Raw genomic sequence first — 72,089 nt, 5'->3', positions numbered from 1 at the left:
CTAGGATCCTTCACAATACAGGCCTCCAGGTACAAGGTTGGCTGCTTCTGGGACGTTGCCATTACCTGCTGATCTGTGGATATGCCCATATTTTCCAAGAAGAGTAGACAAATAGCAATATTCTATGCTTAATATTGGCATTAAACAGCTGGTAAAAGTCTGTAGATCTGCTAAAAATAAGCACTCCTGCTTTATACCAGCTGCCCTAGTGATCCTATTTTCCTAAAGTCCTTTTTAGAAAAAGATTCCATAGTGAAGGAGTGGCAAAAGAGAGCCTGAAGAAGTTGCCCATGCAAGTGTTATGCTCGGTACTTCTGGCCTTCTTCCAAAACTGTGAGTTCTTTGCATGAATTAGAAAGTGCCACTAATAATCAAGTGAGGGTTCCTAAAGTCAAGGGAGAGAAGGCGGAGGCTCGAGCAGCTTATTGGTATGTGACCCTTAATCATATCCTGGGCACCTAGATGTTCTCATTAGGGGTGAACTAGGAATGCTTAATAGCAAGATCATTTACTGTTGACTACTCCCAATGATCTCCTTTATTCTCTGGGAAAGCCAGTAATGAGCAGTTCAGACGCTATGTGGGGCAGCAAGACCACTCAGTCCAGACTGTAAGCACATTCAATTTAGCAGTGAGTTGGCAGCTGGCTGGTGCACACCACAAAATATGCTGTATTTCTTTATCAAATCAACAATAAGTGTTTGTGTTTGTTCTGGTCTGTGTGCAAGAGCTCACGTATGCCTGCATACCTCATAACTCTGCCTGAGCAATTACATCCCATACTTCCCTTTTCTGTATTGCTGTATTAAGAGTTACAACATTACATAGCTATACAGAGATTAAACCTATCAAAATACATATCAATATACAGCATTTCCTTTCCCACTTATGCAGGAGCTCCAAAGCAATAAATTCTTTCTTATTCTCTTTTCTTTGCTCTTTTTCTTCTTTTTAAATCAACTTTATAGCATCTTCATCTGTCTTTGCAGTTGTGCCTTTGCCCTGTCTGTTTGCATTCTGGCACTTGACTTTGAACTCTTCTCTGTCTTATTGCAAGATCAACAGTTAATGGTGGAGAGTTAAAAAGCCTTATAATAAAAAAAGAAACAGAAGAAAGGAGTGAACAGAAGCAAGAATAAGTACTACCTGATAAGCCTGGTAGGTGTGTTGGGGTTAATACTGAAATGTCTAAAAGTCAGTCCTCATGGTTACTGTCATGGCGCCTTAGAAAACAAGGATAGAAATATTGCTTTTACTGGTTCTAATGACATCCTCTTTTTAAACACAGACTACAATTTGTTTAGCTCCATCTCATCCTTGCAATACTGCTGCATGTTTATTGTGCTGTTCTTAAAAGTCAGTTGACATCTCCTTTCTGTTCTTACCCACCTTTCTGTTGTTGCACCAGAAAAGATCTTCTCTCATAGTTGTCCTTGTTAGCCATATGACTTCTCAAATTCACTCTGTGGGAATTTTCTGTAACCCTATAATTATCTCTATTTATGTAATGGAAGTCTTTTTGCATGTCCTATTTAGCATTTGCTAACTGCTGTTTGTGCTTGCCTCTCCCTACTAACAATGGACTTCGGATTTTTTTTTTTTCTGTATGATTAGGACTTTTTTAACTCTTGCATAGTTGGACTGAACTACTTAGCAAGTACTGAACGTGATTATCTTTCCAAGGCACCTCTTCAAGAATGCTATTTGAGAGCATTAACTAAGACTGGCCTTGAAATTATAGGCACGACTGAAATCTAAGGCTAATTTTAAGTGATGTGAAATCATACTGTGCAAAACTTTTCTCTCCTTTATATCCATGCCAAATGGAAAATCTGTTGAATCTTCTTTGCCCAAATCATGCCAAACTTGTTTGCAATAGGAGCAGCTGTTGTTACTGCAGCAGTGGATGCAGCTTCAGTATTGCTGAGATGGCTGTACAGTGGTGCATATTCTTCCCTACCAACTGATTTGGGGTGTTTTCAACACCAAATAGGTGAGCTGGGATTGCGAGGATGAAAAGGGGAATTATATTCTTGATGAAGTCCAGTGCTGGAGTATGTAGAAATCAAAGAGGTTAAATACCCTATAAAGATGGGTATTTAGGCAGGGTAATAATAATAAAAGTAATCAGATCCACATGGCCCCAAACATGACAATTAATCTTAAATATGTTCTGTAACATGTTCTGGGTTATTGTGATTAATTAACATTCAAAGGACCTGACTGAAATACAGTTGATTAAAACAAGCAGGCAGTTCACATGGGGGACGATCAGTGTGGTATTTTCTCCTTTCAGATTTGACCACTAAGAATAATTAATCTAGGTGTGAATAGCCTGGAAAGTGCATTCGTACTTAGCTCCAGCCAAGAGGGAACTTCAGTTCCGATGTGGGAACTGCAGTGGGATTTAGGCTGTGCCGGTCACCAGTAGCTATGGCCACACTAGCTCTTATTGCTTTCTTTTTGGATTGTTAAATCCCTGTCTACCTGAGGTGGCTCTAGAGATTTCTGTTACCTTGAGAGAGAGTTTTCACTTTGGATAGCCAGGTCTTGGGGAGATTTCATGGATAGGAACAGCAGGGATAGGGCTTAGCTGGTGCTCTCTCAGTGACGTTCAACAACATTTACATTAAATCAGTGTGGTTGACTGGAGCAAGTCTTATCTAAACAGTGTTTAATGAGCACATGCACAGTATTTTATCAACATATTAGAAGGAATGTTTGTAAAAAAGATACATTTCTCTAAAGTATAGAAAGTTCCTGAAGCTCATTCTGAAACTGTGTGGAAAGCATTTCAGAGGTCTTTCTGCATCCTTGAGCCACTTTCCATACCTGTTTGGGAAAACATATGTTCAAACTCAGTTCCATTGTTTCCTGTAGACCAGACTACAAAGTGAACATGCTTGTTTTTAAGATCTCCAAATTAGACGGTGTAATGACTCAGCATGAAAACCAGTCACAGACAGTGAACATTCCTCCTCCAAGATTGTTGTACTGCTAGGTTTAGTTCAGCAAGCTGCAGCTTTCCCTGAGAGCTCAGCGGAGCTGCTTAGGGCAGGGCAGCCATCCTGTCCTCCCGCAGTCCTTTTTGGATGGCTCTGCATTCTTGCTCTGGCCAGCTATCAGCTCTACAGCACAGTGAGGCGAAGGAGGCGAGAAGGGTCCCTCCACAAGGGTTTTAGAGGATCTTTAATCTTACATCTTGTCCTGATGACCCCCAGAGGCAGAAAGACCTTGTGATCCCAGTGCAAGGGGGTTTTGTCATGGGCTCAGGGGCTGTACATGGGCGGAGTTGGCGTACAGGAACCAATAGGGAGAACTCGAGGGAGTGGCCAGGGCTAGGGGCAGGGGAAAGTGATGGGGTGGGAACAATATGGGATAGGAAAAACAATGGGTAAACAGATCACCACACAAGGTGAGTGTTTCTAAGAAGCAATTAAAATGAAATGAGACAAGCAAAGAGAAGAAACTGATCGAGCTCTCACTTCATACAGATTTGGATTCTTCCTCTAGTATTTTTATTACATTTTTTTCCCCTGCAAGTACCTGATAATATAAGAGGATATTAACTTTTTTTCCCTGCAAAACTAGGATAGAAGACACTTTAAAGTTGTTTTTGTTTTTAACGAGGACAAATATTTTGTCTATATTAAAAAGGCCAGTCATACTGATTCTTAAATATAAGAGTCATCTTCTACTTCCAGTGAAGCATTAAGTAACTCAAGTATCTGTAGAGGTATTGGGTTAGCTGAAAAAATAGGTTTCCTATGGTAACCTGCTGAATAGTTCTTAATTATATGAATGGTCATAGATTTCTTAAAAAAAAAAAACAAACCCAAAACCCAAAAAGGAACAATCCAAAACTTTAACATTTGCAAATGAATGACTGGAGTTCTGAAGTTTTATTAAGATTGAATTGCCTTGAGTTGCAGCAGAACATTAGAGAATATGCTGTGTATTATATTTTTAAAAATGCGTTCATGATTTTCCTGCTATGTTGTTTTCATTTGAAATAACAGATGGAATAAGAGCATAATCCTGCATCCCTTCTTCTCATTTAGGCTAGCATCCTACTTTTTGCTAACAAATAAAAAGCATTCAGATATATTCTGTTGAATATATTCTGCTGGGAGACTGCAAATGTGATTTGGTTCAGTAATGGTATTGCTGCTACTTGTTACTGTGACAACAGAGCTACAGTGCTCTCTGAATGGTAGTAAATAACCTTATTTTGAGTATTTAGAAACTGGATACCATTGGGCTCTTTACTGGTTGTATCAGGAGTCCAGGTGAATGCTTTCTCCGTGTGAATCTTTTCCCAGCTGTGTGTCATAGTAATAAGATGTCATTGTGCAATTATATGGAGCCTTTCATCCCAGTGCATTGTGAGCAAAATCTTCAAGGTATAAAGTCAGCCACTGAGGTTCAGTGTGTGTAGGATGGAAAGCTTCAGGAGCCCCCCTTACTCTAGAACTAAACAGTACAATGGTTGCTTACTCAGACTCTCTGTTTCAGGATGGAAGGAGCTGCTCATGATGCTTCTTGAAAAAGACAGTATCAGTGATTAATGATCCTCCATTTGATTTATGCAACATCTAAGATCTAAAGATAGACCTTCACATACATGGGAGTCACTCAGAAAGGACAAAATCTTGTATATGTCTTAGCTTTTTCTTAGTGGTATTGCATATAGTTCAACATATCTCTTTGGCACAAAGCAGACTTTTTAAACTTAGTAGCCTATCTCACCAAGGAGATGTGAATTTCTTAAGTTTTCCCTGCCTTTATGTGCTACTGTAGTCACACCTTTTGAGTGTGGGAATCATTTACCTCAAAATAGGGAACAGGTTACTCCTGACTGTCTCTGGTGTCTACTCACTAATGCAACAGAACTCTACAAGCTTCATCTACAGACAAGAAACCATAAATTTGCTTTTTGAAACTGGAGCAAATGCTTCTAGGTCAACTGTTGACCCCACTTAAGCCAAAAGCAAAGTATTGGTTAACCTCAGTCAACAGCATTTAATCCGGGCGTCAATTTTTTTTTCATGTTAAGTCATTAGGACTTATTTCTGTTTCTTATAATACTGCTTTTCTTGTTTTAGCATGGAAGGTACCAATTTACTTTGTCTAGGTATGAAATGTAAGACAATATTAGACCTGAGACCTTTAAAAAGAAGAGCACTTCAGTGTATTCTGTTCCAGCCAAAGCAGGATCCAGTCCAACAACGCTGGTATGTTGCTGTAGTTTTGGTTGGAATTCAATAAACAGAAACCTCACACACATCATTTTCATAGAGCTACGGGCACTCTTTTTACATTAAAGTCTTTTTATATTAAAGACTCCAGTGTTTAGCATTTGTAAACTTGATAACAAACATGGCTAAATTAACAACACATAATGTAAAATGTTCTCTAAACCCACATCCCTCTCTATTCAACTGTATACAGAAGCAAAGAAGGAGACATATGAAGAGTCCTGACTTCAGAGATGTTTTAACAAAATGCTGGTTAGCATGGTATCCCTCCAGATGTGAAGTGCCTTAGGAGGAGCAGATTACAGAAGGACGGCTGTTAAATGCAAAATTTCACCTGCTTGATATAGTTTCCCTCTGCTCCACTTACAGCAGTCTAGAATATAAAATGTTTGATCAAAGCCTTGCTCAAATGCAATTTCCACTTAAGTCAGCCGGAATTTTTGCTTGAACAAGAACTGCAGGATTTAGTACACAGGATTTCATACAAACTATTTATTTTAGTGGGAAGTTTAGTAGTAAGTGCAATGACAGAAAAAGGGGAAAAAGCTTGGCATAAGGGATTTGTAAGAAAATTCCTGTGTATGCATAAAAAATTATCTCAGATACTTTTAAATGTTTTTTTTTTCCCCTCTTGTAACACCTGTGTTGTAAAAATCAAAAACAATGTTTCATTTTAAAGTTAGCTCCTTTAAATTTTTTTTCTTCCCCCATTACTCACATTTCTTTTCCGGTTTTTATTATCCTGCCCCAATGGGGATTTTCTTTTAACTTTGTTATATTATAATAGTTAGCGTGTGTACATGAAAAAACCACTGACCTTTTAGTGACTTGTGAGTCACAGGATTAATAGCTGTGCATATGACCTTTTGAAAATAGGAAAAAATTTCCCTTAACCTGGTTTTCAGGTGAACAAAATGTAAAATTCCTACTCTGTATTTTCTCCACATTTATTGCAATAGATTTCTTCTCTTTTATAATTGGCTTAGATTTTCAAGTTGTATATTTTGATTACTAATCTACAGAGTTAAACAGATAATAGTATAGATGATAAAATAGTTATACATTCTATGTTGGTTTTAAAATGCAGGTATTTTGAGCATTTTGGAGCATGTAGCTTCCATAATTGAAGATATTTTGAATTAGTTGGTTAAGGTCAATCTGTAAGCTCATCCTTATCTTCACTCATGTGAGTAGTTTCAGAGAAATACCGTAGGAAATCCAGAGCCAGTCATTCCAGTGGTCATGCTGCTGGAAGCATAACAGAATGAGGGAGAGAGTCTTGCAATTATGGAGGAACAAGGTGGTTATGACTTTCCTCTGTAATTCACCCAACAAATGCCAAAACCAGCATTAGGACTTGGGATTTGCCTCACACAGTGACCTTTGGGGTAAAGAAGATTAGTGAAAATTTTCAGAAATAATTCCTAATTTTAGAAGTTATGACTACTGGTAGCTTTCTCTGAAATTCATGGGAACAAAACTTGGGTAAGTTCTGGCCTTAACCCCTGTGTCTCTAAAACCATTCCGTGTGACAAGTAGAGGTTATGAAAAGTGAGAGGGACAGGGAGATATCGTGGGAGAAAGATATTTGGCAGTGGCATTTGCTGCAGAGAAAAAAAAAAGGAAAAGAAAAAGGGACACAAATAGCAAGGAGCTGTTTGGGCTCAATAGAAGGGGAGCAGAGCAGTAAAAACATCACTTTGCAAATGGAACAAAATCCAGTCTGTCTCAACATAAATTTTCCAGGTACATTATGCAGCCTATAGAGAGCACTCTTATGGTAGAGCACCCTACATATTGTCTGGAGTGTAAAGTAATATTTAATTTGCATGCTATTTTATTTTACTTCATTTTTGACCCTTCTTATATTGTTTTCATTAGTGTAGGGCTTTCATTATTTACTGAAAACCAGACTTCTTGTGAGTCAGACTTGCTGAGAGCATGGGAGTATGTATACCAAGGAAGTGTATCCCTTAGCAACAGAATGCAAGTTAGGGTTCTTCAAAACTTCTCTATTCATGTTTTCTTGCATTGTTGATAGGTCTTTTACAGAGAAATTGGCTCAGTCTTCATTTGGAGTGCTTTAGACCCAAATGTTAGTCAGGTTTAATGAGACAATTTTGGGAGTTTCATTTGCTGCCAGACAGTGAAAAACATGAACAGGGTTACATCAGTTGTTCCAAAGGCAGAGACCTTCTCAGGAAAAAGGTAAGGGGAAAGAATTATGTCACTATTTTTGTAGGTACAAGCTAATCTACTTAACAAACATATGAACTGTAGACACAGTACATTTTAATCTAGTTTGTCTTCATATTGTTTGCCTTAGTCAGGCTTTAGGCATTACGGAACAGGTTGCCCTATCAGATGTATCAGTTAAGTGATTTTACCCAGGAAGAATTTTAACATTACAGGAGTTAGACTTACAGCAAGTGGGTATATTATCTTTCTGTTCCAGTGCCTCTTTTACTTCAAGCATACAGTGACACACAGATGGCAGTCAGAAGCAGGCATGCCATGAGCTCTCAGGTCTTACATCCTGACGTCCTGTGTGCCTTTCTTTAGGTGACCCACTGCGCTTGGCTCTCCATGGTTGTCACCACCACCATTCCACCCTTCCTGAAGCTGATGGATCCTGGCAGCAAAGAACGAGCGACTGACTTTCCACTGGTGCCCATCTCCCAGAAAGTGGCCCAAGGCAAGTCAGAGCATTCCCACACATTTCCTGTGCAAGGCAGCAGTTGTTAGCATCCAGAATGCACACCTCAAGCTGCCCGGCTTTTGACATTGTGTGTTTCCACATTGATGATGGCTGATGAACCCCAGACCCCAGCCTCCTATCCATATTTATTGCATCCATAAACCAGACTCTTAGGTACATGTTTAGTGAAAAATCCCCAGACAACTAGAAGGTAAGGACTGACTTTATTGTCCTCTGTGTATAATAAATCATGTCACAAAATCACTAAAGGCTAAACTGGCCAAGTAGTGCTGATAAGAATGAGAGAATTTGGAGAGGAAAATATTTCTCATAAATGGAAATAAAATTATTATTTTCTGTGCCTTTTCTTGTTGGTGGCATAATTCACTCCACTGGTTAATCATTTTCATTCTAAATAAACCCATTAAATTTTAAATGATAAAAAGCAATCCTAGTAAGCTAAAGAAGAACTGGTCTTTATCTAAGTATTGCTTAGTTAAATGAAGTATGTTGCATTTTCTGACTTCAGAGCTTTCTTTAAGTGTCTTTTCTGTGTTGTTGACTCTGTGAATACTTAATTTATTTTCTGGCAGTGTTCCTGAAAGGAAAGTCAAGGAGCATCATCTCAATAAATAATCGTAGTTTGTTTTGGCAATATATTGTAGCAGCTCAAGTGGTCAGGTATTTTATTTTTTAACTGAAGCATCCTATAATCTTGGAGCCTCACCCAGAGCTTTCTGCCACTTTATGTAATTTACTTGTTTCACTCTACTACCTGACCGTCTTTTGTAAATAATGCAGAGGACTTTTAGCTGAATGTTGCTGTTTCTGGTTTAAGATGTCTGTCTTAAAAGCCAGAAACCTAGCACTAGAGTCATAGGATGGTTTGGCTTGGAAGGGATCGCAGAGATCATCTGGTTCTAACACCCTGGATTAGGAATATGTTTTTGTGGTACCCTGAGGAATGTGGCTCCTATACACACAGGCATTATCTTTCTGGCATATCCGTAAGTGATTTCTGTGTAAAAACATATAAAAGTAATAAGAAAAGGAATGAACCCACAATCCCATGTATTCAGGTAGTTTTCTATAAAAGAATCCTCCAAAAAATATCAGATTTGAGTAAGTCTTGAGCCAAAATACTGATTTATAAATTTATGGCACCTACACTTGGAAAGAAATGTTTCCAGCAAAAATCACAAATCTTTTCTCTATCAAAACCCAGGTTTTTTTAATTGAAAAGTTTTCATTTAAAAAAGTAAGTATACTTTTTGGCTTATACTTGTGTCACTGTCATAATTACCTTTACAAGTAGGATATTTATTTTGGAGGCTGGGCCTGGGTTGCATTTTCGATTTTTTTCAAATCCCTGAGTTGGGAAACTGAATCTTATTTTTCCTGGAATACAGGGGGGAGGGTGGCAACAAGAATCAGTGTGTTAAGCCATTAGCCACCAACTGCTAGAGTACAAATATTGACAAGTGCAAAGGTTTGGTGGTCTTGCTTTTCTGCATGAATATCAGCAATCTATCACACAAAGCCTGCCTGTACTTCCAGGAGGTCTGTCCCTGCATAACATGATTATTGCAGTGTAGTAGGGAGGTAAATGTTAGACATGGGTAGTACGGCTTCCACTGAACCTTCGTTAGCCAGCGTCCGCTTATACGGAGCTTTGCCTTGCAACACAAATATCCTACATAAACTTTATGGTTCTAAAATCAGCAAACTGCTCTCCTGAATAATACTTCCTCAGAAGGACAATCTTGTAAGTTCATATCTGATAATTTGATTGTGGATCTTAGGGCTCTCCTTTAAAAGATCACATGCTCTGAGGGATGTCCCCCAGGAAGAATGCTGTAGCTATTTTGTTCACATGCTAGGAATAGAATAACTGTGGGAACTGAGAAATTTTCAAAACTGAAGCACCCTGCAGTGAGATCTGTGAAATGGATGGTCAGTGAGGTCTGAACTGGGATCTGTGAGCAGAGAAGTAGATGGTGGCCTCAAAAATCTTGTCTGAGAAAAGAAAAAAAATTGGAAACTTTCCACTGTTGTTCAGCCTGGCTAAGCTCCCTGAGCTTGCAACACTGAATCATTATATAAGATAAATCACTGGATACCATAGGCAGCTTCAAATCCTTATTGATGAGACCTGCTCAGAGCAAGGCTAAAAGCCCTGATGTTGGAGATATCTGAAACCTGTGAGACAGGTACAGCCAAGGAAAGAAGTGTAATCTTGGTCCATCACACTGTACATCCTCAGCCAAATTGCATACTCATAGGTTTTTTTCCGCTACACAGTGGGTTGAAGATCAAAATTTCTAAAAGACCCTGTATATTTACCTTGAAATGTGCCATTACCCTTCAGATCTGTGCCCCTTCTGGTTATTCTAAATCTGTTCCACACTATCAGGCTTGTCTCCCTGGGATTGCCCTTAGTTCACTGTTGGTTGTATCATGTGAACACATTGCAGCAGGTTAGTTCGACCCAAAGGGGGATAAAAAACCCTACAAAACCTTCACAAGGTTTTAAACTGTAAAGCTTGCTAATGCTATTCCATCAGAAAAAAGCACAAGGACAAGGTTTCTCAGGTGGTGTGCTGGGATTATTTCTGAGACCCTCTGAGCAACAGTGATAGAGCAGTTTACTCATTGTCAGATGTCCCCTTTCTGAAGCAAAGCCAGTAATACTTTTCTACCTCATCCATAACCCTAAGAGAGGGGCAATCTCAGGGATGAAATCTGAGACTTGCTGGCAAAATTCCTGCTCAGTGAGTAGAGTTTTGCTCCCCTGCTCTGGTTTTGCAGTGGATAAATTCTCAGAGTTGCACACATGTTCCTACAATTACATGCATGCCTTGCCATAGCAATGTTGCCAGTACCTGGCAGTATGAAGATGATGCATTCCTCAGGAACAAAACCAGCATATGGATAAGTAGTGTATTGCTAGAAAAGAGACCACCAGCACTGAGATCACTTCATTATCCAAGTCACATTCTCCCAGTGGAATTCCTGCTGTACAAAATGATTTTCAAGGAAAGCTCTGTGCAGCCTCAGCAAACTTCATTTTGAAAATGACACTTGTGACTGAGTGGTTTGCAAATGAAAGCAAGCAGAAACCTGAGTCTCACTCATTTTGCTTACCTGTTACATTACAGTCTGTTTTGCCCTTTTTCCTTCATTTTCTGTTGGGCAATCAGTTTCTTGGGAAGTTTTGTGATTTTTTAAAGACATGATATCATGTCTTGCTATTTATAACTGCTCTGGCTTGTGAAAGCAGAGGATTTATCTGAGAACACAGAGACTGATGAAACTATTTGTTGATCATAGGGTGGTTATAGGGACAGTGGAAATGTCCTTCTTTCCACTGCAATATGTAGATTTCCAGACCTGCAGAGGACACAGGGCATTGTGAAAGGAGACTGTAAGAGCACAGAATGAAAAGAGCTGTATAGGCAATGCACAGTATGGATCACATAATCTATTCAGGTTAAAGCAGCTATAAACAGATCAGATCTTGAAGCTAAGGTAAACAGCCACCAGCAGCTATTGGTTGGACGTGGGTCAGATGGTAACAGCTAGGGAGAGCTTGGATCTGTTTAGCCATGGTTTAGCTCCCCTGCAGCAGGGAGAGGCAATGGGTGATCTCCTGAGGTCCTTCCCTGCCCTTGTTTCTGTGATTCCAAAAGCTACATGTAAATAGTTCATGCTGAACTCAAAAAGCCATCAGGAGAAAGATAATGGCTGTGACAAGACCATTCATAGCTCATATGTTTTTGTTTTTGTTAGCATAACTACAGCAAAGATAAAATAGAGTCAATGGTGCAGAGCTGTATTTGAAAGTCTCACAATTATTTCCTGTATTAGTGAGATGATGGAATAAACACAGAAATGGATGCACTTACATAAAAGATATGAAATAGAAAGATACTGAAATGAAAAACTGCCATCTTGTTAGTTTAGCTGCTTTCCATACCAATATCAAAATGACCTATAAAAGCAGCACTACTAATCCCTTCACTGCTTGGGCTCTCAAGTTCCACAAAATAAGCTTGTCATGAAGTAGTTATTACCTGTTACTGCTCTTGTATCATTGTGGAAAACAGCAGTCACGTTGGACTAAAATGTGAGTAGAAATGCTGGTTGCTGTAATGCCCATTCGAGTAATGGTGTATGACAGAACAAGGAATTCTTGTCATTTGCTGACTTTTATGAGTCAATAAATATTAAGACAACTGGCACCCAGTGCTATGCCCCGTAGCATATCTTACCAAAACTGGACAACACAGAACATATATCTGCAAAATAAGGTGTCTTATGAATATAAGGCACACCTCTAATGCTGAACAGGGCCTGACTGGACTAGTGCCTGCATGGAAAATCCATTAAAACTTCTGTGTATAGGAATATTTGTCTACTCTGAACGAGACTCCCAGGTGTAGTGGTTGAACATTATTTATCCTACTGCATGGATACTCTACTCAGAATGAAAGTAAGTTAATACGATTTCTTCTTTTAGGGCCAGATTCAAGTAGGGGTTTAGGAGTAGCCTGAGTTATCCCAAGATCTGTGACCTGAGTGTAAGGAGCATTACTTGCTAGGCAGAGATATCTTTCATTTCACATGCAGGACAAAAAAGGTTTGGACTCCTCGTAATTTTAGCCATTTGTTTTACAAGTAGTTGCCCTGGCAAAATTCCAATTAGGAGTAAAGGTGAACTTAAGGAAGAGGGAAAGGGGACTTGGAAGACATGAAGGATGCCCTCTTGTGAAGACTGTAGTTATCTTAAATTTAATTCTGTGCTTAACATAGCTTCCCTTTGTCACCTTGGCATATCGGAGTTTCTGTTTTCTTTCCCTGGATTTTAAAGAAAAAAGAAGGATTGGTGACTGGGGGTGGGGAATAAATCTACTTTTCAGAGAGCAATCCTCTAAAGGCATCTTCAAGAATGCCAGATTTTTGGAGGTTCTGTTGTGAGAAAGATGGTAGTGCAGAGATGATAGTGGAAGTGGAAAGAAAACAAATGACTAATGGAGCAGTGTGGCTAGATAACTCTATGAACTGTATTAAGGATAGAGATAAAAAGTCTACAGAGAAGAGACTATAGAATTTGACAGCTGACTGCTTGAGGTCCTAAATGATAGTAGAGTTCATATCATAGAGTTCAGTGAGCATGCTGGATCTGTCTCTTCCTCTGCCTTTCATAGCTCTGGAACTAATTTTACATATTAAATGAAGTACTTTGTTGACCCAGTATGTCTGGCACAGAATTTGTAAATTCATCCTTTTTATTTCAGTCAGGTGTGACTGGGTGAACAACCTCTATAACTTATAAAAGAAATGACATGAATAATTTTTCCTTGGAATAAGGTCAATGTTATCCTCATGTGACGAGCTATGTGGAAGGAACAAAGACCTACATCAACCAGGTGCTACTAGCAATTCTGGGTGCAGACATATTTTGTCTTAAGTCTCAGCTAATAATTAAAGAGTCATTATGATTATCTCATTTTTTTCAAGAAAACAATATTCTTCAAAGAAATGTCTTTCAGCATCAAATTCACCGTTGGGTGAAAGAAATTTTGTCATTACAAAGCAACTTTCACATTATGCCCTAGTGCACATTTACTAAAAAGTTTCTAGTATTCATATTCTGCTTGGTCTTTGTCACCATAAGCCTAATCTTTTCTTGTCATATTGAAAGGCAGTTTATGGAATTTTTGTTTGTTTTCTGTTTCTTTATGTAAATCTGACTTACCATTTCAGTATATAACATAACTGATTTACTATTGTCTACTACCTTTGCTATACATACAATATTTTCAATGTAAAAAAAGTGGTAATAGTGGGTGCAGCCTGCTGCTGTTTTCAGATAGCATCAGAAGGGAATGTTTTGGGTTTTTTAAATATACAATCTCAATCTAGTTTAATTTATGTGGAAAGCTTATTTTGTCCTTACCACAAAAAGAAATGGACAATTCTGTAGAAGATTTTTTCTACAGGACGGTGGAATAGCACCAGTGGCCATGAAATAGCAAAATGCAGTACATCTTGCTAGTAGAAAATGACAGTATCTTTAACAAAATGAACTTGCATAGATTTTTCTTTGATTGTTGAAAGTATCCAGCCTTAAACAGGAGGCAATCTCTTTGGAAATGCTTAAGTCACCACTTTCACTGACATTTTATACTTCTGCTTACTGTCAATAGGAGTTCACATTCTGCACCATGTCTATCTAAATTTGCTTAGAGAAAGGAATGATAAGTCAGGTGTATTGCATTGGAAAACCTACATTATTTTCTTCTGCTTTTCCTTACTTAACTGTAACTGTTCTCAGCACAAATTAAATAGCATTGGTAGGAAAACTTGTCTTTCTCATATACACTGATTTATCAGTTCTATGTATAATATTAAATCCGTGCTACACAATTTTATAAACATGCCACCAGCTTCATAAACACAGGCCTTTAAAAATTGCTTGTGGAAAACTTATGATCTACTACTGAATTACATTCAAAGGTTCTGCTAGGTAAGTATAAGGCTTCACGAGGCTTTGCATGAAAGATCAGGAAACAGTATTCTATAGGTTTGTGAACCTTCTCAGGTTACCCAAGAGAAGCCATCTAAAATACTGGCTGGTCTGGCAAAGGTGTGGAGTAATTGATACTGCTGTGTTATGGGAACCACTTTCTATAACTCCCAGATTGCCTTCATATCATCATACTTGATTATTCTGTGTGATTACAAAGACTGGGTAAAAGAAAGCAGGTGAAGATGTGGGTTTATATCTTTTGCTCATGTCACAATATTTGTTGTTAAACTGTTCTCATAATTGGAATCTGGCACAGGTCATAGAAGAATGTATTTGAGTAATCTTTTTTATTTATTATTAATTTACTTGTCTTTTGCCCCTGGTTATGTAAATACAACTAAAATCAATTCTTTTTAAATTCTGTCTCCCAGTGGTGGGCTGCTATTTCCAGTGACAGTAATGAATTTATTTTTATTTTAAGTCTAGCAGATTGCACAGCTCTTGTTTTACTTAACAGTCTTTATAAGCATAGCTACAGCCATTAACAGCAGATTTCTGCCCTTGTATTTTAAAGGCACAGAATTCTGGCCAAACTCAGCAGTCATAGCATCAAGGAATCATACAAGTAGTTTGGCTGGAAAAGACCTTTAAGATCCCTTCAGTGATGTAGGAATATGACTAAAAGTCAATTTCTTTTCCATTGAAAATAGGTCAGGAGATTAAAAAGGGTTGAACAAGAAAGATATTGACATTGGTTGAAAAGCAAATTCTAGATATAATAATTTATAAAACTGAAGTGGGAACCATTTGATTTTAGGGAACTGCAGTGAACTAGATCCTTTGAACATTTTAATTTGTATAAGACAGTTTGTATAAACTGACTCCTTTGAAGATGTGGGAATTAAATTTACGCATAAGCTCTGTTTTTCTGATGAATTCAATCAATGTATTTTCCTTAAAGCCAGTGATCTTTTTTAACACTTCTCCTTCTGGTGACAGAAAATATTTTAATGGTTGGAGAATTAGAAATAAAAAACTGACTTAATGTCTTTTTCTTTCCTAGCGAAGCTACTGCTCTCCTAAATAAACTGTTCTGCATTTTCAGGGTCCTGCCTCCACAGTCCAGTGGCAGGCAGTAAAAATGGAACTTCCACACCCTAACTCTATTTAGACTGGTTTTCCAGAAAAGCAACTTAGTCTGATCTCTGAATTTAACCTCACATCTAAGCAATGCAGCATACTGAAACCATTGGCTCTTTAGCTCTAAACTTAGTGATCAGAAATTCCCTAGATTATTTTTGCATTCCAGGGCTGCTACCACACAAGATTCATGGAGATGTGAGGAAGATTCAAGATGCTAGACAAACATATATATATATATATATGTAAATTAAATTATTCCCCAAACTATCTGGTGAACTAACATTTTCTTCTAAGATCACTAATTAGGTCTTGAAAAAATTCTGTGGTGTCACAGATGTTACTGCAGAGGAAACCATGCTGGCAAGCAAGGAGGAAATAGTAACAGTGCTTTTGTTAATTTAACAGAATAGAAGGCTTAACCCTTTTAGTGTTAGAAGAGGGGCAGGATATGGTGTTTTATATGAAATATTTTCAGCCATTTAAAGGTGCTAGTGCTTTTACCCTGGAAAGAGTTTTGGCACAGACTAACTGGGCAATTCACATATGCTTCCTTTCATTATGTTCCCAGGTATAAATGGCACTGTACCATAAAGATTAATTTTTGATTAGCAGAAGGACAACATCTCAGAGTTCTTTGGACTAATCTGGCTTCAGTCTGTACTGATAAAATGCAGAGGAAAGTCTAGCTCCACAGACCATAGAGAAAAAAATACCTTTGATACAAGTAAAAAATAGTAATGGAATGTCATTCTCAAAAGTATATGCAAGCAATTCTGATGGCTACCCAGCCAGTCTTGTCTGTTCTCAGAAACGCTGAACAGCAGAAGGGCTGAGGATGAAATGGACCTCTGAAGGTCATGTGGCCCAACCCTCTGCTCAAGCAGGGCCACCTAGTGCTGGTTGCCCCAGACCATGTCCAGTCAGGGTTTGAATATCTCCAAGGATGGAGACTCTGCAACCTCTCTGGGTAACCTGTGCCAGTGCTCAATCACCATCACAGTATAAAAAGTTCCCTTATGTTCAGATGGACCCTCCTGTGTTTCATTTTGTGCCCATTGCATCTGCTTCTGTCACCTGGCACCACTGAAAGGAATCTGGCTCTGTCCTCTTTTCACCATCCCTCCAGGTATTTGTGCACATTGATGAGATGCACCCAAGCCTTATCTTCTTCAGGTTAACAGCCACACCTCTCTCAGCATTTCCTCTGGAGAGATGCTCCAGTTCCTTCATAATCTTTGTGGCCCTTCACTGGACTGTCTCCAGTATGTTCATGTCTCTCTGATACTGGGCAGTCCAAAACTGGATCCAGTATTCCAGGTGCCTCATCAGTCCTGAGTAGAGGGGAAGGATCACCTCCCATTGCCTTTCTCTTCTGTTTTCTTTCTCAGACTAGGATCAAGGGCAAAGTACTTTCCAACATCTTACCCAAAATAGTAAAAGATACTTATAAAACTTCTTTTCAAACTCCTGGGGAAATAAAAAATTTAATAACTGTAGATTATAACTGGAATAGCCCTTGGGAAGTATCATCTGCCCATAGGCATAGCAGAAACCATTGAACTTTCACAGTGGTCCTTCCTAGTTTAATCTCTAGCTTGGGTCAAGATAGAGGATGTTGTAATGTTTCTGATGGTCACTTCAAATGGTGAAAATTTTGTTTCTGCATTGAGTAAGTTATTCCCTTTGCTGTGCCCCTTACTGGTAATCTGAAATTGAAGCTTTGGCTTCTAGCCATTGGATTGTTCTTTATGTTTGTATACCAAAGTAAAGACTTGTCTCCCTGTGAAGTAATACAGTCTCCTTGGGCTCCATATAAAGCAGGTGTTTTTCCATTCCTATGATTCTCTTTAGGAACCTTTCCATTTTTCTTTTACATTTTCTTTAGGAATGACCTAAATCACACTGGACTGTACAATTCCAGTCATGGTCTGTCTGCTGTGGTGCGTGGTGGCATCAGGTACACCTGTATTAGTACAAGCCAGATATTAATGCGTCTTTCAGAATTTGCACATAAGTTAGCTAAAAATGCAACTATTGAGGCACAAGGTGGTTGATTTTGCTCACCCAAAAAGTGTTAATGGTGGAGTGGCTGACTCTGAGCCCTGTTATGTCCCAGGTCTGCTCTCTACATGGCAGTGTGGAAGTTCACCACATGTGAATAACTAATGTCCTTGATCTTGCTGCAGCTGTGTCCATTAGAGAGGTCAGCAGTGTGGCCACTCTGGGCATCAGGGTCCTGGGAGCAGCTGGGAGCAGGCAGGGCAGGACACCCCAGACAGGGCCATCCCACTGTCCCCAGCCAGGGTCTGGGACAGGCTGGGAAGCAAAGGGGACAGGGCTGTGGCCAGGCTGAGATGTCACCCTGTGGATGGGGGCCAGGATTAAGCCTAGTGAGGGGAACCAGGATCAGACAGCCCTGGTATGGTCAGGCTCAGGTGGGAAGCAAATGGTAGAGACTTGGCTCAAAGCAACTCCCACGGAAAGGGAGGTCAGCCCTTGCTGAAGTTCCCAGGAGTGCTGCCTGGCAGTCTCTCCCCGCAGCCGCCAAAGGGACCCTGCACCCTGCAGCCAGTCCTCTGGGAGCAGGGATGGTCTTGAGGCCCTGTCAGTATACCAACTCTCCTCATAATAGGGGGAGGTGAGGTTCAAACACTGGCTTTTGCTTTGTTTAACCTATTAATTTATTTGTCTCATTCCTGAGCCAATCACCACCTGCATGGATGAAGGCTGAATAGGTAAGTACTTTCCTATTGTTAGATCAGCATACATGCTGCTGTAATGGGAAGGACTCTGGAAGTTTTTATGGCCAAGTGTGGAGAACGTGCCTGAGAGGAATATAAAACATAACTGCTTGTGAGTGCTGTGTTTTCAAGGCAGATGAACAATTTGGTGAATCTGGTTATTATATGAATGAAACACAATAAGATGAAAAATGCCGGGTGCATCATGTCCTTGGAGCTGTAGATTTTCAGCAAGAAAATGTAAGGGGAGACCAGAGTTCCCACAAACACTCATTCCAAGTTCCCCATTGATTGTGGGTGCTATTTTCAGACATCCTCACCCACCTGCCAGGGAGATAACCAGGAGCTAATAACTCCCATGTTAGCAGGTTACTGGGAATGCCTCAATACCATCAGCCTGGGGTGGAAAAGAGCATTAGGCAATTCAGGAAGCATTTGGCAGAGCTATTAGTAAGGACTTTTCCCTCCCCTAATCACCTAGTTGATACTCATGATACTAATCAAGATATAGCTGTCCCTGCTTGTCTCTCTTCCAGTCTGATGAAATGCAGTGCTCTCTTCCTGCTAAGGGAGACAAGTAGCAGGTGATCACAGAGGGTGTGGAGCTGCTCTGCAAAAAGTCAACAGGCAAGTGGATATGGCTTATAATATGGCTTAAGTTCAACAAGGAAAATACATGAGACTACCTCCCCTGTTTAGTTTTTGGTACATAAAATTTGTGAAGTTCACTTTCGGCATGTGGGTGTACTGCCATTTTGGGTGGTGATGGGGAATGCAGCACTAATTTGGGAGTAGGTGATCATGATATAAAAGTGATTGTAAGGCTGCACCCTGGTGCTTATCTCTACTCTATTGTTCATCTCCTATCTATTGTTATGGTTATCACCTACAATAAAAGGGCATTGATTTACAAAACACTTGAACTTTATTAACAAGACATTGTTGTAAGATGATGAAGTCAATTGAGAGTTCCACAGAAGTAGGAGGAGGTGACTTGATAGAGTGTGATGTATGTATTTGCTGTTGGCAGTGACTTGCATGTCTGGCTCTTACAGGTCTGGGCTTATATTTCCTGCTGTTGCCAGCATATTCCCTACTGTAGATTTCAGTAGTTCTGTCTTGTGTTTCCTTGTCCAGATTGCATCCAGATGCATGTCTTTCAGTATTTTTTTGCCATTCCAGCTGGATGGCCATACTAGATTGGAGAAAAAATCCAGTTACTTACCACTGTCCTTGCGAAGCACTAGATACTGTAGGATTTACCACTTCTGTTGGTGTTTTGTTGGCCTCTGGACATAAGATTACAAAACATATGCTCACCACTCTTTTTTCCCCCTCTCCTGTGGTTCCAATTCTGGTAAATTTCTTGACCAGAAATTTTTCAGAGGGGTAGTAAGAGATTGCAGAAATTTACTTCTTGAGGTCATGGGTGAACTGGAAAAACAAAGAACAGATAATTGTTCCTAGTTGTTTTATTTCCCCACTTAAGAACATGTATTTAAACCTTTATCAGAGTCTTGAAGCAAACACTCCATTTAAGGCCTTGGGTGTTGAGTATTTTTTTATTTACTGTGCAAGATCAGCATATTGTAAAACTCCTGGGAACACAGATCTAAGGGGACAGGGAAGGGTAAGCAGAAGTATTTAGTGAAGGATGTTAAACTATTCCAGACAGAATCCTTGAGGGAATATCTTTCAAGAAAATCCCTAAGTGGCAAGACACAAGCTGGGAAAATATTAACCCAATATATTTTACCGCCATCTGAGAAGAGCTGATGGAATAATACAAGGAACATCTTCCTTTCTTGCCACATTCAGTTTCCTCCTGTGTGCAGTGCTGACAAAATGTTAAGCGTCTGATGAAATAGTGCCTTTACATGAGTGCTAACAGGTTTCCATAGCTATAAATTACAGGGCTGAGTGTGGCTACCTTCAGTGAGTTGTTAGAGGCTTCTGCCAAGTGGCTTCTGTAGCTCCCTCCCCTCTCCCTCTCCAGTAGTGGTTCATCACCCTGTGTCTGCACTGGGGGATCAGAGCAGACCCCCAGTGGCTGAGAAGCTCCTTAGAGCACTGTAACATTATCCTGTAGATGATGCCACTACTTCCCATGCCCTACATAAATACTGCCTTTGCAGTACTTCTATCGTGTGCTAAGACAGACAGAGTGTGACCTGAAACATGCATGGCACAATCCACTACTAAGTCTGTGTCTGAGCAAAACAGGGGGGGTTTCTGATGCACACACAAGACAAGTTTATTTATCTGTGACTGAGTTTATAGCAGAAAAAAAAAAATCCTGTTCTACTTAAAAACCATGTGTGTTATCTGGGAAATAATGTAAGGGAATTTCTGTAAGCTCTCTTAGATGTTTTCTCCCTTATTTGCTTAAATGTGTGCACCACATTTCACACCACATGTAACATAGTAAGTGTGGTTTGTATGCATCTATCATATAATTTATTCCTCTACTTTTCTATATGATGGCAATATAGAAAATTAGTTTTGTCATAAAAATACTATATAATACACGTCATGTGATTTAAATATTTTTCATTAATTGATTGAATCACATGCTTTTAAAAAGATCAACAAATTATTGTGTACTATATCACTGAGGTGAAAATCCTGCCCTCCCCAAGCACTGCCTTTTGCTTTTACATTCAGCTTTTGGCAATAATTAGCTGCCTTTAGGTGTTATGTGAGGGTAGAGGAGACCACTCACTGGAAATTACTGAACTACTATAAAAGACGATTTTAGTGAGTTTGAGGAAACTTATGATCTATTTTCATGAAAATCTTTGAGGTTTTGGAGGTTGTTTATTTGTTTTGGATAGTGGAGAATCAGAAAAAAAAAATCTTGCCAGAGAGGAAATGGAAGATAATTTGAAAGCATGTGAATGAGATGGAAGAAAGATAGGATTCCCACATTTTCACTCATACCTGTTTTCATCAGCTGGGAAGGTAGGGACAGAGATGCTTACTCAAAATTCCAGTGCAGTAAACATTACTTTGAATTCAAAGTTATTCTTCATGAATTTGACAGAGTATGAGTACCAAATGTTTAGCTGAGTTTTGTTTCTTGTGGAGTAATAAAAGTTCAGGCATCTGAGTGAGATTTTGGGCTCTGTCTGTGTTAGGGCTGGACATTGACCAGTGCTGGGCTTTCAGTCAATTTATTGTACTTTCACTTTCTGTCCAAGACAATCCATGACTTCCTTTCTGCACCTTATTGACCATGTAGTTCATGTTCATTGACAGGGAATAGAAATGGGAATGTAGCATCTCATAATATAAAAAGTCTTTTAATATCACTTTGTCTTTGAATTATGGATAGCAGCATGCAGAACATTTACCAGACCTGCCCTGAGATGGCTTTATCAGTGTCAGTCACCATTTCCACTGCTCTGATGTGGCCCACTGGGAGGGGTTTGCATGACCAGAAAAGAGTGTGCCAAAGTGTCAGCAGGATGTGTCAGTGCCAGGTAGATATGGGCAGGATGCACACACATTTCTACTAGAGTGAAGTAAATTCTCATAGCATAATTTCTGTGCTCAGATGAACAATTCTATTGTGATTGCATCACTTTCTTGGCCACGACCCTGCAAAGCAAACTTATTTTCCCTGACCTTTAAGGCCTTTTGAAAATCACTGTGGATCCCAGAGCATAAAATAGTATACAGTTTAGCTATTATGCATCTAAATATACATGCACACAGAGGCCTAGATCTTATCTCTGTTCTTTGCTTCTTAGTGCATAGTTCATTTGCACTAAAATGTGTGTTGGTGATACTAGACTGATTAATGGGACGATCCAGTTTTCTCTCTAAAATCAACTTATCCTTATCACAGATGGTGTATCTACTCCTGGTCACATATTTAATAATACACATACACTCAGCTTGTTGATGAAACAGCAGCTTACTTTAAAGACTATCTTTAAAATGTTGATTTATCTTTTCTGTATTTCATGGGAAAGGCAGAAGTTTATAACAAAAATGCCAAGAAAAAAGATGACCATGAATCAATCCACTCTAGGATCAATACACTATAACCTATTGATAATCTGGCCTCTATAAAAGCAATAAATCTGCTAGAAGAAATCTTTTTTTTTTTTCCCCAAGACTTGACTGAGGTCACAGGCAAGATTTCAATGGACTTTTCATCAGGTAGTTTGTTCTTACTTATAAAGGCAGAGTAGCTCCTGGGATATAACAGGACCTTAAGAACACTCTCCTGGGACCGCAGGATAGACTCATGCCTAGATCAAGCCTAAGCAAATAGTGTAATCAACCTCTAAAATTAAAATGCAATGTAGCACTTATCTCTTCAGGTGATTCCTCACCCCCGAGCTAGAGGGCATCATCAGTAATTCCTAGTTAAGTATGGGTGCAGTCATTTGCCAAAAACCTTTCTTTGCAAAACATAAAACCTCTTTCTTCCTTAGGGAAGGGAGAAAAGGGAACAATTTTAAAGATGGGATTTTTTCTTCAGATCACACTATCTGATCATTCAGAGAACAGCAGTGCAGATAAGATCCCAGATGAAGTTTCCATTCACAACCACACAATGGGGAGACAAGTTTAGTCATGGGTATTCTCTGTTTATATTTCTTCCATACATCCAGAAAAAAATATATTTTTCTCAGAAAATTGCTAAAGAATGAATCATGTAAAGGCTTATTTACCATAGACATAAAGCCTTGAACTAGTGCCTGGCTCCTTCATGCTCTGGATATGGCAACTACCTGTATCTGCTCAAATTATTTTAATCTAGGTAAATCTCCACTGAAGATACTATCTGCTCCTCTCTGGCTTGAGCACCTGCATTCCCAAAGGTGGTGTTGCTCTGTGATGTCCTGGCTTGACTTCCTTGAGGTTGATATTGGACCTCCATTAGGTTTTTGGCAGTAAATTGCTACTTACCCTCTGACTTGGAAATCCTAACTGCAAAGTGAGATTGATCTGCTTATTAAGTAAGAATGACATTTTGAACTGAGTCTAATTACTGTAATGTCTGCTCAGGAAAGGCAGCTCAAAAAATCCCTCATGAAAAAAAGATTTTGGTGACAAAATGTTCCTCTTCGAAGGAGAGATTATGGTCGCAATATCCAAGGGTTCTATTTGAACCTACTAGCATCCTGACATGCTAACATTTCATAGTCAAACAGACAGTGAAAAAATCATTAACATCAACTTCTATGGAGGAATGATGAAAAACATGAATTAAAATCAATTAATCTACTCTGACAATAAATTAGGAGTAACTGGATCCTTGCTTTGAGTTGTTGGAACACTGGCTTGTCTGCAAAATCAATGCTTTAGATATATATGAATGAAATAAATGGTCAACTCCTTTAGTTATGATATTTTTCACTCCTTTTGCTTTTATAAAGAATTAAGCAAGATAGTCATTACACAAGGCCTTTCTCCATTAAACCCCCTAATCTATCACTTAAGTCACCATCTTGTGCTTGTAAGACAAATTCCTTTTAAGTTTTCCTATAGGACACAAAAATAATTTCAACTCTTATGAAAAAAGATATGGACAGTATTTTTTCCACAATACTTCTAATTCCTTTAAGAGTCTTTTTTATGCACTACATGAAGGCTTGAATTTTCTTTTCTGCATTGCCTTTAGAAAGCTTTGCTGAGGGGAAATACTACTGCCTAGTTGGAAACAGCAAGGTATGTTTGAAAAGGCAGGTTTTAATTACAAGTATTGGTTTTTTCACTGAGTTGCAAGTGATTTGTGAAAGTGATGTCATTTGGCCAGCAAAGAGAGCTGGAGCCCCATGTCAGAGATGGTAAAGCCTTGTGCATACTGTTCAAACACCAGAACAAGGACTTTCAGGTTTGAGGAAAAGCATAACATTTGGCTAACATGAACTGAAAGCTGTGCAACTGTGATCAATAACTATGCAGACTTCTGCTGTTAACTCTTAATTTATGAAAATCACCCAATAGCACTGATTTTTGTTGCTATTACGGGGCTGGGTAGTTTGTTATCAGCACTTGAGGCAGAAAAAAATTATAATAAGAAAAAATTGCTTATCAGAAAATCAAATGTGTGAACAAGAGGTAGCCACCCACAAGATCTTCAGAAATGCATGAATGTCATGAATGTCAAGATTTTAGTTCAATTTTATTTACAAAAAAAAGAAACTCATATTTTAAATAGATCAAAGCCTATGCCGTGCCATGAGGGCATTTAGAACTGTGTACAGGACAAACTAACTGCAGTTTTGTTATAAGGCAGGCACTGCAACTATTTATATGTATAAATTATCAATTTTATAACTTTATATGAATGTGTATTTTACATTTTATGCAGACAAAGTAAAACTTAGTCACTACTGCTCAGAGTAACATCTGGCAAATGTCCTACAAAATATATGAGTTTTATTAGAAAAATTAATTTAAGAGAGGAAAACAAATCTTTTGGGTAAATTTTATTAGCAAGCCATTCAAAAGAGAATTTATGGAACAGTATTTTCATGGTTCTGTATTAGGAGGAAAAATTGCTTTAATTAGGTATGGTAAGTGATCAATTTTGCATGCTATGATTAGGAAGACAGCTCTAGTAATTATATATAGGGTAAGATGTCCAAGTCCTTGAACATCTGCTCCTAATCATCAAACTTACTATATAGAAAAAGCTTACATTTGTATTAATTTTGTATGACAGAAACCCAAATCCAAAATATTTTATTGTAATCTTTATGTAAAAATACTAATTCTATTTTTAATAGAATGATTTTGCCTTTTATTTTATGGGGTTTATTCTCTTTCTGATGCAAAAGAAGTCTATATATTAGTATAAAGCACCTATACTTGTAAGATAGGAATAAAAGGGTAGAAACACACTGCTTTAATTATCTTAAGTAGTCTAGAAACATTTTAACTTCTCACTCAGGCACTTAAAAAAAATCTTGGTTTCTGTTTGTTTGTTTAACTTGTATCACATCTTAATCTAAAGACAAAGTGGAGGACCATAATTCTTGAGAGATAAGGCATGAGAGTTAAAATGTACGCTGACTAAGCTGCTTCAAAATTTTCCACTAGTAGGTAAGGACTTCCTAAATAAAAAGGCAAGAAGATGAAATAAGATAAAGCAAAATCACACTCCCCCACATTGAAGACTATTTTTGTGTTCATATTGATCTGAAACAGGTAAGAAGAATCAGAATTCTGATTTTCTTTCCTTATAAGGTTTTTTGTTGTCTCTGATTCTGCAATTTAAAAAAATAAAAAAAACCCCCAAACCACACACACACAAAACATCAAAAGAGAAAAGTCAACAACAACCCAACCCAAACAGCTCTACTATCTTACTGACATTTCAGTAACTGCTGAAAGTCAACCGTAATTTTTCTTGCCAGCTAGAGAGTTCTTAGAAATTCAACTTGCCTGTACTGACAGTTGCACAGTGGAGACTTTAATTATAAAACCCAGATAATAAATGACTACTCATTCATTAACTAATAGAACAGGAAAAGTGGAAAGCCTGATCCCTAAAATTTTCCATCTTCAAATATCCTCTTGTTTTGATTTTTGTTTACATCACATACTTATTTCTTGTTCTCCTTGGAAGCTGTGGGAAAACTAGAAATGTGAAAACTCAACAACTGCAAACCAGCAGGGAAGATAATTTTAACACTTTATTTCTGGCCTTCATCTACATTAATGATCAGTTAATGTCTTCGAGAAAGAAAAGACATAAAAAAAGATTTTGAGATCTGGTTTTATCAGTAGAAGTCTCTTTAATATTGAGAACTTTGATTTCTGGTCTGTCAAAATTTATGTTTCTCACTGTTATATTTCTCTGGCTTGAAATCCTTGGCAATGCAGTTAACACATCTATGGCTCCATTCTTCTGATCAAAGGATTGTGGATTATTGTTTTCCTGGACAGATTCTCTATTTTTTTACAATGCACTATTTGGGGCAGACTTATTTCTCTGTTACCGGGATTTACTGTTTAATTCCAGAAACACTAAGATTCACTTGGGAGGAAGGAGTATGGTTTCTGAAGAGGAACATCTACTTAAAAAGCAAGTAACTTTTAAGTTAATCATCTTGCTATCTATGGTAATTTTCTATTTTATTTCAAACATAAATACTTGCATTGGATATAGTTCTTAACTGATCACTCCAAATCAGAAAGGTAAGACAAACCTCTCTAAACATGGAAATATACATATGGATATCTGCACACTCAGATTCCTACAAAGATGTTAACAATTTAAAATTCATTGAAATGTTGTTTTACAAAAATATTATACTCTCAAAATTTGTTTTCCCTTCTCTGTGCTATTTACTTACCACGTTACTTGTTTACATAATAGAAGTCTCAATAGTTGCCTTTTTTCCCCTCATAGCCATACTTAATTCCAAGTTCTTGATAGTATGATACTTGATAGCCATAAAATTAACTGTCTAGTGCCATATTGTCAGACTGTGCATTAATTGCATTTACTAAACAACTTCGCTCTCCTTGCATTCTGCTCACTTGCTAACTCCCTTCAGGACACTTTGGAACACCCCACGGCTCCTCAAGTGGCTAACAACATGCCACAAGCATCTATTGCTCTACAAGACATGCACCACAGGCCAGTAAAAGCTGCAAGTTTAAGATTTGGCATTCCTCAGGAGCTGCTGGAACAAGATAGGAGCACTTAATCCTATCAGGAACCTGGAAATCTCACTTCCCAAAGAGCCATTTTTACACCTAGACTGCTTTAGGAAAACTTTGATAAAACACTTGATTGTGGCTGACAGCTAGCTGAGCTCCCTTAGCCATAACAACACTTATAGTGTTGTTTTTTTTCCAAGACAAGGATTTGGAAGATACTGGTGCATCAGATACTCAGCCCACTACAAACAAGGCAATCTTTGGCAGATGTTTAGACTAGTCAAAGCCTACCTGGGAGTTTTATCACACATTAACTAACTCTGGAATCTCGTGCAGGCTGGATGGCTGGAAAGGAAGGGAAGATAGCAATGACAGCTGAGCTATCATATATGATAGAATGCCGTGGGTTGAAAGGCACCTTAAATATTGTCAAGTTCCAAACACCCTGTCCTGGGCAAGAATGCCACCCACTACAGCAGCTTGCTCAGAGCCCCATCCAACCTAGCCTTGAACACTTCCAGGAATGGGCCATCCACAACTTCTCTGAGCAACCTGTTCCAGTGCCTCACCACCCTCACAGTAAAGAATTTCCTCCTAACATCCAATCTAAATCTCTTCTCTTTTAGTTTCAGTCATTCCCCCTTGTTCTATCACTGTCTGCCCATTTAAAAAGTTCCTCTCTTTTAAAAGCCCTTGTTAAGTACTGGAAAGCCACAGTGAGGTCTCCCTAGAGCCTTCTCCCAGCTCTCTCAGCCTGTCTTCATAAGAGAGGTGCTCCAGCCCCCTGATCATCTTCTTGCCCCACCTCTGGGCCTGCTCTAAGAGGTCCATGTACCTCTTGTGCTGAAGACTCCAGATCTGGACCCAGCACTGCTTGTGGGGTCTCATGAGGGCAGAGTTGAGGGGCAGAGTCACCTCCCTCAACTGCTGGCCACTCCTCTTTTGATGCAGCCCAGGGTATGGTTGGCCTTAAAGGCTGTTAGTGTACACTGTTGGCTCATGTCCAGCTTTTTAACCACAACAAAACCCCAAGTCCCTCTCCGCAAAGCTGCTCTCAATGAGTTCTTCTCACAGTCTGTACTCATATTTGGGATTGCCCTGACCTAGGTACAGTACCTTGCACCTGGACTTGATATTCTCATGAAGTTCTCATGGGACCGCTTCTCAAGTTTGTCCAGATTCCCCTGGGTGGTACTCCTTCCTTCTGTTGTGTCAACTGCACTGTTTTGTGTCATCTGCAAACATGCTGGGGGTGCACTCCATCCCACTGTCTATGTCATCATTAAAGACATGAAAGAACACTGGTCCCAAGGCACAGCCCTGAGGGACATCACTCATTACTGGCTTCCACCTGGACATACAGCCATTGACTACATCTCTCTGTCTCCATCCATCCATCCATCCATCCATCCATCCATCCATCCATCCATCCATCCATCCATTTCTTTATCCACTGAATTGTCCACCCTTCAGATCTGTATATCTCCAATTAAAAGATAAGGATGTTGTGTGGGACCCTTTTGCAGGCCTTACAGAAGCCTGGGTAAATTACATCGGTTGGTCTTCCCATGTCAACTGTTACAGTCATTCAACCACAGGTCACCATGTTAGTCAGGCATGATTTGCCCTTAGTGAAGCTGTCTTGGATCACCTCCTTGTCTTCCATGTGCCTTAACATTGCTGCCATGAGGATCTACTCCATGATTTTACCAGGCACAGAGGTGAAACTCACCTGTCTGTAGTACCCTGAGTATTCCTTTCTCCATATTTTAAAAATAGAAGTAGTATTTCCCTTTTTCCGGTCAACAGGGACTTCATCTGACAGTCATAACTTTTCAAATATGGGGAGTAGTTTTGCAACAACCCCTACCAGTTCCCTCAGGACTCCTGGATGCATCTCATCAAGCCCCATAGACTTGTGCCTATTCAGGGTCATCATGGGGGCTCAAACCTGCTCTTCACTTATAGTGGGAGGGACTTTGCTCCCCAACCCCCAGCTAGAGGCTCAGGGACCGAGAGGTGGGGGAAGCCTGGCTGCCAGTGAAGATTTTGGCAAAGAACTGGTTAAGTACCTCAGCCAGATAGCTGGTGTTCCTTCTTGTTTATCAAGTTCATTCCTGTCCAAAGGGGTCAGTCCCAATGGTTCCCATCCTTCCAGCGCATCTCAGTGGACCTAAGATAATTTAACTCCCCAAATGACTCTTTATTTTTTTGCTCAGGATTGCTTTTCTGCCACCTTAGCAAAGGAGATCAGCCATCAAGGAGTCCAAAGTGTGCCAAAGCAAGCGCAAAGAGAGGTGTGGGGGGAAAAGGTGCTGAACGAGTTGTTGTATCAGCTCAAGCCATGGCATGTACCTTTGCCCTCACACCTGCTTTCAGTATGACATAATATTAAGGGTGCTGACAAAGGAGCTCTGTCAAGTCTCGTGGCTGCAGTCAGAGGAGACACCACACCAAAACACGGCTGCTCTGCCAGGAGTTGATATCTACACAGCAGGCAAAGGAACAGTACAGCTGCTGATGTCTCAGCTATTTCTGTGTAAAACTAGTGAAGGTGGATGTAAGGCTCTGGACTTAGCAGTTTTGAAGAGGATGAGGCAGAAACTCACGTTCTCTTCTGCCAGCACTGCAGAGGAGAGGTTGAAACCTCTGCAGCAGAGGGATGGGAAGGGCAGGTGGGGTTAATGACCTCTTAAGACATCATGGCAAGGTGTGCTAGCATTGGTGTGTCATCGCTGTACAAACACTACCTGCCCCTTGGCCAGGGGGGTTGTATAACCATATCAACATTGCCAGAAAAGTACCTTCTGTAGGCAGAACTTCAATTATTTTCTTACTAGATCATGAGACATCAGCTCTACAAATCATGCTGTGAGGTATTAAAAGTACTATTTTTCAGTTTCTCACTGATATAAAGAATATTCTTCCCTTCTTCCCTTTCTCTTGCTGGGGCCATTGCAATTCAGCCCTTGGCACTGAACTAGTCTGGCTTTCCAGCAGGAAAAATCTGAAAAGAAGACTCAAAATGTTTAAAACTCTCTGCTCTAAAATGTGTGAAGCAGTTCATCTGTAAATTCTGTTGTCAAAAAAAAAAAAAAAAAAAAAAAAGCATTAGCATATAACAAATACCCAGGCTTGACTGACACCAATTATTCTAATCCTCTAAAACAAATCTCCTTAAAATCATCCTGCCAGCATACTAATGTCCTGTTTTAGTCTACTGAACTCTAATATGTGCCATACTGGCTGTGAAAGCAGCAGATACGCAGGACTCAAAAGTTTTGAAAATTAGATGAAATGGAAAATAAGAAAACACAGAATTAGTCTTAGAAGCAAAAATAAAATTTTCTACATTGTAAGGATAAACAGGGCTTTACATGGCAGAGGGATTGCTCATATATAACTGAATGGTGTAGGATTTTTAATTAAAATGTGGTGACACCTTTCATGCCTGTGATACACAGCACTGTAAACAAACTTTATGCATGTCCAAAAGTGCAGGTGACATTGTGAATTGCCTGATTTCACACCTTCATGCCTTTATTTGTGCCCTGTGCAACACTTACCTTCTACATGCTATGTGACAGCTTTGTTTGGGGAGCAGTGGAGTGGTCACAAGAAGTACTATGAAAGGTTCAATGTCTGGTCCTGTTCCAGCACTTTTATTCCTCTGGGTAGTTCTCATACACTGTAGTATACAGTGAGGACTGCTTTGCCTTTTCATTGGCAAGTTCACGGCTTAGCTTGGGAATTACTACACTTGCAGTCCAGCATCTCTCGACTCAGCTTTGGTACCTCTAAGGGGAATGAGAGAGCTCTTGCAGAGTGTCTGTGGGCTAGGCAGGAATTTGTCCTTTCTCAGTGATGATCAAGGTGATGTGTGATAGAGACTGTGATTGCTTAGGTTACAAACTCGTTCCAGTATAATGATGGAAGAAATACTGTTTCTGGGCACAGTCTGTATGCATGGAGAGTTTCTAACCTAAGAAATCATAATCTCTATCACACACCATCATTATTATAGTGCATGGGGCATTATCATCATCAAGGGGCAAAGAGATGAAGGAAAATAGCACCGGTAAATAAAAGTAAATAAAATGGCTACTCTTGGGGTTTGTTTCTCCTGATGTCTTACCTTCACATGGAACAGCAATGCATCTGACTGCTACTGCAAATGCTAGTATGAAAAGCACATCGTGCTTCAAGGGACAAAGCACATTGCCCACCAGAAAACCTGATTTGCCAACAAAGGGCAGCAAACGCCCTCCCAAGGAAGACGTGACATCAATGCTTGAGGAATAAAAGTATTTACAACTCTATGAACATCACTCTGTAAGTGAGGCTGTGGACTCAGTTTTCTAAGACAAATCTCTAACTAGGGTGACTTTTTCTGATGTAGATCTGTCCAACTTGTAATTTCAAACTTTCAAAAAGGAGAGAAATAAAGCTGTAATGACCAACTTCAGCTACTGCCAGAAGACATCCCTCCTAGCCCTTGACTTGTCAAAGTGGCATCATTACCCTTGACAGAAAGGCTAGGAGTTCAGGGTCTACAAATACTTGATTCTGGTGCAGGACTGTATGCTTGCATGTGTGTGTAAACAAGAAAAGGGAAGAAATCAAAGGGTTTTTAGCACATAATGGCTATTACATAATAAAAATGTGTGATCAGTACAAATAATGCATTGATAGTATTTCCTAATGTATCCATATTTCATAACATTGAGATTTTGCAGTTGAACTAATCTTGCATCCCTTGCTGATTATGACAACTGCTCTTAACCTACCATACATTACTGATTTTTCAGATAAGCATTAAGGGATTAATAAGATTCAGAATTGTATTTTATTAATTATAACCCCACTTTAATGTGAAGAGTGTACCTAAATCAAATGAGGTCGACAGTCCATATCTCACCACATATGAATTTATCTGATGTAATATTGCTTGGGTCTCGACAGAGCTGTCAGGCAATACCTTTAGAGGATTAGACCTGTGCTTATTGCTATGCACTGAGGGGTAGATGCTACTGGATTCAAGGAGAACAAACGTGGAATACGTGACCCGCTCCTGCATACGCCGGGACCTGGAGTTTGCAGCTCGAGCAGCATCAGCAACACAGACTGCTTGTAATCCCGTCAGGAGTCGCGACGCGAAAGGGAAGAAAAGAACCAGCAAAGATTTTGCCTTTTTTGGGGGTGAAATGTGCCGGGTTCCAGCTGAAGGCATGTCAGTCCCGCGGCGTACCCTGCCGCTGTGCCGGGCGCTGAGCGCGCTCCGCGGGGCACGTCCCCCACGGGCACGGAACACACGGACCCGCGTCCTGCGGGCTCCCGGGCGGCAGCTCAGCCCGTGCTGCCGTGGTGGAGGTGCGGAGAGTGTGTCTATGTGTGAGCATGTGTGTGCGGGCTCCGCGGGGCCGCACAGGTGGCCGCCGAGCAGGATGGGTGCCCTCGGCACACGGACGGCTGCGGGGCTGTGTGGCGTGTGATAGCGCTAACTTCACAGACACCGACTCAGGCACGGCCGCTCCGTCCCGCCCGGCTTGGCCGCAGGCAGCACTTCTCCCCAACGTGACTTTGCTTTGCTTTTGGTTTCTGTGGAGGCTTCTCTTGTTTGTTTAGCAAATCCCGGGCACGTTGCGTGTGTGAGCGGAGCTGAGCGGTTGTCTGGTTTCCACTTCTCAGGAGGTATTTTACGTGAAAGCATGCTGCTCGGTGGGAACAGACCCAACAGCGACCGCGGGACCGTCCTTCGTGGCCGGCCGGTGTAGGGACAGTGTTACCGGTAAGGGGTCACGCGGGGGAAAGGCGAGTTTCGGTTTGGAACGAAGTTTGTCACGGTTTGACTGCAGCTGTCCCGGCGTGGCACGAAAACGCCGACGGTCCGGGAGGTGTTTCCTGCTACCAGAGCCAAGCAACCTGGCAGGCCCTTTGGGATAAATAATTCAGGGAAGAGATATTTTGCTATATTAACCTTTTATAAAGCAGTGCATTCCTCGCCGAGAAAAGCCGTATCTGCCGCCTAATGCAACAGTTCCGTCTGATGCTGAAACTGCCGCTGCGGGAGGCGGAGGTAAGAGGCGGCCGGAGAACATTGGCAAACTTCACTTGGACTAGTTCAAGAGCTGCGGAGCGGCGGAGCAGGGCGAGGCGAGGCGCGGTGCCCCCGCCGCGGCTGCGGGCGGCTCGGCGGGGCCTGGCGGGGGTCGCAGCCGACATGCCAGGGGAGAATTCCTCAATGGCGCTGCCCACGCCCACCCCGGGGATGGGCGGTGCGCGCGGGACCGCGGGCCACGCCCCCCCGCGCACGTGCGGGAGCCTCGCCGCGCGCTCGCCGCGGCCCGGCCCCGCCCCGCCCCACGCGATTGGCTGCCTGCGCCGCCGCGGGCGGGGGGTGGGCGGGGCGATCGCGCCGCGCCGGGCGGCTCCACCCACGTGCGGCGGCGCGAGCACACATCCCGCACGTAGCCGGCGTATTAATCAGCGCGGGGCCATCTGCCGCCCTCCTCACCGCGGGCGGGGGCTGCCCGCGCCCTTCCCGCACGCCCCGGGGCGGTCCCGGGCACTGCTGGGGCGCCAGCGGCGGTAGCAGCAGCGCAGGGCTTCGGCAGCACCGCCGCTCCCGCAGCGCCGGGCCGCGGTGCGTAGCCGAGTCCTCCGCGGCGAAAGTTTTATCTCGCCTTGCCTGGCCCCGCGCCGCGGCGGAGCCCCTGCCCGGCTCGGCCTGGAGCGGACGGCGGCCCGACGGGCATCGCCTCTCGACGCGGGCGCCGGCAGAGCAGCGGCGCGGCCGTCCCCGTCGCGCCATGCCGCTGGGGCACATCATGAGGCTGGACCTGGAGAGAATCGCCCTGGAGTACGTCGTGCCCTGCTTGCACGACATCGGCTTCTGCTACCTGGACAACTTCTTGGGGGAGGTGGTTGGGGACTGCGTGCTGGAGCGGGTGAAGCGGATGCACCGCGACGGGGAACTGGCCGACGGGCAGCTGGCTGGCCCCAGCCGCGGTGTCGCCAAGCGGCACCTCCGCGGCGACCAGATCAAGTGGATCGGAGGCACGGAGGAGGGCTGCGAGGCCATCAACTTTCTCCTCACGCTGATAGACCGGCTGGTGATGTACTGCGGGAGCCGGCTCGGCAAGTACTACGTGAAAGAGCGATCCAAGGTAAGGGTCCGCGGGGCCCCGACCTCCTGTCCGCCCGCCGGCACCGGCTCCCAGGCGGCCCGACCCTCCTCGTAGCTGCCGGCGGGCCCTGCCGGAAACTTTCCACGGGCGCTCGCCCGTGTGGCGTTCGCGCTGTCGGCGGGTGCCTGTGGCCCGGGCAGCCCCGCGGGGCTGTCCCGCAGCACCGCCCCGGGTGGCGGAGGCGCCGTGCGCTGCCTGAGGGACTCCCGTGACGGCAGCCGCTCTCCAGCCCTTGCCGCCGCCGGCGGCCGGGTGCGGGGCCACTGCGGGTCCCTCGCCCCGCCGGTGCCAGCAGCGCTCCGGGGCGGCTCTTCGCGGCTCCCCTTGCTGGGTTTTCGCCGGGGTCTTCGGCTGCCGGACCCCGGCCAGTCCTTTGCCTTTTCCCCTCTGTGACACCGGCCATCACTCCGCAGTCGTCCCGGGGACTTCTCGCGGTGGCGCTGGAGTCGGCTGCATCCCGATGCTGCTTGCGCGCACCCGAGGTGCGGACAGGGTGGACCTGTGCGGGGCGTACCCCACCGCCTAACACTGTCTGCGTTTCGGGGGGAACAAGCTCTCCAGCCCCTTCCTGCGAATGTACCTGTCTCTGGTCCGATTATTTGGATGTTTTCGCCGATGTAGAAGTAGTATCCTAAATAGTTTCGAGGTTCCAACTCATGCCGCCGCTCTACAGATGAAGAGGTTATCGTTACTGCGTTGGGTATGCAGAAAATACGGGATGCTCAGTTTAAACACAGCAAACTTGTGTTTTAAAGAGAAAAGTTGTTTTTTTTCTAGGCTTTCTCAGAAGTGGAGGGGACAGTTGTATTATAGGACACTTGTATTATTGGTTTCTTTCCCAATGAAGTTTATTTGCACTTACAATGCCATTAGTTTGGGACAACTTGTCTTTTCTTTCCTTGTCTGTTTTGCTATGGCAAAGTGAGCTAGCTTGGAACTAAGTTTACTTCGTTGTCCTGAATGCTGAAAACATCCTTATTTCTTTATTTCTGACTTGAATTCTATAACACATAGTATGTTTTCAAAAGGTCCACTGCTTTTAGAGATGCCAGAAAGAAAAACAACGAAACTTTAAAAAAATGACAGTAGGGAGGAGTTAGGGATTTTTCTTGATCCTAACTTGCACTTGGACTAAGGGCACGTGTGAGTGGTACTGAGATTCCCCCCTGAAAAATGAAGGAGAAAGTACGGGGATGTTTACCAGTTGCTTGGGAACACACTGAAACCTGTGCTTGCACCCCTGCACATTACGCACAGTAATGGGAATTATAAAAGGCTAAAACATTGTTCCGGTGTTTAGCTCTGCTGAATTACTGATCATCAATTCGGTTGAAGCTTGGGTAGATATGTTTTAAAATGTGGGTAGATTGGATTTCAGTTATTCCTGTTGAGAGCCTGGTATTAGGATGTATAAATAACCATCCTGCTTTGGCACACCTTTAAGGTCATCCTCATCCTTTCTGTGGGTGACTTCTGTTTACCTGTTTACTGCTGAAAGTGCATTTATGGCTAAGAGGGTGTGTGTAGGGGTGGATATTGAGGGGGGTTACTTAAAAGTTGAATTGGAGTGAAAGGAGGCTGTTCAGCCTTTTTACAAGGTATTTGGAAAACAAATCTGCTGGATGAATGAAGGCTGTTGGCACTGGCTGGGAAGAAGGGTCTTTTGGGGAGTGACTTTGGGTTGTAGAGATGATTTTAAAACAGAATTGTGGTGTTTTTGAAGTAATTTTTGTACAAATGGTAATAAAAAACAGGACAGAACATGCTTTACAAATAGACACCAAGCTACTTGCTGTAAAGAGAGACTTCTGGCTCTTGTGCTTTAATGTGAAAGTTGTCAGACTCCAAACAGCCCATGGAAGTGCTAAACAACAGTCCAGGACTGAAAGGGACTCAATATCATTTGTAAAACTAAATGCAGAGAAATTTTCATCAGTTGTTAATAGTAACCAGTCCCCTTGTTATAATAATAAGTACCATGGATATGTGAGGCCCTGGAATAGCAACTGCTGTCTGTAACTGAGATGTGGAATGCCTTCAGCAGGAAGATTATTCCTGTGACTAACAACTGACTACTACAGTACTTGCACGTTCCCATGTCGGTTTAAGACATTTCTCTTCCACCATTCAACCTTTCCGTTCTGCTTATCGTCTGAAGTCTTATGAATGCATACACACAAATCCTAAATTTAAATTCAGCGTATTTTTATTTTATCTGACAGATTAAACATGTAAATGCCCACAAAACTTTCACAGCTTAACATTTGTAGGGATGTGGGGTGTTCATGGGCAACTGGACCAGAACTTCTCTGTGGGATGTGTGCTGTTGTAATTTGTTGTTTTGGGATATAGATATCAGCCCATCATTATTTAAAGGTTTATACTTTTAAATAAGTAGTATGACTTTAATCTTCAGTCTAAGTGTTGGAAGAGGGGGAGAGATTTGCTTAGTAAATTATGTCAGATTATGTCAGTTTAGTGTGAAGTGCTTCATATTTTTGTAGCTACACAAACATAAGAAGACATGAACAACTTTTGTCCAATAAAGGAAATTTTCCTTATAGCTAAATGAGAGAAACAAGTCAGTTAGGATTGTGATGTTTCCAAATTAATTTCAAGAGCATTTCATGACAGTTAAGATTGCATCAAAGAGAATGGACAGAAGTAAAGTTTTCAAGGGTACTGTATATTCAGAGGAGCTGCTGGTTGCCTTTTGAGGGCTGATCATGAAATGTAACCTTTTGTCTTTGCAGACCAGTGATACAAATCTATCTTTGGTGTAAGTTATATTTTAAAACACTAGCTGGTTAAATGATTGAAACATAGTTAAAGGCTGTCGGACCCAATGCAGTGCTTGTTGGCTTTTGCATTTTCCTCAACTACTCTCCATTTTCTAGTAAGATAATACAATGGTTCCCCTTTTCTAGTAGGTAAACGGCTAAGGGCATCACTGAGGCATAATTGACCAAAGTTCAGTTCTCTCCTCAGAGTGAGAAGATTGATGTCCTTGTGCAGAGAGATGTTCTGACCTGAGGACAGAAGTCACTCTGTTTTAGAGGACCTGTCACTACTCTGCTGGAACTTTACTTGGTGGAGAAAAGCTGCTGGGTCAGAAGCAAAGCTGCAGCTTGGTCTGTGAGGCCAGTCACCCAGAGTGCCCTCTGGATCAGGTCTGCAGGTGAAAGGGTGATGTACTGCAGCTTCTGACTCCTCAGGTCCCAGAGTTCCTTGGGGTTAACTGGCATTTGCAGGGCCTTGAGGGGGGGCCCTGTAGAAAAACATTGGACTATAAATAAGTAAAAGCAGTAACTTTTTTTTTTTTTTTTTAAGGCAAGAAAGCATTCCAGAGGGGAAACCCCATTTTGGAAATTTCTCCTTCAAGACCTGAGAAATGTTTTGGTGGTGGGTGGAGTGGTTTTTTTTTTTTTTTTTTTTTTTTTTTTTTTTTGGTTGGTTGGTTTTTTTTTTTAAGACTCTGCAGAGCCTGGGGGATCTTGGAAGTCCCTGATGTGAGGAGGCAGGGTACAGAGTATGGCAGGAACCAGGTTGGCTGGCTGGTGTGTGGAAACGTAAAAGTTGTGTTGAAACGTAAAAGTTGTGTTTGCAGTGGGGTGTCTGGGTAACTCATCTGCTGCTAAGAGGCTGTGGTATTCCCCTTTTCTCATTTTGCCTCTGCTGGAGAAGGGCAGCTCTCCCTGTGGCTGGGCAGGGTCCCAGAGCAATGCCGTCAGTGCCTGCTGCCCTGGGCTACCTCAGCTGAGTCAGCTCTTGACCTGCTGCCAATGGCTGCGTTGGTCCTCACGGCGAGGGGTGGAAGGTACTTTGAACTGGTGTGGCTGCACTCTGAGTGGACTCTGCACCTCATCATGACAGCAGCATGTCCTGATCTGAGTCACAAATACCATCTTGGGTACCACCAAGGGCTGAAATCCATGTCAAGGCTCCCACTGGGGACTTTGAGCTCATCTTGCACCTGCTGGACCCCAGTGAGTCCTGCTGGTTAGAAAATAAAGCAAGAATATATAATCTTAAGAGCTGCTCTGTGTTGAAGGAAGCTCATGATTGATGTTTTCAGCTCAGAACAGAACTGCTTGCTTTCAGTGTCAAGTATATGGCCTGAAGTGAAAAAAAAAAAAAAAAAGAAAGTGTTTTCAATGTGAGATTAGTTAATTTAGAAGTCCCTGTGGGATGTGAACCTTCTCAAAAACTTGCTTCCTCTGCTTGTTGCCACAGCACCACCTTGCTCATCCCACCCCGGTAGACCCTCTCTGATGGTCACAGGAGAAGTAGGTCTTTTGTGGTGACAGTTCATAGCTAGTGAGTGTTTGCTGGAAACCAGATTGGGTTCTTCTGCCTATCACATGATGGGGTGTTCCTAGGTAGGTTTTGAAGCATGGTCTGCCTAGCAGGTTGTTACCAAGATTTCTGTTCCTGAGGATTGAAGAAATGGATGAGCTGTCACAGGAGTAGTTTTACAAAGTCCTTCATAACTCAGGTAATGAGGTAAGATGTTTTTGCACTTATATATGAAGAAAGAAAAGTGCTGTTCTATAACATTCAAATTCTATCCTTTACAATTAAAACACAGTGAAATGCTGAATTTTCTGACTTGAGGCACAGACTTGAAGCATGGGATCCCACAAAACCATAGCTATAGTAGGCTGAGGAGCAATACTTCCTCTTGAGGTATACTGGTTTACTGTATGTTACAAAGTATTTTTGATACTTGGGTAGCAACATGCCTTGCAATTAGTTTACAATGGGAGGTCTGTTGAATACCACCATCCAGAAGAAATATGCATAATTTCTTCTAATCAAATGCACATGTTCTGGCATAATGTATAAGTTCAAATCTGTTCTTCTGGCCAGCTGCCGGCAGAGTCCAGAGCCACTGGAACTGTAAATACAACAACAAAAAAAGTTGTTTTATGATATGAGACTGAAGAATTCAGCATTGGCACAGATCCTAGTGTGGTTGCTTTGGCTCAGTGTCAAAGCTGATGTTTATATCTGTGTTTGTCAAGCAAGATTAGTTAGCCTGGTTAATTATACACAGGAATGTATAATTTTTACTTGACAATCAGATGAGTATAAACTTGGGCATATTAACACTTGTTTTTGTTCTTCATCAAATTATTCTCAATGACTTTTGAAACTTTCAAAATAACTACTTCTCTGAAAGAGGCACTTGGAGAATCTTTTGGATTAATTCTTCTTTCAGCAGGGACAGGGTATTGGAGAAATGGATCAATATTTTGCAGACAGTGATGCACATATCTGTAAGTGGGTTCAGAAGCATGGGAAGCCTCTAGGGAATGGTGTTTGAATTAATACTCAGGTGTTGAAGTTGCAAGCAGCTTGAATTCAGTACCTGTTATATATCGTCACTCTTAAAAGTGTGACTAGCACACTGGCAAACTTATTTCATGGTAGGCAGTGGCAAAAACATGCTGCCTTCAGTGTGTGTTACACCAGAGCCTTTGGCAGTCAGGTGGCTTCTCTTGGTCCTCCTTTCCTGCTCTTGCCAGAGGAGATGTCTGTATCCACCCAGCGACCTTTATCACACTGTGGATATCACAACAGGAGCCTGTCCATGTGCTTTACAGCCACAGTCCCAGAGGAAGGCAGAAGGTGATCAGTCCTATAACTGAAGGGAAATGTCAGTGCACTCAGGCAATGTAAAGATATGAATGGTCTGTTTATCCTGAGTTTGTGCATGTGTTAGTGATATCAGGGCAATTTTTTTTTTTTTTTTTTGTTTTTTTTTGTTTTTTTTGTTTTCTGTAGTTTCCCAGTCCAGCAGCTCTTCGTGAGTCTTGCTAGACTCTGGTGTTACACAGTGGTGGCAAAGCAGTGAAGTTTTTCACAATCTCTCCTATACTGGTCATGCATTTTCTGCAGCAACTCCTTATTCATTGCCATGCCTGCTCTGGTAGCAGTCCTTGCTGGTACCATATCAGCTCTTAAAGCCAGGGAGTTGCAGAGGTTGCCTTATGGTGTGCTGGCCAATAGCCTGATCACTTGCAAGCCCTAAATAAGTATGTGCCTCTCAGTTTGCTTTTATATGAGGACTCATTGCTCCCTGAATGCTGGTGTAACTGTAATACAGGTGGCATTAAGGCCTCTGTGTATGGGGAGTGTTTGTCCTTTGGACTCCTGGGGGTGTGTGTGCTGCATTGCAAGGTGCAGTATCCTTGGGAAAGCACTGGGGAAATGACAAGATTCAGAGTTCAGTGCCCTGTCCTGCTGAACTTGTATTTTGGGAGGGAGGAGAGCTGGCCACAGAATCAACTGGGTTGGAAAAGACCTCTGAGATCATTGAGTCCACGCTATGACCGAACCCCACCATGTCAACTAGACCATGGCACTGAGTGCCACATCCAGTCACCTCCAGGGATGGTGACTCCACCACCTCCCTGGGCAGCCCATTCCAATATCTAATCACCCTTTCTGTGAAGAATTTCTCCCTAATGATCCTTGCTATTAATATTTGTATGCCTTTTCCCAAGGGAATTGTTAATGCATAATTCAGTCCATTAGATACAGTTCATTGCTAATAGCAGTATATGTTAAAATGGACATTGACTCTCATAACACTAATGCAGTGCAGGAGGTACACAGTAAAAGTGGCTTGTTTCTTTGCATTAAGGATTCTAGCTGTGTTAATCCCAGTGTCTTTATTTGATTTCATAGTAAACTTCTTTCTTTGACTTCCAAGTTTATCTGGATGGTGGTTCAATGTAATACGGACTTATTCTGCATGTTGCTTCCTGAGAAATTTGTGTGATTTATTACATGGAAGTATTTTCTCTATCATCTTCTATATTGCACAGATTTTTTTTTTTTACAGTTTTTTTCTTGAGGAGGTGGTGGTGGTGTTCAACAGTACTTCAAGTCCTTCCCATAGGTGTGTGGAAGGGATAAGAGAGGGAGAAGATAAAACCTCAATGATCCATTTAATTAGATGAATTTTTGATGTTTGCTGAACAAACTTGATATACTTGGAAGAGAGCAATACCTCTATCAAATGTTTCAAGATGACTCTTACTAAGGCAAGGTACTTTTTTCTTTGAGGTATTCACTTTTTCCTCCTCCCCTTGCAATTCGATTGACTTTTCCCGTTGTGTAACAGGCCAGGGTCAAGTGGTTCCTTGGCACCAGCAAGCCCCATAGCACTCATCCATCTTGCAGTGGATGGCTTGAGAGAGTGAGGAGGTCAGGAAGGGAAGCCTAGGAGTTAAGTGTTACTGGTTTTAGATCTGTGGAGAAGGACGATGTGTGCATACCGGCTTGAGGGAATTTAAAGCCCTGGGTTGGATTTGTCATGACTGTAATCCTTCTGTCACAAAGCTGAAGACTGAAACAACATTGTTAGAAAGCTGCCAGCAACATGTCTCCCTCAGCTTCTGTGAAAAGGCTTTATTGGTAAGGTTTATTAGTAGAGGAGCTCTGGGGAAGTGGTGTTTTAGGAGCTGCTTCTGGTACGTGTGCCTAGGGCTGATGGCTGCTGTGGTGGGCTCCAGGGTGAATAACTGATGCAGTGGTGCAGAACTTGGTGGGGCTTGACAGACGATTTTCACTGATTCACAACACTACATAATAATTTGGTTTAGACCATGTATTGCTTTGAAAAGAGATGACAGAGTCGGTCAGAAAAGCAAGAAGGTCTCTCTGTTCAGTCACTGAAGTGAAGTAAGATCATGAAGGAGGCTCATGCCAAGTAAATCATCTATCTCCCACTGTTTAAACTATTCACAGGCACGTCATCCCATCAGCACACCACTCGTGATCATTCCTGTGAGTGATTTGGAGAGAGCTGTAAGCCCTGTTTCCCCTCCATCACTCACACATATGCATCTACTATCTCTCAGTGACAGAAAGGAGCTTTTTCCCCTACAGTCATTTTTCTCTTGACATTGTGCTTTGATAAGATTAGTAGGTGAATAAACTTAGTGCCAACATGCAAAGCACTTAGTAGAAAGCAGCTGATTAAACAACCTTCTTGTTCCTCTGATTTTTCACAAATAAAGTAATGCAAGAGATTTTTGCTGACCGTAGAGGTTCAATGGAGGCCTACTAAATGTTCGTGTTTAGCCACCCAGATAAAAATGAGTAGTGTAAATTACAGGACTACAGCATAGCACTCTGTCTGCATTGACTGGAAACAGAACAGTTTGTCCAAAGCTTTGCAGTTGGAAATGGCAGAGTAGCCATGTCGTTTGCCAAATATCAGGGAATTGCATCCTACTTTCTAGCAAAAAAAAGATAACCATTTTGAGTCTTGTATCTATCTAGTTCATGTGGATCCTTTGGTCAAAATAAGTAGTCTGTTTTTTGTGCTTTCTTTCTGGACCTGAAAATCCAAACAAGATATATGTATATAAATGTCTGCATTTTTTGTCTGTAAGTCATAATATAATTAATCATTGCTTATGTGTTCTTGCACTGTAATTTTTTTTATACAAAGTGATAAGACAAATGTTTTTTAAATTTTGGCTCCAGTTCAGCAATTCACTTAACTTTTTCTTAAAGGCTCTTTCAGATCAACGGGACCTGAAACACATCTTCTGGTGCTTGGCTTAGACTATGCTAGAATATGTTTAGAAAACTTCAGGAAAAGTTGCATTTCTTGTGCCATTGTATGGTCTTTGTATAAATTTTTTTCTTACATTTGAAATGCAGGTCATCTTGGGAGGCAGCAAGGAGCCTTACTTGATGAAATAGATAGTATGATAATAATAGTTATGATTTTTATTTGACCTTTGCAACTGACTGTCTTATGGCAAAGTTGTCTTAATACCATTAACAGTAGCAGTTATTCCAGTAATGCATACAGAGAGATGGGCAGTGCGTGGTGCGGAATGCCACAGCGAATGGGAAAAGCCTGGGGTGTGAGAACAGTGGGCTTTGTGGTGGTAGAGGTCAGCACGGAGCTTCCTGACTGCCTTGAGACTCCAGGGAGTGAAGAAAGCATCTTGCACAGCCCCTCACTGGACCGTGTGGATAGAAAAAGTAGAGCGGAACCAGGTGAATTTGAGAGAGAAGATATTAAAGAAGTGGTGGAAGGGGGAACTGTCAATTAGTCCTCAAATTGCCTGTTCCTGGGTTGTTAACAGTCCTAGGGTGTTGTGCTTGCTGCTGAAGACTGTATGTGTAACTGCACCTTCCCCTTCTGATTTCCCACAGGAAATCTGGTAGAAGTGGTCTGAAAAGTGGAAAAAGGAGAAGCTTCACCATAAATGCTGTAACATGTCCTGCTGTTTGTTAAGACATATAAGCCATGTTATATAAGTAGATGTGCACAAACAGGACAGAGTCTCCCAGAACGTGTTGATAACTCTGTTCTTTACAATATTCACCAATGTTTACACCTAAGTAAATTAACTTGCCCTCTGTCATCTGTTGTATGGAGCATGTGCATGGTGTCTCTGAAGCAGGCCAACAGGAAGGGTCACTGCCTGGTTAACTGTTTTACAGACTTCCTCTTCATGAAGGAGTGGTGAGAGGATTTGTGAATGTTGCTCCTCATTGCCAGATTTGGTGTAATTCAACATTTCATGGTGGTCAAACACTGAAGTGTCAAAGATGTGCATTTTACCAAGATATTTTACTGCATAACTTGATGTTTAACTGATGACCTAAAGGCTCAGTGCAGTCTCACATTTGCACTGATAATTTCTTGGCAAGAGTAAAAATGTAGTTGATGTGTTTTTTTTGTTTGTTTCTTTACACTTGGATGTCTGCAACTGAAACAAATACTTTTTTTTTTTCTTTGCTGGCACTTGGTTAAAAGCATGTTTCACTGCTTACCATCTGTAGAAGCTACTGCTGCTAGTTATAAGCTATATTAGTGCAATGTTTTGGCTGCAGTTAATAAAGGCACTGGTTGTGCCAATGGTGACCATAGCTGTGGGCAGACATAATGCCTACTTGACCCCCACACCTAAGTGGGCATATGTGACCCTATAGCTCTGCCTCCCCCTCGAGTATCTGTCCTACCTTCCCTCTGTGTTTCCCACCACAGAGATTCATTTGTGCCCCATATCTCTAGCAAAGCCAGCTGCAGGACCTCCACCAAGTGGTTTCTTACCCCTGCTCTTACCACAGCCTGTCATGCCTATGCAATCACTATCTCTCATCTCCATCCCAGGAAAGAGACAGGGATGAGGGCTGCTTCCTCTGGCTGCCCAACCAGCTGGCATCCTGGGAGAGCAGCCCCTGTCCAGTCTCCGGCTTGGCTCAGCCTTGGTGGCTCTGAGTACATACTGCTCTTGTCACATTGGCTGCCAGAAGAAAGATTATGGAGAGGAAGAGGAAAAAGAAGGGAAATGGGCCAGAAAGACCACTCCAGGCTTTCTGCATCCTCAGGAAACATCCTGAACTCACACCAGAGAGACTGCCTCCCTTGCTCAACAGTTGCAGTGCTTCCTGCAAAAACTACTTCAGATGCCATAGAATATTATTGCTGTAAGACTCAGTCCTGAACTGGGCCTTGAGAAATCTCCTAAGGGCTGCTGCTTCAGTGAGTTCTGGTGGTGGGAATGACAGGGTAAGGCTCCAGGGGGGACTGCAGCAAAGCAGAGCAGCAGGTGTGAGCAGGCTGAAACCTGTCAGGCATGGCTATGTTCCTGTGCAGGGCCACTGCCCCAGCAGGAGAGTTGAAGGCCATGTCAGTGGCCACAACACAGCTGGACTTTAGGTTGATCTCTTCTGTCAGGTGGTGGCAGCATAAATCCATGGGAGGCACTTGACCAGTGGAAAAAGGGAAGTGGGAATTCAGCAGCCTATGTTCAAATCCAGAATCTAATGTTGTCCACAGCTGGGTTAAGGAACAGACTTCCTTGTTCAGGAGTTGAGAGCTTTTGTGAATATCTTGAAGACCTGCAAACGTAAGGCTGGCAGTCAGTTTGTTGTGTGTGTGTTAAGAAAATTTGTTTTCTTTACCGATACATTTTATTGCCTAGCATTAGAACAGGTATACAGTTACATTATTACAAATTTGCCTTGAATCTGAATATTGCTTCACTTCCTGCAGAGAAAGATTGTGTGTCACTGAATACACATCTATCCACCTTAACTGAGAGATTGCACTGTTGTAAAGTGCACGTGTAGACAGAGCAGTACAACTTTATGTGCAGGCAAAGCCTTAGAGGTAAAGACTACATGTTATTGAACCATAGTAGAAATTATTTCTGGTAATTTTTTATAGATAATTTTAATGGGGTTTATCCCTAAATATTCATTCACATGAAATCCTATGCAGGAATGCCCTTATCAAGGCAAGGTCCTCCATAAAGGTATGGCTGAGCAAAAGATGTGTGGGTAGTGAATGAGGCGGCTTCCGTCCAAAATTAACATAGGAGATAACTGGTCTCATCAATTAGCATTAATTTGGTGTTACTGCTGTGATAACAAGCACTTGAGAACGTTGATCTCTGTTTATGCAGCGCAGTAATGTCTTAGCAGCCTCAGAAGCCCAGAGGGCTCTGATGGGGAGGACCCTTGAGGCTTATTTGGGGTACCTGCCAAGTGTGACAGTGCTTCTCTGAACCCTGCATTCCTCTCTGGCAGTGGAGGGTATTTTTCACTGAGCCAAAGGGGACAAGGGAAAACATCTCCCCCGGTGTGGCTGCCTCTGGTGTGGTGGGATTATGTGGGGTCACAAGAGGTGTCCTGGGTGGTGGCCCCAAGGAAGGACTGTTCTTGGCAGCTGGGGCGTCCCGTCCCCTTGGCACACCTGCTTCAAGGTGGTGGCTCATCACCTCTGCCTGCCAGGATGTCCAGGGCTGCCCCCGGTGAGCTTGTGGGAAGTGTTTGAGGTGCTGCATACCGAATGTGAGCTGATAAAAGTCTTGTGGGCAGGGTTGCTCACTTGCCCTGGGCCCACAGGCTAAAAATAAATGGGTAATAATAAGAAAAGGATGTTGGCAGCTCAGGCAGCTTCAACACCAGCAAAAGTTTGCCTATTTTGCGGCTGTCTTTCCTGACCTTTATTACCACAACAACGAGAGCATCAAAATATGCAGTTCTTGAAATGTTGCAAAAAAAAAAAAAAAAAAAGAAGGGGGGTGTAATCCTCTGGGTGACTAGTAGCGGAACTGAAAAGGTCTGACGTGCTGATGAAGAATGAAAGGCTGGAATATTTCAGGAACTGTGAGATTATCTTTCTAGCCCACAGATGAGAAATGTTCCTCAGAGGATGTCTGTGCTGGTTACCAGGCTTTTATTCCCTGCTGAGAAACTGAACGTACAGGGATGGTCCTTACACATTCCCTTAATGAGCTTGTTCTTATTTATGAATTTGCCTTTCTGCGGGGGTGGTGCTTGTCACGGTGTCCCCCAGGGCTCATTACAGGGGATGCTTTCTCCATCTGCATCAATTGCTTGGGATGCTTTCTCATTACTGCAGCTTGGCCAGGTTTGTCGCTTTGGGGAGAGGAGAGGACTGAAAGGGTTTTCTGGGTGATGAAAGAGGGCTTCAGCAAAAGACAAAAATAATCCTAAATGTAATTAGACAGTTTTTTTTTGTTGTTTTTTTTTTTTTTTTAAAGTGTGGGAGATAAGCGTGCGTGCCTGTGTGTGCAGCAGGAGGGAGAGACAGCCCAGTAAGAACGAGAGCCGAGAAGTGCCTTGAGCGCCTGTGTGCTCGCTGCATGTGTGGGTTTCCCCTCTTCCCTCCGCAGCCTCTCTCTGAAGTGCACTCTGGAGTAAAGTTCGCATTTGATCGCCGATCGCCTCACGCTCCGCACGTAGCACTGTCGTTAAGCCATCATCTCGCTGGCTCCGAGCCAGGGCTCCGAGGCGCAGGGGCGGGCGGTCTCTCTAAACTGAACAGCCTTTATTGATACATCGATGCACTGCGCATGTTTACAGCTGCTAATTGGAGACTTAATCTGAATATCCTTGACTGCACTAATTCACTGGCAATAGCCTTTTAAATTTCAGGTCCTGCCGTGATGGTATGCCTGCTCTTCACAGCACGCTAATCGCTTCTGGAGCAGTATTGCCGCTGTGTGCGTGCAAGGCGCAACGACCCGGTAACATCACAGACCAAAACCTAGTTTTAGGTCAGATGAGGATGTCAAATAAAAATCTTACCTGATTTTGCATTTGCAGAAGATGAGGGAAGCACTTGAAGTACTGAAGGAAAGCGTTAATTGACTTGTGTACAGACATATGTAGATTAATTAAGCACACAAGAAAGGAGGTTAATTCTTTTAATTATTGCAACAGGCAAAGATACTCACTGCAAGGGCAGTTGTGATGGTATGGCAGTTCCAGATTTGTTTCCTTAACTTTCAGTGTTCTGTTTTCTCCTTGCTGTGCCCAGAGGCTGAATACAGAGAATCTGGGTGGTGGTCTGAAAACAGTGTTAGTTTACTTGGCTTTTTAAAAAATGTGAGCAGTGTAGACAATATACAGTGGTAGATGAATGTCTGGGACTCTTTTGCCCAGGAATCCACAAGTCAGATTTCTCTCCTTGGAAGCATGGAGAACTTCTTCCATGGTCAGATCCTTTCAGAGTTTCCTGAACTGCCCTTTGACTTTAGGATCCTGTAGGATCTCATGAAGTAGCCAGCAGTGGGGACAGCTCAACAGAACCCACCGCTGTCTCCAAAGGCTGGTCCGCAAATGCTCCCCATTCTCTTGACAGTTGCAGATGGCCACTGCCTACACGAGGCTTGGCTGTTTCCTGCCTTCCCATTTCACAGTGGCACTGTTCTGGCAGCCAGCTTGAACTTGAAGGGCATCCAGATTTATTTCTAAGTGTGTGTTCTGTTAAGAAAAATAAAAAAAAAGTAGTCACAGGCTGAAACAGTCCTTCATATTAATAGGCCATGAAAAACTAAATTTTGTTGCCAATCATTAGGAAAGCTTCCTAAACCCCATCATAGATTCATTTAACAGGGAGCTCATTTTTAGAGCAGCATCAGTCTGTGATCTGGCTTCCTTACAGACACATTCCATAAGATTTGAAAGCTTATTATGGGCTCCTTGAGCTACAACTAGATAACATGCCAGTCATAAACAGCTGTGTGGCATGGAGATAATTCATGAACAGAGCTTTCATGGGTAGCTCTTTGTTTCTACCCTTAGTTCTTAGAAGAAATTTAACAAGCAGGAGCAGTTTTCCATCTTACAGTAATTAGAATATTATCAAGTAATAATGGATTTTTGGTTAGTAAGCAAAAATAAACCAGTGTCTTAGCATGTTTTTCCTGCAGATGAGAGAAAGTCATTCCCACCCTCAGGCTGTTCCTCAAAAATTTTTTTTTAAAAAGTGCTTTTATGTACCTGCAAACAACAAGCAAGCTGCAATGGTGCATGCAAAAGATAAATAAAATAGAAAGGGAAAGATGAGTTTTCAGCTCATGGAATATCTGCATCTGATGATCAAACTTGCATGTAAGCAAGGAAAAGCAAGTACCAGACCACCTGGCTAAAATGCTATACATGGAAACAGGATTTTTTTTTTTTTTGTACAGTTACAAAGTAACTGTTTGATTGAAGATTGATAAGCAAGTTATGGTGAGGAAATGAGGGACCAGTTTCTCATGCAATACTGTCACTGAAGCCCATTTCATGTGTTGCTTGACTGAAGTGAGGTGAGTTTTGGAACTGGTGATTCCTTTTCCAACAGACACTAAGCTGATGTTTCTCATTTGCTGGTGTTTTAACGTGACTTTGTTCCCTCTGTTCCTTCCCATCTCTATAGAGTATTAAATTAGATCAGTGTTCCCAGTTCATGCCTCAGTGTAGCAGTTGGGTATTTTAACTTTCATTAATTCAAACAAACTAATATTAAATAATGTTCATGAATATTTTATACTTAACCATTGTAAGCTATGTGGCAGAAAACACTTGGGTGCAATTTGGTGCAGTAAGAAATTACTTAAGAAACACCCCATAGTGTTTGTATGTCAGTCAAGCCTCAGTTGAGAATCTCTTGTCTTTCATCATGAAGTGTCAGACTACTCATGTTCTTTTAATGTAGAGCATGCTGGGTGCCTTTCCCTTTTTGGATGTAAAGACTGTGCATATCTATGAACTAGAATCAGGTTGAGCACAATATGCATTCAGAGCTAGGACAATCGAGTGAACTCTGGTAGTCCTCATTTCCTGGAGGACTGGTCAAAAGTGATTTTTGTCTGCCCTCAAGTTCAGAACTGAGAACCTCATATTAGACTGAAATTTGGGAAGTGTGCAGCCAAATAAAAATATATGTGAAAGCTGCAGTGGCTACAGCACTGTTAATTCTTATTAATACCTTGGTTTTCTAGACAACCATCATAGTGATATTGTAGATCAGCATTGTTTTGTGCTTGTATAGCACCTTTCAACTAACTTTACAAGTAATTTCTGAATTTAACTGCTTGATGTCCAAGCAGTACACAGACATGATCTACAATAGGGATCAAAAGTAGCTGCTGTTCAGCAATATACCATATAAATCTGGTACAGAAAATGGAAAAGCATATTGTGGAGTCTTTAGCTTAATCTGCAAGGGTGGTTGGTGTTGGCAGGATTGAGTTACAAAGGTCAGGATTTTCTCTGCTGGTTGCAAAGATCATACTAATTCTGAGAGAAAAATACAGGATTAGTATGGGGTTACAATACCATCTATACAGTCTGCACTAGGAGTGCACTAGGGCCCTGGCTTAGTGCTAGTGGGCACACAGAGCTTCTTCTGACCTGGTGTCACCACTGCTTCCTATTAAGCACTATTCCTTTCCACTTACAAGCATCTTCTAACTGAGATATTTTCTGAAATGCTTTGTTCCAAGTATCAGGCTGCTCTAGCGCTGCTTATTTTGTGAATCATGTCTCACAGCGTGATCCTGGCCATCAGCTAAGAGAATTTGTTTTTCTCCTTGCTAGAAGCACTGGGAGGCAGGGAAGAATCCTCTCAATGGAACAGTTGTTTTTAATCTGCCTTCACGTTGCTAGTGTCTTGCAGTTTGACTTGCAGATTTCTCTGGCTGACTTGACTGTAATACTTAGACTAAATGATAGGTAACTTATTTTTGCAAGCTTCTGTGCAGTGTGGAATTTACTGATGATTCCTGGGTCCTTATTAAAGCTGGTAATTGCTGCTTGTTTATCTTGCGGCTGATTTGCACCCTCTTGGGAAAGCTAACATCCCTGAAAATAATAGGACAAACTTTAGTCTTGATGATTTGCTTTTCATTTTCCAAGTTTTGTAGGGTTTAATTTATGACTATTGACTAGACTACCAGAGCATTGGTCTTCCTGTGGTGGCGTGTATGTGTGACTCCAAAGACATGCATCTGGATATCAGTTTTTAACTAGTCAGCTGTTGTGTAAGACAAACTCTTCTTTTTAACTTAGAAAAGGGGAGTGTTGCAGAAATATTCTGAGTGCTTACCTTGGGAAGTTAAGCCAACCAACAGCCATTGTAATTGATTGTATTGAAAAAGAAGAAGAAAGTTAGGTACATTCCTGCTCATTACTGCCTGCTATAGTTAGTTTGATTAGTTTAGGTTTGGAGTTGGTTAATGAAGGGAGGAGTGCTTTCAAAAATGGAGTGTGCTCTCCTGGACACAATAGACAAAAATATAGGAAACATTTTTTACTAACACTCCACATGCACACCTGGTAAATGGTTTGATTATTGTTATCGAGCCTCTGGCTTTTGTAGCTAGACCGTGCACTAAACTGGCAAATACCAGTGTTCACAAATTACCTAAATTAAGTCTGGGTCATGCATCTCATCTCCTGTTTCTTGTTTGCTTTAAATGAATCCAAAAGTACTGCTAACAGCTGGAATCCCTGCTGAGGCCAGCTTGATCTGCTCTGGAGCTGCTCCAGCCAGTGCTCTGATAAAGCTTGATATCGTTTCAACAGTCTCTAGGAGGACCAGAATGATTTCCCTTCATTGTTTAAGATTTCATTCAAATATTCGCTGTGCCAGGAAAAAGGATATTTCACTTCTGCTTTTCTTCTTTTGTTGCTGCTACTAGAAAACTTTTTTCTTTTTGCCTTTCTGAAAGTTAAGCTATAGTATGGCCAGTGCTTTAGGATTCTGTGGGAATTGTTCCACTTAATCTCCAGGGACTGAGTGTTTCAGTTGCAAAAGATGCACCTCTAAATAAATAAATTATGCATCAATGTTGGAGGCAAAGCACATGTTCTGCTAAGAGAACACATTACGTGGGGGAGGCCAGGGAAAACTCTGGCTTTTTGCCCAGATTTCCATAGTAAATAAAGCACCTAAATCCCTTTAAGGATCTGCCCTTCAGTCCGTTCAGTAGCTTTTTTTTTGTGGCATTAAAAATAGTAGTAATATTGGATTAATTTTTAGGCAGTTCAGTAATCTTGGGAGTAATATCTACTCTCCAAAGAGAGACTTAAGGCTGCCATAATTTTGTGTTGTACATCGACTTAAAAACAAAGTTGTATTCCTGTCATGCATCATCACTCTGGTATGGTTGGCAGAGCTCTGCCGAGCTGGGCCGCACTGATGTGGTAGGTGCCCATGCCCTTGGCAGCAGCTGTACTGCACCCTCTCCCCAGCACAGCCCTCCTCCCTGCCCGACTGTCAGAATCGCTGCCCCCTCTCCTTTTCACTCTCAGCTCTCAGGATATGTTGGGTTTGCAGGGCAAGGTTTTGGTAGCTGGGAGGCTACCAGGGTTGGTTTTGTGAGAAGCTGCCAGAAGCTTCCCCAACAGAGCCAATGCCAGCCAGCTACAAGATGGACCCACCGCTGGCAAAGTAGAGAACTTGGGAGTGAAGTTGAGCCTGGGAAGAAGGGAGAGGTAGGGGGAAGGTATCTTAAGGTCTGGTTTTATTTTTCATTATCCTACTCTTATTTGATTGCCAATAAATTAAACTAGTTTCTCCAGGTTTATCTGTTCTGCCTGTGACAGTAACTGGTGAGTGATCTCTCCCTATCCTTATCAACCCATGATCCTTTTGGTACATTTTCTTTCCCCCCCTCAGTTGAGGAGGGGAGTGATGGAGTGGCTTCAGGGGCACCAGGGTCATGTTTCCCAGTGTATGAGGATCCCATTTTGCAAAAGGTTACTATTTTAACTGTTAGACTTAATGCAGCTCACTGCACGTGGGATGGGTGAAGGTGCACCTGCATGAGGTGCTGTGCTAGCAACCTGGATGGGGGGAGATGCATGTGGTGGGTTATCCTCACCAGTGAGGGCACAGCTCCCTCAGACCATTTTTACATTGCAGATACAGCTGACTTGTGGTTTCCACCAGACTTACACCCTTGTTTCAAGCACTATGCTGTAGGCTGGCCCTTACTGCTATTACCAGGCTGACAGTGAAATGTAGAGCAGCTCTGGAGCCATTTGTAATAGCAGAATGACAGCAGAGCAGACAGGATCTACAGAAACGCATCTACCTAACTGCCAGGTGTGATGATTATACGTGGAATTAGAAGTCCTTGCTTTTGTTTAGCATAATCTCCTGACCCTGCAGGCCACTAGTCTCTGGCCTGAGGTGTGGAGAGTGGGCCCTGATGACTTACTGCTGCCTGCAGGTACTGTTCTGGTGCTTGCTGTGAGGAGCAGAGTTAATTCATACATGGCTGACTCCTGTGGATAGATTTTGGTCTTGGTAGCAGAGGGTTCAAGGGATCCACTGCACTGGCTGACTAGCTTCTGTGCTGGTGTTCGTTGGCACAGGAAAATTTCCTTGGTGGTTAAACCAGCATGTGCTATACTGTACCTGGTCATTTCCCATGAGAACAGCATGGCTTTGGCGTGTGGTTGGAATAAAAAAACAAGACTTCTGAGGTCCCTAGATAAAAATTTCAATTGCTCTTAGTAAAGGCTATACTGTCAATCTCCAACTATTAATTACATTATCTACTCTGTGTGTCAGATCATTGAGGCAGGTCATACAAATAGTGCACAATCATATCCTCATTCTGTGGGGCAGGCATTTCAGATACTGTTATATCTGAAGTTAGGATTTTATGGTTTGAATGGATGGAAAACTAGATGAATAAAAGACTGATTGGATGGTTGGACTTGGAGGGTCGTGGTCAGACATACTATACCTGGAGGCTGCTACCAAATGGAGCACCACAGGGAGCTGTCATGGGACCTGTCGTGTTAAACACCTTTATTTATCAGTAGCCTGAAGCAGATGGCAGAGTACACTCTCTGCAGCTGTGCAGAAGACACCAAACTGAGGGGGACCAGTTGATTCCTGTGAGGGCAAGGCTGCCACCAGAAGGAACCCAGAGTGACTGGGAAAACAGGCCAACAGGAACTGTATGAAGTTAAACATGGGCAAATCCCACTCCTGCCCCTGGGAAGGAAGAGCCCCTTGCAGAAGTACAGGCTGGGGGCTGCCAGCAGCTCTGCTCCCCAGGGGAGCCTGAGAACCCTCAGGTCATCCTGGTGGACAGTGAACTGAACATGAGCCTATGGTGCGCTTCCTGCACAACTTAGTTAAGGGAGTACAGCATATAGACTGAGGAGTGATTATTGCTCTCTCCTCATCTTTGCAGAAACCACATCTGAGCTCTATCTGCAGTTTACCAGCTGAATTTAGTCCATCATTTCCCATCACTCTTACTGGTAATACTGGCAAGCAATCTGGAGATGTCAGAGGAGTGGAAACAAGACTTCTATTGCAACAGCTTTAGTGGTGATTGGTATCACTACTAAGTAGCCCAAGTAGTGAAGAGTGACTGAGACAAAGATCTAGTACCCTACCAGCAGTCACACCTGCTCTTCCCTGCATTCTGCTTAGGCTGCGAATCATGTCAACTAAGTTTAATATGTTTTTTCTGTAAAAAAACTTTTAAGACCTGTTAATTGTCATGTGGTTTGGAGTAATTCATGTTAGGCTTATCTTGTCATTCAAGGTGAAATTTAAACCGTGAATTAAGCGATTATATCACCAAGTCTGAAGATGATCAAAGAGAGAAGTATGGGCTGAAGGCTGTTTGGTTAGTTCTGTGGCTCAGTCCATGAAAGCAAACATGCACTGCCCTGTGCAAACACAGCACAAGGGGGTTTTTGCAGACTTTGCTCTATGGACTTATACCCATACCTCCTGGGGACCCTGACTTTGAGCGGGACTTAGGGGTGTATATGACAACGACTGGAAGAAATGATTAGCGGAGGATGGTGGTAGTAAAGCATGACATTGGGATTGCTTTCTACTTTCATTATGACTGGAAAATCAGTTTTGCAATGACTGCTTACCTGTAGAAACCCAAGCAAATTTCAACTGAAACTGCCTCAAAGTCACGTAGCTTGTAAATGACAACAAGCTTGTACCATACATACTAGTGCCTTAGTTTAATTATTTTTTTTTCCTTTTATTTTAGTGTATATATAGTGAATTATGAAGGGTATTTATTTTCCAGTTTGTAATTTCGCACTGGCTGACCTGTCCTGTGAAAAAAGCTTGTGCAAAGATACCTTCAGGTGGTATCTGCTTTACGTTTTGGATTGATCATCTGAAAAATACTGAGCCAAACTGGTGGTGGGAGGATGTTTAGCAAATTAAAACTGAAGGTAGGCATCTTGTAGAATTAATTATTTTACAATTTGTATCTTTCAGGCTATGGTTGCTTGCTATCCTGGAAATGGAACTGGGTATGTTCGTCATGTGGACAATCCAAACGGTGACGGGCGCTGCATCACCTGTATTTATTATCTGAATAAGAATTGGGACTCCAAGGTGAGTAAGCCATGGGGTTAAACAGAGTGGAAAAACTGCTTTGGAAACATAGCTTTGGAGTTGTCTGTTGTTTCTGTGAACTCTGATGAACTTCTGAACTGCTGGTCCATTCTACATCTCTTCTTTTTTTTTTTTTTCTGGGTGTTTTTGGCAATCCTCTGGAAGAAAGAATCTGAATTGTTTCCTTATCATCCTCTCTCCCATCCTACACACATACTGTTTTGTTGCTGTAGAATAAAGCTATAAGCACTAGGCTGCATGCTCTTAACACTTTGTTTAGAGGAAACAGCAGAAAAAGAAAATCAATTCACTACAGAGTAAGTGGATTCTGGGAGCAGAGTAAAATGACAGCCCAAATTTGTGACTTTATCATTCTTGATACTTCAGGCTAACCTACAGAAGATATTCAGGCAGTTCCCTTATCTTATTTAGGAAGCAATGGGGCTTAGTAAGGGGAGCAAACACATGGCTTGATTCCACCACTGGGTCTCTTGACAGGATGGAGCTCTTGTTTCTGCCTATATTACTATAAGGCAGTTAAGTCAGCCTTGAATATGCCATACCTTTAAATTAGAAACAAAAGAAGGGTTTGTAAAATTCCAGGATGTCTCTTTGCAAGTCTGTTGTTGTAATGCAGCACAAACCATTCACAGGGGTTATCTGTTGAAAACTGTCCAGTGTTTTTTGCTTCTCTCACCTCTTTCTAGGCGAATATGCTCTTTAAGCACATGTAAATACTATGAACCCCCATAAGTGAGTTCAGATATAGAGGCAATGCCACTGAAAAATGCAGTGTTGCAGAAAAGCACTCCTTTTACAGAGAGTATGATGGTGAAACATCTCAATGTAATTAAATGAAGGAGGAGGTGTGGGAGGAAATGCAAATATCCAATTTATTTTGTGCATTGCACCTTTATCCAAATAGTGAGGAGGCACCGAAGTGAGCACTAAGAAGAGCTAACTGAAATCCAGGACACTGATGGAGTTTATTATGTAGATGTGATGGTGATTTTATGTAAGCGTATGCTGAAGGAGATGCAATATAAGAGTATACTCATTCTGGGCTTTGAAAGCAACCACGTGGCTTTAAACCTGACCTGATAGCTTCTCACTGAGGTCTGCATGTGGCATGGAGGTACCACGTCAGGTCAGTGGTGCATTGGCAGCATCTTCCCTGCATTCTATGGTGCAGCATAAAAGTCTCCAAAGAACCCTCTAACAGCAGCAGGAGGAGGCAGGCTTCACCTTCATCTTTTAAAATTTCTAGAATGTGTGCAGATCACAAGACCTTTTCCCTGAAACTTGTGGCACATGGAAAGACAGAAGTTATATGGTAGAGAAACCAGGCTGTGTTATAATTAGGGAAAATAGTGACTGGGAGTTATATTTGAGAAGTTTTACAAATCTAAAAATAGAACAGACTTCACTCTTCTCAAGGTGTAAAAGTTAATTCCTAAATGATCAGATGAAGGTTCTGGAATAGCATAAGCAGCATCTAACAGTTGTTGTAGCCTGATCTCAGACTGGTCAGGTGGAGCAGCTCTGTGGTATTCACTGGTTCTAGAGATGTGACTGGAAGCTCAGAAGTTTCCCAGTGTTTGCTGTGGGGCTGGTGTTACCTTTATCTTGGTTCATTTACTTTAGACAGAAGCTTATGCTGAAGCATTACAAACTGTCTGGGAAAATCAAAGTGGCCAAGAGACACAGTAAGGTTTTCCAATGTTGTCACATAGCTGTCATGTTCATCATTAGATGTTTATTCCCCATTTGTTAGGTGTTGAGAAGGGAGAAACAGGTCACTTTTCACGTGAATGTGTGGCTGTTTATATGTGCAAAAAGCAGTCTTTCCTTTTCTTTCAGCTGCATGGTGGGATTCTTCGAATATTCCCAGAAGGAAAGTCCTATGTAGCAGATGTTGAGCCGATTTTTGACCGACTACTTTTTTTTTGGTCAGATCGAAGGAACCCACATGAAGTCCAGCCTTCTTATGCAACCAGGTAAGTAGCATATTTGGTATTGGTATTTCGCTAGGAAAAAACCCAAAGCATCTCTTCTACCAGTATTTGTATCCAAAATTATGGCCATCGTGTTTAAATACATGTGCATAAAAAATAGACAGATTTTGAGTGAATTTTCTGGTTTTGAGTCACTGGGAATTCTCTCATTAAATAGGGAGATGCAAGCTTGAATGATACATTTCCTTGTGTGATGAAAAAAAAGGCCCTTAACCATTGACAGGAGAAATCTTCCAAGCAGGGCATAGCTATTTAGCTGGGAGGTGCTGGGTTATTCTTTTGCCCTTGTAGCACTGTAGGGATTGTTGGGACTACCATCTGTCAGCAGGCTGTGAAAAGCTGATGTGATGCAGGGCAGCCCCCAAGCTGCCTACAGGCGCCCCAGAACAGAAAAACATGCAAAGGTCTGGAAGCTACTCCTGCCCTCTGTTACCAGGGGCTGTGCTCTCTTTTGTGCCTCCAGCAGAAATTCTCACCTATATTTCTGACTTGTTAAAATACACACTAAAATGCTGTCTGTGTTTGCCTATAAAGACATGTCATTTTCATCCGATTTTTTTTTTAGTCTACTAATCCAGTTTTGTTTTTTGCTTTCTTCATGAGCATAAAACTTCAGTGCTCTATTTTAATATCAAAAGTGGAAACAAATGCAAGGTTTCTTTCTTTTGTAGATATGCCATGACTGTGTGGTATTTTGATGCTGAAGAAAGAGCAGAAGCCAAAAAGAAGTTCAGGAACTTAACCGGTATGATTTTTTTATAAATGTTCACCAGAAAGAATTTAATGCATTTTGATATTTCCAAAGTCAGAGACAGACCAGGAGTGATTCTGTAGCTACAAGCATATTTAATGCATTTTTGGAAAGCTTTTTCACCTCTAATTGTCAGTCAGTTATTTTATGCAAAATGGAGAAGTTGTGACAGAAGATACAGGCCTGGCCCTAGAATCCCTGATGAACAAAATGAGGAAAATGGGACAGACAGTTTCTGATTTGAGTCCCAAATGACTGAGGTTTTTTTCCTACCCTGGATGGCTACTCCAGTCACAGGGAGTCAGCTCTTCTTTTGTTACTTGGGAGGTATATTTTGCCTTCTCCAAACCTTTGTGTAGCACAGAGTCATGAGACTTTCACAGACTGTTTAATAGTTGTGTTCTCTAAATGTTCTGGATGAATATGGTCTGTCTTCTACATTAATGAAGGGCAGAAGCCCACAAAGAGGTGACCCAGCTTTCTAATGGCAGCCACACTGCCTGCTACTGTAGTAATGGCATATGAGTTGCAGACTGAGTTTTCCAGATGTGTTCCAACACCCTACCCGGGACCATGACCAAAGGTTTGCTGTTCAGAGCAGTTTAAGGTCTGGTCTTCAGGGTCTGTCTCAGGCAGCTCCTCAAAATACAGTGTGGAGAGCACTTGTCTTTTAAAATGTATGTAGCTGGGCAAAGTTGTAATTAGTCAAGTGATTTTCAGAACAAACTGTTGTCATCTCTGTAGCTTGTATGCAAAGCAAATACTGGTTTCACCCTTAAAGAGGCTCATGAAAAAGGGGCCAAGAGGCGGTGGGGGAAAGTATCACTGATCTGGGGTCTCAAAATTTACTGGGGCTACTTAAATATTGCATGAGTCATCTTCAATTTCAGCATGACAAATGTACAAGATCTTTGTGTGATTGTCCTTGTTAACATGCTGTGGTATCATATAGCAGTTCAGTTCAGTCCACATAGTGGATTCATGCCATGATTCTGAAATGGAAAGTGTTGTCCATTGAAAACAAACCAACGTTTTTCTGTTTCTGAGTGTTCAGATGAATATAGTCAGAACCTCCTAGTTTAACCACTTCTTGCTTTTTCTTCTTTTTGATGTAGATGCAAGGAAGAGAGAAGCACCTCTTAATGAAGACTAATCAACTGTTCATGAACTCTGTGTGAGGAAATAAGATCCCAAAGATGACTTCCATTTCCAGTAAATAAGGGCAAATCATTTTTATGCACAAGAGTGCACTGGTTGTGTCTAGCATGTGCAGCTTATGCTGATGGTACTTAAGGCAGTTTCCTGTCATGCTGCATCTAGTAGAAGAAAGACGAAAGACTTATTTGCTCTTTACCTTTTGCTGGAAAAAATAACCAGGGTTTAAAAAAAAAGAGTATCACTAAGCCTAGTGGTAGTGGCTCAGCCAACTGGCTTTTGATCACTCTTGTAACTAAGATAATGGTCATTGGAACTAGTGGTAAAAACCTGAGTCTTATTTGCACTTTATGAGGAAAAAATTCTAGTTCAATGGGAAGAAGCTTTGCAAGTTTAAAATCGGTGGCAGACTGCTAATGGGCACAGAGGGATATCAGACATGGGAAATTAAATTGGATATTTGGAGAGTGTCATTTTACGGTCTGTCCCAAATGGACTTGTTCATGTACTGTTCATCATTTTGCTGTGCAGAACATTGGTTCAACTCTTCAATAACATGACTTCCCAGATTTTTGTCTACACAATCATTGCTTTTTCTGGATTTTGTTTGCTTTTCAAGAGGCATGTTCTAGCTGTGCAGTTGTACTGCCCTTTCTGTTCCAGGACTGAGGGGACAGTAGTTATGTATCTGTTCACAACTTTATAAAACCATTTTTTTTCCGTTTTGAGCAGGATGGGTTGTATGTTTTTTATTTTCACAGTTTGGTAAAGCAGCTGTTTTCTCCCAAAAGTCTGGTAAACTTGGAAGGCTTATGGCACACAATGCATTGACCCTTAAGGCCAGTGATATGTAGAGAAGTGTTTGCTTTGTGACTTCTCCATCTGCTATGTTCTGTGTGACATAGATATGAATCTGAAAGGAAAAGATATGTCTGGCAGTCTGACAAATATATGATAAATAATGGGTAACTTAGACTTGATTTTTATGCTGCATATTCTTAGTGAACACACTTGTTTAATTTTGCATGCATATGTAATTTGAATGAAACTGCAATTCCGTTTCAATTGATCTGTTATGCCAGGTAACTACTACTGCTGTGCCCAAGCTGTGAGATCAGTTATTCAATGGCAAAGCACACTTTTTTTTTCTCCATTATTTTTTTAAACTCACTGGACTCAATGAGTAACAGGTGACCTATCTCCAATCTGTCTAAACTTTTAAAACCAGCACTTACTATGCAGTTCAGAATAGCTCTTAATGAAGCTGGGAGCTGGCAGTGGATGCATTTATCACTCACACTAACTGTTCTCAACCTAATACACTCACTTGCATTCATTTTTATCTCATGTTGCCAGTGTGTATGTCAGACCCTATTAAATGTTCCAAATAGATGCTCCCTTCAGTGTCCCATATTTTCCTGTGCCACCTGCCTCTGCTGGTGAAGGTGGTCTGTCTGAGCTGCCCTGCTCCGCTTCCCCACACTGTGCTGGCTTGCCATGCTGTGATGGGGCTGCATTTGAGCTAGGGAATGGAAAAGTAGTGTGCAGTGGCAACTATTAAACGTCAGTGACAGAAAGGTAATAGCTGCATAGGACAGAAAAGAAATACCTTTCATGACATAAAAAATGATAATAGAAAATGGAGTATTTTTTAAAACAGTTTTGTATCTTAAAGAAAAAAGAAATGCTGAGCATCCTTCAGCCTGCCCATGAATGCTGAATGTAAATGCAGTAGTGCTAAGAGACCCCTTATTCTCTCTGGCTTCTCCCAGGGATCCAGCTATGGTCTTATAGGCCTGACCACTGTGCACCTTAAGAGAGGAATATGAGGGAACATGTGTGACAAATATATTCTTCCAGCTCAAGACTAGGAAAAGACAAATAATATGATAAATGTCCTTTAATGTTAGGAAAAACATTATTCTACTACAGTTACTTTTAAGTAACACACCAGAGACTTGAAGGAAACTTAGTGATAACTTGGAATTCTCATTCTGAAATGTCCATGTGGGATGCAAAAGAGTTCGGGCTCTTCCTTGAGAGTGAGAGGTTTGAAATGTGAGAGGTGTTGGAAAAGAGGGCCCGCAGGATTACTGTTTAGCAAAGGTGATGGAATACAGCCTGTTGTATTACTGTGCAAAGTTGATACTGGTGCATAAATTTGAAACTCCTACATGATTTTAAAAGGAGGAAAACCAGATAAAACAGAGCAGAGCAAATATTGCTTTGCCTCTAGAAACTGTAACCTTGAAAATGAACTAGAAAGCATTGTTAGTACGCATCTTACTGGAGCCTGGAACAGTGGAAAAACGATGTGGTGGAAGGGAAAAAAGCTTTGTCTAAGGGCTGAAAAAGGAAGGTACTTCAGTTATCACTGTTGCTACCACCAGGTTTCTGCAGTGGTCAGCAACATGTGTGGTGGATGGAGCATGGAGCAGAATAGTTGCATTTATAAAGTACATATTTTCATTTTTAGCCAATATCTTCCTCATCTATATTATATATATAGAAGACAGAGCAATTATTCTGTGGCAGAGAGTGTTGTCTTTAGTAACACTTAATCAAGTGCAAAAAAAGTTGAGGGCTTGGGATCTTGAAACCAATTCCTCAGTCCTCTGTTTCAGATCTCTACTCTGTTTCCAGTGGGATGATCTCCTTGAAGAAGCTGTAGTTTAGCTGGGGATGGGCTGTGGGGGGTGTTGGTCATGTAGGAATACATAGGTGTGATGTTTCCTACATAGATTTCTCTTGCCTGTCTCGAGAGTTGTTGCAAACTTCTCTGTAAGAGCGAAATTGTCTGTCTGTGTGAGGGAAGCAGGCTGCTACCGTAGGGAGGGTATTTCAAAGAGGCTTTTTCCTTGTGTTTTGTCTTCATAGCAAACTGTTTGAATCAAATGGCTAAACAGCACTTGTCAGCCAGTTGTGAAAAGGAGTGCTTTCTCTGAGTCATTTAACTTTGAATCCTCCAAAAATTCTGGGTTTTTTTTCACCTTTAGATAATGTGCCTTCATCATTCATATCTGTGAAGATGTTTCATGCTGCACGTGCATGTCATGCAAGTTTTTGATGGATCTTTAAAAAACATGGTTGCCTTTTCAATTGTGCGGGGAAAAATGTGCAGAGCCCCTAAGCCGCAATTTTCAACAGGAGGTTTTTGTTGTGCAGGGAGGAAAAAAGGCTAGGAGACAATGCTGAAAATCAAGAGACTATTTTTATTTTTAAACCTGTGACCACTGGCCTTTTGAACAAAGTAGCCTCTAATAAATCTTTTTCTCTAGATTTCTTCTGGTTCTATGAAGAATGACTTCTACAAAACAGTGTCTAAAAGGATCCACTCTTTTTTTTCCCCTTCTATTTTTAAACCATTTTAGTCCTTTGTGTTTTTTAAAATGTTGGAATATATTATATGTATTTCTTGTTGTTGCAAAATAGCTGGCTCTAACACCACTTGCATCTAGAAGATAGTGTGTTTATTTGCAGGCAAATGACTAGTTCTCCTTTGACTGTGATGTACTCCCATCAGATATCTGAGAGTGAGTTATGACTACATCTTCTCTTGTCAGGTTGTATGCTGGTCAACAATGCTGGCACTTTGCATTGGATTCATGTAAAAAACCCCTAGTAGTATTTTACCACGCATCACATTTTGTGTTCCTGTTACTATTAAAAAAAAGTGTAGCAGGAGTCAATAAACACTGGGTCGTGTTAAACATTGTCCTGTGCAAATCTCTTCAGTATTGTGTCTTACTGTGGCCAGGGGTGCAATGGGAGGGTGCAATGCCATGCAGCTGCATGTAGGGTGACATTGAAATCTGTATCCATGACTGTCTTCTGCTGTTGGAGAGACCTTTTTTTATTGCCCTTGGCTTGGCACATTTCTTTGGTCACTTCCTGCTATTTTGAAGTTATTTACCTTGCTAGTGACCCTCTTCTTGAAATGCCTATTTGTTTTCACACTCCTGTTGAACCAGATAACATTCTCATGATTCAATTGTTGTCTGATAAGTTTTATTTTTAACAGTGTTCACATCCTCCCCCTGCTACTTTTCCAGTCCGAATCCCACAGTTTTCTCCTGTGGCTGTGTGGGAGACTTCTTCTCACTTCCACTAACAGTGCAGTTGAATAAAAGCCAGGTCATTTTCACTCATTTGGTAGAGCTGTGAACCTTCTGATTCCTTTGCAATGTTATGAATAGTGAGAATTTCCCTTTTCCTATTTAAAACATGGTTTCTATCATGGATGGCTTGGATTTGACTTACAGTGTTTTTTTGTTAAAGAGGAAAGAGATGTCTAAATAATTTGCCATTTATTTAAGCATTTCTTTTAGACTGAAGAGTTCTTAGAGCATATGGAGAAAACCTATGGAAAGCAGAGGGGTTTCTCTTCTGAGCGTGCTCCTCAAAGAGTAAAGGTTTGTAGGGACAGCTTGAGAAGAAGTTGGCTGTTGGCCATCCAGCTGCCAAGGACTTTGAACTCTGACTAAACTTTCTCTAAGCAAATATATTTGCAGTAATTGTTATCTTATAGCTATTTAGGGGTTTCTTTCCTCCCCCACCTACCCAAAGGGATATGGCTAAATATATTTGCACTGACAATTCTCATGACTCTTGAGAATGCATCTGATATCAGAAGTTGCACTGAAAATTGCAAAGTAGCATGACAGTGGAAGAGAGGTTAGTAAAAATTGATTCCCCTTTCCCACATAATGTTGTCTCTATGGAGTACTTCCACTTCAGAGAGCTGGTTAAAACTCCCATCCTCTTCCACTAAGCACAGATAGAGTTTTTTGTCTGTCTTTTGGAAAGCAGGGATAATTTCATCTACATGTGTGCTTATTTTAAACAAAGCTGGAGATGCTAAATAAACTGTGCTGGGTGAACTGCAGTCAACAGCAGTTCTTATGTGGTGGCAAACACAGTCAGTGCCAGCATGCCCAGTGCTGCTTTGCTGGGCACCCACAATCCTTCTGCTAGAGAGGAGGAAGTTTGTGATCCCTGATCTTGGCCAACACTCTGGATGCTGATTTGACAGGAGGGGAATCAGGAGCATAACTGGCTCTTAAAAGCCTGCTGTGTGTGGGGCTGGTAAGAAGCACAGAAAGAAAAACCCTGTAGTCCAAACAAGTAGAGCTCTGAAAATCACTTGTGGTTACATGAGTTCACAGCTCCCATCAGGCTGCTGGGCAGAGGGAGCAGAGCACAGAAGTTGCTTTTGAAGCCAGGCCCAAGTTATCCCCAAGAAGTGTGTCTGAGCACACACCATGGGAGCCCATGCAGAGTCTGGTCACTCCTGCTGTTCAGGCTGGGTTATCCCTTCCCTGGCAGAGAATTAGCTGTTAAAGTGGATGAGAGACAATGCTTACTGTCATTGTCCCCTCTTGCTGAACCAAGAAGTTGATCAGCTTCCTAAAAGGGACTTGGCATTCCCTGCAGCACCCAGAGGTTGTCTGTCAGGAACATGGTGCTGGTACACCTTGTGCCTGGGAAAGGTCTGGTTAGAACATAATCCTGGGGGCTGGATGCAGCATGCAGTGCCAGCTTTTAATTTACTAAACACTGTATTTCATGCCAGCTTTGACACTTGTCCCACCTGTACAGTGGTTCAGTGGATGACCTGTGTTCATCGCTGTGATACACGGTAACACACCACCACATGCTCTAAGGAGAAAATGTCTGCTGTTAAGTGGTACCAGGAACTTCTTTTATAAGAAGAAAAAAAATCAAGGAAGAAAAAAAAGAGACATCTGACAGACATTTAATAGTCAAAGGAAGAGTCTTAACAGACTTAAGCTTGGATGTCTTCAGAGAGTTTTCAAAAACATACTGCAAACCCTTCTGTTTCAAAGCTTATGCTCTTTTATCTATGGGAAGCTAAACACTGGCTAATTCTTTAATTAGTTCTCAACAAGATGTTTTTCTCTGTAGCCAAGGCTTGCTACAGGATAATTATGTCTTTAGTTTAAAAACAAGTGTCAATACAGAAAGTTGTTTTGATTTCTGTTTCTTCAAATGTTTTATTTTGCATTCTTCTTAGCTTCCACTCTCTTCATACCTTTCCTTTGTTTGGGAAAGGTTGATTATTTTTAGCTCCCTGTGCTGCAATCCTAATACATAGACATGACAGAGCCAAGCTAGTGCTGTGGTCTGGGTGCAATTGTACGAGTGCAGTGCTTGGGTCCCTCCCAGGGCCAAGGAGATGGAGGAATCTGAGCCACCCTCAGTTAAGCAGCTCAGCTTCTTAAACTGTAATAACCATGTGGCTGTGGGTACTCAAGTGCTACACTGCATGCCAAAGATCTACATTGGAGTTTCCCAACCTTCTGCCTACAACCACAGTCATTTACAGTTATTTTAGCAGAGTTCCCAGACCACCAACAGATCTCCTGGTAGTTAGTCAAGAACTGCCTAAGTCTTGACAGTGCTGAGTGGACACGAATCTTCTAGTCCTGAGTCCCATATGGATGCTGTGATTTAACCCCAGCCAGCAACCAAGTACCACACAGCTGCTCACTCACTCTGCCACCAGCTGGCCTGTGGAGAAATTCAAAATGGTAAAAGCATGAAAATTCCTGGGTTGAGATAAACACGGTTTATAGGGAAAGCAAAAGCTATGCACACAAAGCAAAAAATTAAGTCACTGCTCCCCATGGGTGTGTTCAGCCACCTCCAGGAGAGCAGGGCCCCATCACATGTAACTATGACTTGTGAAAACAAACACTGTCGCTCCAAATGCCCCCCTCTTCCTCCTTTCCCTCACTTTATATACTCAGCATGATGTCATATGGTCTGGAATATTCCTTTGGTCACTTGGGGTCACCTGTCCGAGCTGTGTCTCCTCCCAATCTCCCAAGTATCCCCAGCCCCCTTGCCAGCGTGGCAGTACGAAAAGCAGAAAAGGTCTAGACTCTTATGAGCATTGCTCAGCAATAACAGAAGCACCTCTGTATTATCAACCCTGTGTTCAGCACAAATCCAAAACAGCCACTGTGAAGAAAATTAAGTACCCCAGCCAGAGCCAGCACTGAAACAAAAGCAGGAGGGAGAGGAATTGCCCGTCTACCCTTCTCTGATCCCTGTCTGTCAGTGCATGGATGCAGGATGCCAAAGGTCAGACACCAGGCTTACCCAAGGAGAGTCAGACTGGCTTCATTTATCCCACAGGAGAAGATCCCCAGTATTAGGCTACACAGCATGTCCATGTGGTGAGGGAGGAGTGTGACCTTTCTGTTGAACCCATTGAAGTTGTTACATTTCTGAGGGAATAAATATCTTTTCATTGATTCAAGAAGAAATTTATGTGAACTCCAATATTGTGGCTTCTGTCTTCAAGGAATATGTGGAAAAAAATGTTCCCCTATCAGTCCACTGGCAAAAATAAGTATGATCAGAGACCTACAAAATATAACCTGTGAGGACAAGCTAAAAGGTTTGGTACTGTTCCTTCCAGGGACAAGGACAGTGGGAAGACAAGTGAAGGAGGAAGTGAAAGCATTATAAGGGTCTCAAAGTACAGGAAAATGTAACTGCAAAAAAATAAGGACGTAGTTTGTTCTCTATATCTGTGATGTGTAACGCACAAATAATGGGATAAAATCGCAGCAAGGAAGTTATGAGTCATTTGCTGGGAAAAGCTTTCTTATGACTGGGATGCTGAACCACTGGAGTGCCTGAAGACGATGCGGAGTTGCCGTTACCAGAGGTTTGGTTGGAGAAATGTTTGCCAGGAGTGATGTAAGTAGAAGTGATTTTTTTTTTTTTGAGCAGTGAGTAAGGACCAACCAGGCTAAATGACATGTCCTGTGTCATGGCAATGTAAACATTATTTTGGAGCCTACATGGTCAAGGCATCCCTTGAAGGGATGAGGTTGTTCTAGTCCAGTTAAGGTTATGGAGACCACTACCATGCACTGTTGCAGGACCAGACCAGGCTGCTCTTCCCCAGGAGTGAAGTTCAGCCCAAGCCTGCCATGAGCAGTTGTTCTCCCCTGCCCTTTCATTTCTGTCATGATGCACTTGCAGGTACCACAGGCATGCACTGCACAGCAGGTTGGGCTTGGTGAGCACGCACCTCAGGAGGATCCTGCTCCCTGAGCAGCACTTCTTGTCTTCCTGGGCAGCAAAGAGCGGAGCCCACATTTTCCACAGCAATGAGGCATCGGTATCTCCTTTTGAACCCTCTTCCTGTAGGATAGTTCATGCAGGTTACACTTATCCTCTTACTTGTTGTCCAACCCTAAAGCTGTACATTCCTCTCATCCTCTTTTTCCTGTCTCAAAGTCAGGACTTGCAATTCTGAGCGGGATGTCCCTTTGTATCTAGACTCAAGATACAGTGGGAAGCAAATTTCCCTCCTGTCCAGAGCACCCATGAAGCTGGTTGGGCCTCTGTTTTCTAGGAAATGCGTAGTTACAGGTCATCTTCAATCATTCACTACTGATGGAAATAATACTGGGGGGAAAAAATGGGAATGGTAAAGAAATAAACAGTGGGGTTTCAGAAGTTAGCCTTTGGAGGCATACGGTTTTAAAGGCAGGAACCTCCCCTCTCTCCACAAGTTCATGTTCTGATTAAAAAGAATGTGTGTGTGTTGGAGAAGTCAGCATTTGCTATGTCCATGGAACATTTTCTCCCTTTTACAAACCTGTTGCTTTACAAGAATATTTTAATTAATTCTCAGTTGAGGCATTACTTCAGACATCTGAAAGAGCTCGAGTTAACTAATGTGATCATAAATTCAACCACTTTGAATATCAGTACTTGAGCCTAGATCTGTTTATTATTAATATTAAATACCATGAGTAGTTCCTGTAAACTTTTCTTTCATTTTTAAAACTGGCAGTTCATCAAAATTTTATATAAGTTTGGAACCTATAGTATTGTTGCTGCTATAAACATGTTAATATCATAAGCTAAACATTTTCCCTTAATTGTTAGTGTATTTCCTTTGCTTAGTCTCTGCAAATGTGCCCAGGGAACACATGAAAGTTGTTGGAGTCTCAGCTTCTTTTCATTCCCCTTGTCAGCAAACCATGACCGTAAGATGTAGACGAGGCCATTTTGGAGGACATGGGGGTGTCCCCAGCATCTGCAGGTGGCACATCTTCCCCAAGCTGGCTTGGCATTTTGAAGGGATGGATCCCTCTGCCATCCTGACTGGACAGAGCACCCATGCCAGCACCCTGATGAGCATCACCCTGTGCAGCAGCACAAAGGAGACTTTTCCCCTGCCACCTTCAGACTGAGTGTTTCAATTTGCTGTGTCCACTGCTGATCTCAAGGTTTCTGTGCTATTTCTGTGCTATTATATTTGTGCTCTGTCTCCTGAGAGATGAGGAATAGATAAAAGCACCCCAGCTCTGAAGATCATCTGTCTCTTCACCCATACCTGTGCTTCTGCAGCAGCAACCCAATGATGGGTTTCTATAAAGGCTCCCTGGGGCAGGTTGAGGCTCCTCAGTGCATTTGGGATCCATGCAGGGCTGCAGATGTAGGGTCAGCATGTGGCCTCCCATGTTCAGGAAATAAAAACTGGAGAGTCCTGCCCAGGCCTGGAAAATGCAGCATCTGCCACAGCATCCTAGGCATCGCACAGCTTAGGCCTTGCTGCTTCAGGAAGAGGTTCACAAGCTGCTTTCCATGTGGCCCTGAGATCAGCTCAGCTGGTCAGAGCATGGCGTTAATAACACCAAGGTTGTGTGTTCAATCTTCATATGGGCCATTCACTAAGGAGGTGGACTCAATGATCCTTGTGGATCCCTTCCAACTCAGAATATTCTGTGATCTGAAAAAGGCATGAGCCGTGTGGGGTGGGGATGGCTCTGCAGGACCCTCAGTGGAGTGCAACACTGGCCCATAAATGCCTTATTCTTGGTTATTACCGGGAGTTTGCAATAGAAACTGATTTTAGGCTTTTCTGCATGCTATCAAAAGTTTTTCAGATGGATTTCTTCATCTCCAGCTTCTCTCAAGCTGAATCCAAACCTTGCTTCTTGCTCTTTTCTCCTCCCTTGAAGGCATATCTCCAAGCACCACCTCTGCCAGATCCTGGTATCATCTGGAAGCACAGCACCATACTCTCCAGCCCCAGAAGCTGCTGAACACCAAAGGAATGCTTAAAAATTAATCCAAAGCTTGTATTTCTCATTAAAAGAGCTCAATTGTTGGTGCACAGCCCAGAAAGTCTATGTGGGTTCAGTAAATACTCTCCCCATTATTTAATAAATGACTTTACAAAGAGCTAAATGCAGCTACAGAATCTTTAGGAAAACAGGGCAGTAATTAACAGGCATGAGGTGGAACCCCCTTCCTGCATGGGTCTCCTGGGGAAAAAGAGCAAAGCAAACCCATGGGCACCAGCCTCTTTCCTTGGGCAGAGGGATTTAAATCAATCCCAGTTTAAAAACAGTGCAGGCACCAAATGCAGAAAGTAACATGTATGTCTTGGAGACCTTTCGAGAAGCTGAGAAAACAGCCCAGGTCTGGTGTCATCCCAAGGGGACTCAAAGTGTTTGCTTACCACTAGGGCCAAGTTATCCCAGACTTAATAACACACAAGTCAAGCAAAATATGTTAATTGATATTTCACTTGCTAAACACTCTCCCAGTTTGCACTGGAAGTAGTAGCATCCATATGTCCAAGGAGGCTTTTTGGCTCAATACCTGCCATTTGTGTGACCTTAGTTGTGCTTTACACTGTCTAATTTTCTGCCCTTAAAAAAATCCAAGCAAAAAGGCAAGCTCCAGTTTTAGGCAGAAACTGGCAAAATGCAGCAAAACCAATGGGAGACGGGAGCTGTGGAGGGAACAGGGGAGTTGCCCAAAGCAGTATTTTCCAGTTTGTCAGCATGTCACTGATTTAGATACCATCCAAGTGACCTAGGACACTATGAGGGGACTGGCCATGCAGTACACCATGAATGTGGCCTTCGCCCCACAGAAGGGCATGCACCCCCTGCACAATGAGATCCCCTGCATTGCCTTCTTCGTGATGGATGGACCACCCCATGACCATGTCACTGTTGTGGCCACCCAGACCTGGAACTCTGCTGTCAAGATATACTCCATGGACATCCAGCAGGCAGACATGAATTTGCTGTGGGCCATGGCCTCATAGCTGCTGGAGGAACTTGTCTTCCTATTGGAGTCCTTTGAGCTCATGAGGCAGCTTAGGAAACGGTTCTAGGACAAGCTCTGTAGTGCGTGAGAGCTGCCACTGTCAGGTGCCTGCTTCTCATCTGGGCTAGAAGATGACCTTCAGAGGGGTGTTTGGGGTGGCTGCCCTCGCTAGGAGTAGCATAGGCAGCAAAGCAACCTCCCCAGTGGGGAGGTGTTGGGATGGGTGGCCTTTCCACTTGTTCACCTTTGTCGCTGTTGTACCGAGAACAGCGAAAAACGAGACAAGTCCAGTTTCAGGATAAGTGGCCAAAATGGCTCTATTTAATGGCATAAATCAGCTTATATAGCTTCGTTCACAAGGGTGGCACGATCCCATTGGTCGCTTGACCATCCAACCTCTAGAATGATAGGTAGAGGTTCCACAACGCCCATTCAAAATATTTTCTCCAGTGTACCAAAACAACTTGGACAACAAGTTTGCAGGTGCAAGATAAAGTCTTGGTTTACAAAAATCTAAAGCTGTTTTCAGCTAGCTTGCATGAGAAAGAAAAACTTCACAAAATTGTGCAGCAGCTGGAAAATTCCTCTGCTCCTAGCTTTTCAGCATCCACACACCTTTCCTGATGTGAGATAAGAAAAGTTTTGCAAGCATTGCAAGCATGTGTTTTTCTTCACCTGTAGCTCTGGCCCAAGCCAGGATGTTGTGGTAGCAGTGATGGGAATGTTAAAGAGCAGGAAATGGGGAGCTGGTTTCCCTGGGTGTGATAGGGCTGGGTGACACATCCCAGAGCTGTATATATATTTCACAGATCCATATATATATTTTAATGTGGTTCAAGCAGGGTCACCTCCTATGCAGACATGTGCATGGCATCCACTGCAGGTCTGTGTTTGATAGATCCCTGGCCACTTGGTGCTGCTCAGGAGTGTCTGGCTGTGAGCCAGGAGGCTGATTTGCACCATGATGGTCTGTCCCTCACTGTGCTGGCAGGCTTTGCTGGAGACCTGGCATTGCAGCAGTCTGGTGAGACCTTACCTGTTTCAGCATCTATTGAAGGGCAGAAGGCAGCTGCCAGCCTCTTCCAGGCAATATTTCCTTGCCAGGGACTGCACTAGTGCCATGGTGAGTCTCAGCTTGCTGGGTCGGGGGAGCCTGGGATGACAAGATATTGCCTCCCAGGGCCCTGACATGTTCCTGCACCTGATGCCTTTGCCTCCAATGCTCTGCCCATTTCCTGCCTGCCCTGCTGCCCAGTTTCCATTGGCTCTACAGGCTGCTGGCTGCACAGACACTCAGACGTGGCTCCTGCAGCACATTCCAGCTGAGCTAAAGCTTACGCTTACTCAGCTCAAGCTATAAGCAATATCAGTTTACACCCAGTGTTGATTTAGCCCTTGGGTAAATTAGAAAGCTGGTGCAGTAGACAGTGGCCATGTCTGCACTCGAAATCAACAGGTGGGTGTTGGGGTTGGAAGGGCTGGGGCTGTGTGGGTTCTCCTGGTGGCTATGACTGGACATGTGCCAGAGCCAGGGTCCCCATGTGTCCGACTGATCTAATGCCTGTTCTGTCTTGCTGGGGTGGACCTGTGTATGGAGCAGGAGCACGACTACCAGCACAGCTGCACCAGCACACCCTGCTCCTTCTACTGCAAGTGCAACTGGGCTACAGGGTGGAAAAACCTATTCTTTTAAAAACCCTTTTAAATTCCTAAGTCTCGTAGGGGGCTTGTAGTTATGAGTCTCATGGAAGGAAGCTGTAATTCAGCAGAGGACCCAGGGAGGCCAGCAGCAGCCTGGGTGCTCTATTCACTTGGCTGCTGCCTCCTGGTTTGGTAATGACTGCAGACATTCAGCATTCCCAAATCCTGACCAGTCACCCGGTCATTACAGAGCCTTATGCATTGCTTCTGTTCTTGCTGAGGCTACCATAGTCTGGGCTGGTGAGCACTCCTGCAGGCCATTGCAGCACATGAGCTTCACCTGCAGTTGTCTGTGGACTGCTTTGCTACCCAGAATCTGCCTGTGACTGTGAATAGAGACCCAGGAGCATCCCCATTTTTAGTACCACCCCTGGGCCACTGAGTGACTTTGGGCTGCTTTTCCCAAGGTATCCTGCCTGGCCCTTGATAGCCTTAGGGTGATATGTTAGCATAGAGACAGGTGGCAGAACAGGACACCAAAAA

General features: G+C 42.3%; 1 protein-coding gene across 1 annotated transcript; it reads left to right on the top strand.

Annotated features, from left to right (window-relative positions):
* Nucleotides 1-33,581: 33,581 nt before the first annotated feature.
* EGLN3 (egl-9 family hypoxia inducible factor 3) lies at nucleotides 33,582-62,442 on the top strand. Its single transcript, XM_082282842.1, has 5 exons — nucleotides 33,582-34,168; nucleotides 54,750-54,869; nucleotides 56,730-56,866; nucleotides 57,556-57,629; nucleotides 58,751-62,442. The coding sequence occupies exons 1-5, from the start codon at nucleotides 33,812-33,814 to the stop codon at nucleotides 58,786-58,788; spliced, it is 726 nt and encodes a 241-aa protein (XP_082138968.1). The 5' UTR covers nucleotides 33,582-33,811; the 3' UTR covers nucleotides 58,789-62,442.
* The last annotated feature ends 9,647 nt before the right edge of the window (nucleotides 62,443-72,089 follow it).

Source organism: Coloeus monedula, assembly GCF_965178545.1.
Source record: "Coloeus monedula genome assembly, chromosome: 6".
NCBI lineage: Eukaryota > Metazoa > Chordata > Aves > Passeriformes > Corvidae > Coloeus > Coloeus monedula.
The sequence above is the reverse complement of the archived record's forward strand: the minus strand, read 5'-3'. Positions and strand labels throughout refer to the sequence as shown.

Coding starts and splice junctions, on each gene's coding strand:
- EGLN3 (XM_082282842.1), top strand. CDS start 33,812: ATGCCGCTGGGGCACATCATGAGGCTGGACCTGGAGAGAATCGCCCTG. Junction 34,169..54,749: donor ACGTGAAAGAGCGATCCAAG/GTAAGGGTCCGC, acceptor TGTATCTTTCAG/GCTATGGTTGCTTGCTATCC. Junction 54,870..56,729: donor ATAAGAATTGGGACTCCAAG/GTGAGTAAGCCA, acceptor CTTTTCTTTCAG/CTGCATGGTGGGATTCTTCG.